The 62,420-nt window shown below is 40.7% G+C and overlaps 1 protein-coding gene across 2 annotated transcripts; it reads right to left on the reverse strand.

The window, feature by feature from the left end:
* Nucleotides 1-30,424: 30,424 nt before the first annotated feature.
* Nucleotides 30,425-59,310, reverse strand: QPCT (glutaminyl-peptide cyclotransferase). Of its 2 annotated transcripts, none has more exons than XM_070046866.1 (7): nucleotides 59,185-59,310; nucleotides 49,464-49,610; nucleotides 42,822-43,100; nucleotides 38,047-38,223; nucleotides 35,645-35,744; nucleotides 32,544-32,660; nucleotides 30,425-31,063 (listed from the first exon to the last, which is right to left on the reverse strand). In XM_070046866.1, the coding sequence occupies exons 2-7, from the start codon at nucleotides 49,536-49,538 to the stop codon at nucleotides 30,918-30,920; spliced, it is 894 nt and encodes a 297-aa protein (XP_069902967.1). In that variant the 5' UTR covers nucleotides 49,539-49,610; nucleotides 59,185-59,310; the 3' UTR covers nucleotides 30,425-30,917. The 2 variants fall into 2 exon arrangements, with proteins under 2 accessions (XP_069902967.1, XP_030713774.1); XM_030857914.2 differs by lacking the exon at nucleotides 59,185-59,310 and adding an exon at nucleotides 58,021-58,242.
* Between the last annotated feature and the right edge of the window lie 3,110 nt (nucleotides 59,311-62,420).

Genomic DNA, 62,420 nt, shown 5'->3' on the forward strand with positions numbered 1-62,420 from the left:
ACTGCAGAAATACCTAGCATCAAAAGAGACTACTACAAGCAACTCTATGCCAATAAAATGGACAACCTGGAAGAAATGGAAAAATTCTTAGAAAAGCACAACCTACCTAGACTGAACCAGGAAGAAATAAAAAACATAAACAGACCAATCACAAGTAATGAAATTGAAACTGTAATTTAAAATCTTCCAAGAAACAAAAGTCCAGGACCAGATGGCTTCACAGGTGAATTCTATCAAACATTTAGACAAGAGCTAATGCCCATCCTTCTCAAACTCTTCCAAAAGTTGCAGCACAAGTAACTTACCCAAACTCACTCTACGAGGCCACGATCACCCTGATACCAAAACCAGACAAAGATACCACAAAAAAAGAAAATTACAGAACAATATCACTGATGAATATAGATGTAAAAATCCTCAACAAAATACCAGCAAACAGAATCCAACAACACATTAAAAGGATCATACACCATGATCAAGTGGGATTTACCCCAGGGATGCAAGGAGTCTTCAATATATGCAAATCAATCAATGTGATACACCATATTAACAAACTGAAGAATAAAAACCATATGATCATCTCAATAGATGCAGAAAAAGTTTTGACAAAATTCAACACCCATTTATGATTAAAAACTCTCCAGAAAGTGGGCATAGAGGGAACCTACCCCAACATAATAAAGGCCATATACAACAAACCCACAGCAAACATCATTCTCAATGGTGAAAAACTGAAAGCTTTTCCTCTAAGATCAGGAACAAGACAAGGATGCCCACTCTTGCCACTATTATTCAACACTGTTTTGGAAGTCCTAGCCACAGCAATCAGAGAAGAAAAAGAGATAAAAAGAATCCAAATCAGAAAAGAAAAAGTAAAACTGTCACTGTTTGTGGATGACATGATACTATACATACATAATCCTTATGATGCCACCAGAAAACTACTGGAGCTAATCAATGAATTTGATAAAGTTGCAGGATACAAAATTAATGCACAGAAATCCCTTGCATTCCTATACACTAACAATGAAAGATCAGAAGGAGAAATTAAGGAAACAATCACATTCACCACTGCAACAAAAAGAATAAAATACCTAGGAATAAACCTACGTAAGGAGGTGAAAGACCTGTACTCAGAAAACTACAAGACACTGATGAAAGAAATCAAAGATGACACAAACAGTTGGAGAGATACACCATGTTCTTGGATTGGAAGAATCAACATTGTGAAAATTACTATACTACCCTAAGCAATCTACAGAGTCAATGCAATCCCTATCAAATTACCAATGGCATTTTTTACAAAACTAGAACAAAAAATCTTAAAATTTGCATGGAGACACAAAAGACCCTGAATAGCCAAAAACAGTCTTGAGGGAAAAAAACGGAGCTGGAGGAATCAGACTCCCTGACTTCAGACTATACCACAAAGCTACAGTAATCAAGACAATATGGTACTGGCACAAAAACAGAAATACAGATCAATGGAACAGGATAGAAAGCTCAGACATAAACCCACACACCTACAGTCAACTAATCTATGACACAGGAGGCAAGGATATACAATGGAGAAAAGACAGTCTCTTCAGTAAGTGGTGCTGGGAAAACTGGACAGCTACATGTAAAAGAATGAAATTAGAACACTCCCTAACACCATACATAAAAATAAACTCAAAATGGATTAAAGACCTAAATGTAAGACCAGACACTCTAAAACTGTTCAAGGAAAACGTAGGAAGAACATTCTTTGACATAAATCACAGCAAGATCTCTTTTGACCCACCTCCTAGAGTAATGGCAATAAAAGCAAAAATAAACAAATGGGACCTAATGAAACTTAAAAGCTTTTGCACAGCAAAGGAAACTATAAACAAGATGAAAAAACAACCCTCAGAATGGGAGAAAATATTTGCAAATGAATCAATGGACAAAGGATTAATCTCCAACATATATAAACAGCTCATGCAGCTCAATATTAAAAAATCAAACCACCCAATCCAAAAATGGGCAGAAGACCTAAATAGACATTTCTCCAAAGAAGACATACAGATGGGCAAGAGGCACATGAAAAGCTGTTCAACATCACTAATTATTAGAGAAATGCAAATCAAAATTACAATGAGGTATCACCTCACACCAGTTAGAATGGGCATCATCAGAAAATCTACAAACAATAAATGCTAGAGAGGGTATGGAGAAAAGGGAACCCTCTTGCACTGTTGGTGGAATGTAAATTGATACAACCACTATGGAGAACAGTATGGAGGTTCCTTAAAAAACTCAAAATAGAATTACCATATGACCCAGCAATCCCACTACTGGGCATATACCCTGAGAAAACCATAATTCAAAAAGAGTCATGTACCACAATGTTCACTGCAGCTCTATTTACAACAGCCAGGACATGGAAGCAACCTAAGTGTCCATCGACAGATGAATGGATAAAGATGTGGCACATATATACAATGGAATATTAATCAGCCATAAAAAGGAATAAAATTGGGTCATTTGTAGAGACATGGATGGACCTAGAGACTGTCATACAGAGTGAAGTAAGTCAGAAAGGGAAAAACGAATAACATATATTAACGCATATGTGTGGAATCTAGAAAAATGGCACAGATGAACTGGTTTGCAAAGCAGAAATAGAGACACAGATGTAGAGAGCAAACGTATGGACACCAAGGAGGAAAGTGGCAGGGGAAGGGGGGAAGGTGATGGTGGTGGGTGCATTGGGAGATTGGGATTGACATATATACACTTATATGTATAAAATAGATAACTAATAAGAACCTGCTGTATAAAAAATAATTAATTAATCAAAAGTACCTTCTGTATAGCACAGGGACCTCTACTCAATACTCTGTAATGACCTATATAGGAATACAATCTAAAAAAGAGTGGATATATATATATGTATAACTGATTCACTTTGCTGTACAGCAGAAACTAGCACAACATTTTAAATCAACTATACTCCAATAAAAATTAATTTAAAAAATATTCAAAGAAACCCTTCAAAACTTCTCGTTCTGGCAATATAGCTGACTAAGTATAATGAAAATTTCTCCTAATAAAAGACATTTTCTAATGCTGAAAAAAATATACAAAGCACTTTTTTTTTTAACATCTTTACTGGAGTATAGTTGCTTTACAATGTTGTGTTAGTTTCTACTGTATAACAAAGTGAATCAGCTATACGTATACTTATATCCCCATAACCCCTCCTTCTTGCATCTCCCTCCCACCCTCCCTATCCCACCCCTCTGGGTGGTCACAAAGTACCGAGCTGATCTCCCTGTGCTATTCGGCTGCTTCCCACTAGCTATCTATTTTACATTTGGTAGTGTATATATGTCCATGCCACTCTCTCACTTCATCCCAGCTTCCCCTTCCCCTTCCCCGTGTCCTTAAGTCCATTCTCTACATCTGTGTCTTTATTCCTGCCCTGCTCCTAAGTTCATCGGAACCATTTTTTTTTTAGATTGCATATATATGTTAGCATACAGTATTTGTTTTTCTCTTTCTGACTTACTTCACTCTGTATGACAGACTCTAGGTCCATCCACCTCACTACAAATAACTCAATTTCATTTCTTTTTATGGCTGAGTAATATTCCATTGTATATATGTGCCAAATCTTCTTTATCCATTCATCTGTCGATGAACACTTAGGTTGCTTCCATGTCCTTGCTATTGTAAATAGTGCTGCAATGAACATTGTGGTACATGACTCTTTTTGAATTATGGTTTTCTCAGCGTATATGCCCATTAGTGGGATTGCTGGGTCATATGGTAGTTCTATTTTTAGCTTTTTTTTTTTTTTAACTTTTAAAGGAACCTCCATACTGTTCTCCATAGTAGCGGTATCAATTTACATTCCTGCCAACAGTGCAAGAGGGTTCCCTTTTCTCCACACCCTCTCCAGCATTTATTGTTTGTAGTTTTTTTGATGATGGCCATTCTGACCAGTGTGAGGTGATACCTCATTGTAGTTTTGATTTGCATTTCTCTAATGATTAGTGATGTTGAGCATCCTCTCATGTGTTTGTTAGCAATCTGTATATCTTCACAAAGCACTTCTTTAAATGCCTAGCAGCTGAGTTGGCAAGAAAGTAATGGAAATCCTTTATGGTCAAAGCTGTTTAAAAAAAAATGCACAAATTCAGCAAGATAACTAAACATTGAAGCAAACAGCTGCCCCCAAGGATCTACTGATTTCTGGTAATCTAGAACGTAAGTTTCCATGAGCTGTAAGCAACAAGGCTTATGTCCTGAGGAAGATAAGATGCCTGATAAAGGCTGGACACCCATAGGATGATACCCTCAGAGAAAAACAGCAATAACTCACAGAGATAGACCATAAAGAACCTTGACTCTTAGTAATGGATCTAGAGGGAAAAGGCATATTCTCTGAGAATTCATATCCATAAACTGATTCCAAGTTAGGTCTAGGACTTGAATTTATAATATGCATGTGACAAAAAAACTCCCAAGTTAAAAATTTAGTTTAAAGTTGTCCCATATTAGTAGTGCCACAAGTGACATAAAAGAACCAAGTACCAATCCTCTCTGAAGGAATGCAACATAATCCAGTCCTCAAAGAATTTTCACAGATAAAAGTTCTCAGGAATACAAGTTCATACATACAAATCACCAAAAAATAAAAATAAAACCAGGAAAACAAGCCAATGAAAATGAGAGTTGATAGAAAAACAAACCACTGATTCACACCTACAATTAACATAAGTATTATAATTATCAAATATAAATTATGTTAAATATGGTTAATGAAATAAACAATTCTGAAATTATGATAAAGTCAAAAAAAAAGATTAGGCAGCCTTGAAGATAAAATGGCTATTATCTAAAAGGCAAGAGAAAACTAATGCTGGCAAGTATGCAGAGAAAAGGGAACCCTTTTCTTGTTGGTAGGAATATAAATTGGTGCAGCCACTATGGAAAACAGTATGGCAGTTCCTCAAAAAATTAAAAATAGGTACCCAGCAGAACTCAAAACTTACGTCCACACAAAGCCTTATTCCCAAATTTTCATAACAGCATTATTAATAATAGACAAAAAGTAGAAACAACTGAAATGTCCATCAGTTGATGAATGGATAAACAAAAAATTGAATATTCATACAATGGAATATTATTTAGTCATAAAAAGGAATAAAGTACTGATACATGCTACAACATGAATGAACATTGAAAACATTATAGTAAGGAGCTAGTCATGAAAAGCCACATATTGTATGATTCCATTTATAGGAAATGTCCAGAATAGGCAAGTCCGTAAAGTCAAAAAATAGATTTGTGTTTGTCAAGGACTAGAGAAGGAGGGAATGGGAAATGATCCTGATGGGTATGGGGTTTCCTTTTGTGCTGATGAAAACGTTCTTAATTTGTATAGTGGTGATGGTTACACAACTCTATAAATACCACTGAACTGTACACTTTAAAAGGATGAATTTGTAGTATGTGCACCATATCTCAATAAAACTGTTATTTAAGAAGATAAAAGAGAACCTAATCAAACTATCAGTTGCTAAAAAATTCAAAATATTTTTAATAATATCTAAAATATTTTAATATTATTGGTTGAAGTAGATAAAAGGACCAAAGTCCTGGAAATGAAAGTGGACCATTTCCACACATTTATGCATAAGAAAGGGGTAGCTTTTGCATAGCATCTAGATAAAGACAGGGGACTTGAATCCTAAGTCTTATGTTGATATGCAATCTGAAAATAGGATATATTGAAGATTTTTATACACTTCAACATTTTCTGTGTAAGGCCTTTACATTCTTAGTTATAGGCAAGAGCCCAAGTTTTCTGAGATTCCATAGCCAAACCATCAGTGAAAGAGGAGGAAAAATAATAGCCTATATATTGGGAAGAGTTCAAGAAATTGAGTGACTTGCATATAACAATACTTGATCCACTCTTCTATTTATTTATATGAATAAAGTTTCTCAGCATTTAAAAGTTATAAACATTTGCTCATTAAAAAAACTTTATTAATAAAGCCACAAATTAGGAGGCGAAATACTTGCAAATTGTATGGAACAACTCCTACAGAACACCTATTGAACGCTGGCAGAAGACCTCAGACCTCCCAAAAGGCAAGAAACCCCCCACGTACCTGGGTAGGGCAAAAGAAAAAGGAACAGAGACGAAAGGATAGGGACGGGACCTGCACCAGTGGGAGGGAGCTGTGAAGGAGGAAGTTTCCACACACTAGGAAGCCACTTCGCGGGCGGAGACTGCGGGTGGCGGAGGGGGAAATCTTAGGAGCCGCCACGGAGGAGAACACAGCAACAGGGGTGCAGAGGGCAAAGCGGAGAGATTCCCGCACAGAGGATCGGTGCCGACCAGCACTCACCAGCTCGAGAGGCTTGTCTGCTCAACCGCCGGGGCAGGCGGGGGTGGGAGCTGAGGCTCAGGCTTCGGTCGGAGCGCAGGGAGAGGCCCGGGGTTGGCGGCGTGAACACAGCCTGCAGGGGGTTAGTGCGCCACGGCTACCCGGGAGGGAGTCCGGGGAAAAGTCTGGACCTGCCGAAAAGGCAGGAGACTTTTTCTTCCCTCTTTGTTTCCCTGGTGCGCGAGGAGAGGGGATTAAGAGCGCTGCTTAAAGGAGCTCCAGAGACGGGCGCGAGCCGCGGCTAAAAGCGCGGACCCCAGAGACGGGCATGAGACGCTAAGGCTGCTGCTGCCGCCACCAAGAAGCCTGTGTGCGCGCACAGTTCACTATCCACACCCCCCTTCCGGGGAGCCTGTGCAGCCCGCCACTGCCAGGGTCCCGGGATCCAGGGACAACTCCCCCAGGAGAACGCACGGCGCGCCTCAGCCTCGTGCAACGTCACGCCGGCCTCTGCCGCAGGCTCGCCGCACACTCCGTGCCCCTCCCTCCCCCCGACTTGAGTGAGCCAGAGCCCCCGAATCAGCGGCTCCTTTAACCCCGTCCTGTCTGAGTGAAGAACAGACGCCTTCCGGCGACCTACACGCAGAGGAGGGGCCAAATCCAAAGCTGAGCCCCTGGGAGCTGTGAGAACAAAGAAGAGAAAGGGAAATCTCTCTCAGCAGCCTCAGAAACAGCGGATTAAAGCTCCACAATCAACTTGATGTACCCTGCATCTGTGGAATACATGAGTAGACAACGAATCATCCCAAATTGAGGAGGTGGACTTTGAGAGCAAGATTTATGATTTTTTTCCCCTTTTCGTTTTTGTGAGTGTGTATGTATATGCTTCTGTGTGAGATTTTGTCTGTATAGCTTTGCTTCCACCCTTTGTCCTAGGGTTCTATCCGTCCGTTTTTTTCTTTGTTTTTTTTAACTTTTTTTCTTAATAATTATTTTTTATTTTAATAACTTTATTATATTTTATCTTACTTTATTTTATTTTACTTTATCTTCTTTTTTTTTTTTTTTTTTCTCTACAGCACATGGGAGCTTCCCAGACCAGGGATCAAACCCGTGTCGCCTGCATTGGCAGGCGGATTCGTAACCTCTGCACCACCAGGGAAGTCCCAACAATGTGAATATACTTAATGCTGCTGAACTGTGCACTTAAAAATGGTTAAGATGGTAAATATTGTTATTTGTATTTCACCATAATTTTCTTTGAAAAAGCGGTTTCATGAAGTTTTAAATGGGCAAAAGCATGGTTGGAGTGCATTTAAGTGAGAAGGGAAGGAGAATTGGAGAATCTAGATAAAGTCAATCATTTGAAACCTTAAAATATATACAAAATCAACAAAAAGCATTTAAAAATTCATTTATATGCTACTTAAAATTAAGCATTGTTATTTTTATATATTTTCTTCATATATGTGTATATTGTTAAAGAAATTCATGTCATTAAAAAATCCATAGGAAACATTTTCCCCCTTAGTATTCTTTTACATTTTTTTTAACATCTTTATTGGAGTATAATTGCTTTACAATGGTGTGTTAGTTTCTGCTTCACAACAAAATGAATCAGTTATATATATACATATGTTCCCATATCTCTTCCCGCTTGCGTCTCCCTCCCTCCCACCCTCCCTATCCCACCCCTCCAGGCGGTCACAAAGCATCGAGCTGATCTCCCTGTGCTATGCAGCTGCTTCCCATTAGCTATCTACCTTACCTTTGTTAGTGTATATATGTCCATGCCTCTCTCTCGCTTTGTCACATCTCACCCTTCCCCCTCCCCATATCCTCAAGTCCGTTCTCCAGTAGGTCTGTGTCTTTATTCCTGTCTTACCCCTAGGTTCTTCATGACATTATTTTTCTTAAATTCCATATATATGTGTTAGCATACGGTATTTGTCTTTCTCTTTCGGACTTACTTCACTCTGTATGACAGACTCTAGGTCTATCCACCTCATTACAAATAGCTCAATTTCATTTCTTTTTATGGCTGAGTAATATTCCATTGTATACATGTGCCAAATCTTCTTTATCCATTCATCCGTTGACGGACACTTAGGTTGCTTCCATGTCCTGGCTATTGTAAATAGAGCTGCAATGAACATTTTGGTACATGACTCTGAATTATGGTTTTCGCAGGGTATATGCCCAGTAGTGGGATTGCTGAGTCATATGGTAGTTATATTTGTAGTTTTTTAAGGAACCTCCATACTGTTCTCCATAGTGGCTGAACCAATTCACATTCTCACCAGCAGTGCAAGAGGGTTCCCTTTTCTCCACACCCTCTCCAGCATTTATTGTTTCTAGATTTTTTGATGATGGCCATTCTGACCGGTGTGAGATGATATCTCATTGTAGTTTTGATTTGCATTTCTCTAATGATTAATGATGTTGAGCATTCTTTCATGTGTTTGTTGGCAGTCTGTATATCTTCTTTGGAGAAATGTCTATTTAGGTCTTCTGCCCATTTTTGGATTGGGTTGTTTGTTTTTTTGTTATTGAGCTGCACGAGCTGCTTGTAAATTTTGGAGATTAATCCTTTGTCAGTTGCTTCATTTGCAAATATTTTCTCCCATTCTGAGGGTTGTCTTTTGGTCATGTTTATGGTACCCTTTGCTGTGCAAAAACTTTGAAGTTTCATTAGGTCCCATTTGTTTATTTTTGTTTTTATTTCCATTTCTCTAGGAGGTGGGTCAAAAAGGATCTTGCTGTGATGTATGTCATAGAGTGTTCTGCCTATGTTTTCCTCTAAGAGTTTGATAGTGTCTGGCCTTACATTTAGGTCTTTAATCCGTTTTGAGTTTATATTTGTGTATGGTGTTAGGAAGTGTTCTAATTTCATTCTTTTACATGTAGCTGTCCAGTTTTCCCAGCACCACTTATTGAAGAGGCTGTCCTTTCTCCACTGTACATTCCTGCCTCCTTTATCAAAGATAAGGTGACCGTATGTGCATGGGTTTATCTCTGGGCTTTCTATCCTGTTCCATTGATCTATCTTTCTGTTTTTGTGCCAGTACCATACTGTCTTGATTACTGTAGCTTTGTAGTATAGTCTGAAGTCAGGGAGCCTGATTCCTCCAGCTCCGTTTTTCGTTCTCAAGATTGCTTTGGCTATTCAGGGTCTTTTGTGTTTCCATACAAATTGTGAAATTTTTTGTTCTAGTTCTGTGAAAAATACCAGTGGTAGTTTGATAGGGATTGCACTGAATCTGTAGATTGCTTTGGGTAGTAGAGTCATTTTCACAATGTTGATTCTTCCAATACAAGAAGATGGTATATCTCTCCATATATTTGTATCGTCTTTAATTTCTTTCATCAGTTTCTTATAATTTTCTGCATACAGGTCTTTTGTCTCCTTAGGTAGGTTTATTCCTAGATATTTTATTCTTTTTGTTGCAATGGTAAATGGGAGTGTTTTCTTGATTTCACTTTCAGATTTTTCATCATTAGTGTATAGGAATGCCAGAGATTTCTGTGCATTAATTTTGTATCCTGCTACTTTACCAAATTCATTGATTAGCTCTAGTAGTTTTCTGGTAGTATCTTTAGGATTCTCTATGTATAGTATCATGTCATTTGCAAACAGTGACAGCTTTACTTCTTTTTTATTATAATAACTTTATTATATTTTATCTTATTTTATTTTACTTTATTTTCTTTCTTTCTTTTGTTCCTCCATTCCCTCCTTCCTTCCTTCCTTCCTCCCTCCCTCCCTCCTTTCTTTCTTTCTTTCTTTCTATTTCTACTAATTCTTTCTTTCTACTTTTTCTCCCTTTTATTCTGAGCCGTGTGGATGAAAGGCTCTTGGTGCTGCAGACAGGAGTCAGTGCTGTACCTCTGAGGTGGGAGAGCCAACTTCAGGACACTGGTCCACAAGACACCTCCTAGCTCCACATGATATCAAACAGCAAAAATATCCCAGAGATCTCCATCTCAACCACAGCACCCAGCTTCACTCAATGACCAGCAGCCTACAGTGCTGGACATCCTATGCCAAACAACTAGCAAGACAGGAACACAACCCCACCCATTAGCAGAGAGGCTGCCTAAAATCATAATAAGTCCACAGACACCCCAAAACACACCAACAGATGTGGACCTGCCCACCAGAAAGACAAGATCCAGCCTCGTCCACCAGAACATAGGCACTAGTCCCTCCACCAGGAAGCCTACACAACCCACTGAACCAACCTTAGCCACTGGGGACAGACACCAAAAACAACGGGAACTACGAACGTGCAGCCTGCAAAAAGGAGACCCCAAACACAGTAAGATAAGCAAAATGAGAAGACAGAAAAACACACAGCAGATGAAGGAGCAAGATAAAAACCCACCAGACCTAACAAATGAAGAGAAAATAGGCAGTCTACCTGAAAAAGAATTCAGAATAATGATAGTAAAGATGATCCAAAATCTTGGAAATAGAATAGACAAAATGCAAGAAACCTTTTAACAAGGACCTAGAAGAACTAAAGGTGAAACAAACAACGATGAACAACACAATAAATGAAATGAAAAATACTCTAGATGGGATCAATAGCAGAATAACTGAGGCAGAAGAACGGATAAGTGACCTGGAAGATAAAATAGTGGAAATATCTACTGAAGAGCAGAATAAAGAAAAAAGAATGAAAAGAACTGAGGACAGTCTCAGAGACCTCTGGGACAACATTAAATGCACCAACATTCGAATTATAGGGGTTCCAGAAGGAGAAGAGAAAAAGAAAGGGACTGAGAAAATATTTGAAGAGATTATAGTTGAAAACTTCCCTAATATGGGAAAGGAAATAGCTAATCAAGTCCAGGAAGCACAGAGAGTCCCATACAGAATAAATCCAAGGAGAAATACACCAAGACACATATTAATCAAACTGTCAAAACTTAAATACAAAGAAAACATTTAAAAGCAGCAAGGGAAAAACAACAAATAACACACAAGGGAATCCCCATAAGGTTCACAGCTGATCTTTCAGCAGAAACTCTGCAAGCCAGAAGGGACTGGCAGGACATATTTAAAGTGATGAAGGAGAGAAACCTGCAACCAAGATTACCCAGCAAGGATCTCATTTAGATTTGATGGAGAAATTAAAACCTTTACAGACAAGAAAAAGCTGAGAGAGTTCAGCACCACCAAACCATGTTTACAACAACTGCTAAAGGAACTTCTCTAGGCAAGAAACACAAGAGAAGGAAAAGACCTACAATAATGAACCCAAAACCATTAAGAAAATGGGAATAGGAACATACATATTGATAATTACCTTAAATGTAAATGGACTAAATGCTCCCACCAAAGGACACAGATTGGCTGAATGGATACAAAATAAGACCCATATGTTTGCTGTCTACAAGAGACCCACTTCAGACCTAGAGACACATACAGACTGAAAGTAAGGGGATGGAAAAAGATATTCCATGCAAATGGAAACCAAAAGAAAGCTGGAGTAGCAATTCTCGTGTCAGACAAAATAGACTTTAAAATAAAGACTATTAGAAGAGACAAAGAAGGACACTACATAATGATCAAGGGATCAATCCAAGAAGAAGATATAACAATTGTAAATATTTATGCACCCAACATAGGAGCACCTCAATACGTAAGGCAAGTACTAACAGCCATAAAAAGGGAAATCGACAGTAACACATTCATAGTAGGGGACTTTAACACCCCACTTTCACCAATGGACAGATCATCCAAAATGAAAATAAATAAGGAAACACAAGCTTTAAATGATACATTCAACAAGATGGACTTAATGGATATTTATAGGACATTCCATCCAAAAACAACAGAATACACATTTTTCTCAAGTGCTTATGAAACATTCTCCAGGATAGATCATATCTTGGGTCACAAATCAAGCATTGGTAAATTTAAGAAAATTGAAATCGTATCAAGTATCTTTTCCGACCACAACACTATGAGACTAGATATCAATTACAGGAAAAGATCTGTAAAAAATACAAACACATGGAGGCTAAACAATACACTACTTAATAACGAAGTGATCACTGAAGAAATCAAAGAGGAAATACCTAGAAACAAATGACAATGGAGACACAACGACCCAAAATCTATGGGATGCAGCAAAATCAGTTCTAAGAGGGAAGTTTATAGCAATACAATCCTACCTTAAGAAACAGCAAACATCTCGAATAAACAACCTAACCTTGCACCTAAAGCAATTAGAGAAAGAAGAACAAAAAAACCCCAAAGTTAGCAGAAGGAAAGAAATCATAAAAATCAGATCAGAAAGAAATGAAAAAGAAATGAAGGAAGCGATAGCAAAGATCAATAAAACTAAAAGCTGGTTCTTTGAGAAGATAAACAAAATTGATAAACCATTAGCCAGACTCATCAAGAAAAAAAGGGACAAGACTCAAATCAATAGAATTAGAAATGAAAAAGGAGAAGTAACAATTGACACTGCAGAAATACAAAAGATCATGAGAGATTACTACATGCAACTCTATGCCAATAAAATGACAACCTGAAAGAAATGGACAAATTCTTAGAAATGCACAACCTGCCAAGACTGAATCAGGAAGAAATAGAAAATATGAACAGACCAATCACAAGCACTGAAATTGAAACTCTGATTAAAAATCTTCCAACAAACAAAAGCCCAGGACCAGATGGCTTCACAGGCGAATTCTATCAAACATTTAGAGAAGAGCTAACACCTATCCTTCTCAAACTCTTCCAAAATATAGCAGAGGGAGGAACACTCCCAAACTCATTCTATGAGGCCACCATCACCTTGATACCAATACCAGACAAGGATGTCACAAAGAAAGAAAACTACAGGCCAATATCACTGATGAACATAGATGCAAAAATCCTCAACAAAATACTAGCAAACAGAATCCAACAGCACAATAAAAGGATCATACACCATGATCAAGTGGGGTTTATTCCAGGAATGCAAGGATTCTTTAATATATGCAAATCAATCAATGTGATAAACCATATTAACAAATTGAAGCAGCAAAACCATATGATCATCTCAACAGATGCAGAGAAAGCTACAACAAATTTCAACACGCATTTATGATAAAAACCCTGCAGAAAGTAGGCATAGAGGGAACTTTCCTCAACATAATAAAGGCCATATATGACAAACCCACAGCCAACATCTTCCTCAATGGTGAAAAACTGAAAGCATTTCCACTAAGATCAGGAACAAAACAAGGTTGCCCACTCTCACCACTCTTATTCAACATAGTTCTGGAAGTTTTAGCCACAGCAATCAGAGAAGAAAAGGAAATAAATGGAATCCAAATCGGAAAAGAAGAAGTAAAGCTGTCACTGTTTGCAGATGACATGATACTATACATAGAGAATCCTAAAGATGCTACCAGAAAACTACTAGAGCTAATCAACAAATTTGGTAAAGTAGCAGGATACAAAATTAATGCACAGAAATCTCTGGCATTCCTCTACACTAAAGATGGAAAATCTGAAAGTGAAATCAAGAAAACACTCGCATTTACCATTGCAACAAAAAGAATAAAATATCTAGGAATAAACCTACCTAAGGAGACAAAAGACCTGTATGCAGAAAATTATAAGAAACTGATGAAAGAAATTAAAGCTGATACAAATAGATGGAGAGATATACCATGTTCTTGGATTGGAAGAATCAACATTGTGAAAATGACTCTACTACCCAAAGCAATCTACAGATTCAATGCAATCCCTATCAAACTACCACTGGTATTTTTCAAGGAACTAGAACAAAAAATTTCACAATTTGTATGGAAACACAAAAGACCCCGAATAGCCAAAGCAATCTTGAGAACAAAAAACGGAGCTGGAGGAATCAGGCTCCCTGACTTCAGACTATACTACAAAGCTACAGTAATCAAGACAGTATGGTACTGGCACAAAAACAGAAAGATAGATCAATGGAACAGGATAGAAAGCCCAGAGATAAACCCATGCACATATGGTCACCTTATCTTTGATAAAGGAGGCAGGAATGTACAGTGGAGAAAGGACAGCCTCTTCAATAAGTGGTGCTGGGAAAACTGGACAGCTACATGTAAAAGTATGAGATTAGATCACTCCCTAACACCGTACACAAAAATAAGCTCAAAATGGATTAAAGACCTAAATTGTAAGGCCAGAAACTATCAAACTCTTAGAGGAAAACATAGGCAGAACACTCTATGACATACATCACAGCAAGATCCTTTTTGACCCACCTCCTAGAGAAATGGAAATAAAAACAAAAATAAACAAATGGAACCTAATGAAACTTCAAAGCTTTTGCACAGCAAAGGATACCATAAACATGACCAAAAGACAACCCTCAGAATGGGAGAAAATATTTGCAAATGAAGCAACTGACAAAGGATTAATCTCCAAAATTTACAAGCAGCTCGTGCAGCTCAATAACAAAAAAACAAATAACCCAATCCAAAAATGGGCAGAAGACCTAAATAGACATTTCTCCAAAGAAGATATACAGACTGCCAACAAACACATGAAAGAATGCTCAACATCATTAATCATTAGAGAAATGCAAATCAAAACTACAATGAGATATCATCTCACACCGGTCAGAATGGCCATCATCAAAAAATCTAGAAACAATAAATGCTGGAGAGGGTGTGGAGAAAAGGGAACCCTCTTGCACTGTTGGTGGGAATGTTAATTGATACATCCACTATGGAGAACAGTATGGAGGTTCCTTAAAAAACTACAAACAGAACTACCATATGACCCAGCAATCCCACTACTGGGCATATACCCTGAGAAAACCGTAATTCAAACAGAGTCATGTACCAAAATGTTCATTGCAGCTCTATTTACAATAGCCCGGAGATGGAAACAACCTAAGTGTCCATCATTGGATGAATGGATAAAGAAGAATTGGCACATATATACAATGGACTATTACTCAGCCATAAAAAGAAACGAAATTGAGCTATTGGTAATGAGGTGGATAGACCTAGAATCTGTCATACAGAGTGAAGTAAGTCAGAAAGAGAAAGACAAATACCGTATGCTAACACATATATATGGAATTTAAGAAAAATAATGTCATGAAGAACCTAGGGGTAAGACAGGAATAAAGACACAGACCTACTGGAGAACGGACTTGAGGATATGGGGAGGGGGAAGGGTAAGCTGTGACAATGGGAGAGAGAGGCATGGACATATATACACTACCAAACGTAAGGTAGATAGCTAGTAGGAAGCAGCCGCATAGCACAGGGAGATCAGCTCGATGCTTTGTGACCGCCTGGAGGGGTGGGATAAGGAGGGTGGGAGTGAGGAAGACGCAAGAGGGAAGAGATATGGGAACATATGTATATGTTTAACTGATTCACTTTGTTATAGAGCAGAAACTAACATACCATTGTAAAACAATTATACTCCAATAAAGATGTTAAAAACAAAAAAACATTATGCTAAGAAGCCAGACAGTAAACACTACATATGGTATGATCCCATTTTTATGAAATGTCCATGAATGGAAAACCTATGGAGACAGAAAGCCGATCAGTAGTTGCCTGAGGCTGGGGGTAACTGATGGAAACAGCAAACAGGTGCGAGGCAATGCTTTGGGGTGATGGAAGCAGTCAAAGTCTGGGTTACGGCAATGGTTGCACAACTCAATAAATTTACTAAAAATTATCAAATTGTACACTTACAATGGGTGAATTCTCTGGTATGGATGTAAATATACCTCAATAAAGCTGTTTTTAAATAGCTAGGAAAAAAAGTCAGCTATCTATGTTTAAAATAACTTTTTTTTCCTCTCCCTGTTACTTAATCAAATGGTTATATTTTTTCCCCTGTTATTTTCTGGTCACCTATTATGAGACAAGTGCTAGTTATCTCACCTCTTGTTAGTAACATGTAATATTCACTTCAAGTCTATGAAGTTGGTGTAAATACACCCATTTTTCAGACTTCAAGCTTAAGTCACTTGGCCAGGATCAGACAGATCAGCAGTAGCAGAGGTAGAATGCAAATCTAAACCTGTCTGACTTACATGCACAGGCCCAGTCCGTAAGCCACGCTGCTGATCTGCTAAGGAATTAAAAGAGTTTCAAAGAATCTTTTTAGGAAAAGAAAGGAGAGTGGTTGCCCAGGCAATAAAGTTCTCAATTTCAAAACATATCATATGCTCTGAGCCAAGCCACCCTAGAGTATTTCAAGACCTTTGCTGCTGACATAAAATGGGGACTGCACAAGTGACTCAAGACTCAGACCACCCAAGGTCAACCCAGCCTCTCTAGTCATGGCTTCTAGTTGGTTCAGTTGGTCACTTAACAGATGAAATGGGCATTTCCCTTTACTGCCCATACAGATCTCCCAAGGAGGTCATTTAAATGCAAAGTCTAAGCCCCTGGGCCCAGATATTCTAGTCCAATAAGCTTGGGACGGGGCTTAGAATCTATATTTTTTAACTAGAATAGGAAAATTGTTAAAATTACAGGCTTCAGAAATAAATGTACCTGGGTTTGAATGCTGCCTTAGGCCATTAACTAGTCATGGCCCCTTGGCCAAGGTAGCATCTCTGAGCCTCAGTTTCCATATCTAAAATAGGGTATTAATAATCATTATCTTTTTAAATTGTTGTGAATTTTTAATTAACCCCATGCTTTTAGAAAGCAGTAGCGCTTTTTCCACACTTTTGTGTGTTTTTTTCCCTAGAGAGTCTGAAAGGGTGGCGCTTTGCCGACAATCCAGATGGCAAGCTTTTTCTTAGAATCAGGTCAGAAGCAAACATGCTGCTGGGTTGGATGAAATGAACCCAACAGAGAAAACAAAATAACCAGGCCTGCAGCCCTCAAGGCACTGTTGTGTCTCTTGTGGGAGACTTTAATATTTGGAGTTGAACTCCATTGACTCACAAATGGATTCTCTTCCTGGCCTTCAAAAACAATTCTGAGAAAAATAGGTAAGAGCAGAAACCATGAGGCAAAGATGACACCTACTGGCAGAGCAAGGCCCCTGCAAAAGCCCTTTCGGTTGCTCAGCTGCTTCCAACAAGGATTAATCCTTGCTATTCATCCTGCTGCCCTCTTACATGGGAAGCGTTGTCGATGAAATAAACAGAGATGTGGACAAAGGTTTACATTCAAAAGTTTTCATCAGGTATTATTTATAAAATGAAATGTTGGAAAGAGTTAGTCCAACATTTGGGAAATGGGTTAAATACATTTTGGTATATGCATATAATGGGCCATTAATCATCCATTTTAAGCTGTTTTCAAACCATTTTAATGACATGAGGAAATGCTCACATAAAGATTTTAAATGCAAAAGTAAGATTATAAAACAAACATATATAGAATATTGATTAAGTAAAATTGATATATGATCATAGGAGAAATCTAGCTTGAAATGTAAAAATGTTAATAGCAGTCATTTCTGAGGTTAGTATTTTCTTCTTTATATATTTATGTATTTTTCAACATTTCTGCAATAAGCATGTATTACCTTAGTGAATAGAAAGCAAAGGAATAAAAATTATTTTTTAATTTTTCCATCTTTATAGAGATATAATTGACCTATAACATTGTGTAGGTTTAAGGTGTATAACTTGATGATTTTATACACATATATTGCAAAATGATTACCACAATAAGGTTAGTTAACACTTCCATCACCTCACATAATTGCAATTTGTGTGTGTGTGGGTATGTTGTGAGAACATTAAAGATCTACTCTCTTTTAAAAGTATTTTTTAAAAAAGAAAAAGACTCTCAATGCCATTTTAAGTGAGAAGAGGGGCCTCAGAAGAGATACAGATGGAAAAGTGGCGAAGATCAGAGGTGAAGAGTTGAGTCTCAGAACTCGGGAACTATGATCAGAGAGGCTGATGAGAAACAGTCTGATCCCCATGATGACATTAGCAACATCCGATACTGCAATGTGTCAGGACAGTGGAACAACAGAAGGAGAGAACGGGGCTGTTTCATTGTCTGAAAAGTAGAAAATGTTTTGTTCTCCCTGACCTCATCTTCAGGCTTTTTACAACTGGCTCTCCTTTGATATAATCTCTGGGGAATTTTCTTACATAAATGACTGTGATTGAAGATCTGTCCTGCTGGGTAGGTGAGTACAGCTCCGCCTCCTCGATGAATGCCTGACCGACGCACTTCTTGCTTCCCCACCATACCTGGCAAGGCCCTAGTACTGTCACAGACCAGCTCTGTGAAATCACCTGACTTCTCTGCACTTCACTCCTCTCATTGATAAAATACAGATGACAATAGCCACCCTGCTAATGTTCCACAGCTGTGAACTTTGCATGAGATCATGTGTTTTGAAAGCAATCCCATGCAAATTACAACCAAGATCATAGTAGCCAACATCCCCCATTGAGTGATCATGTGTCAGGCACCCCACAAGGTGTTTTATCACCTATTTCATTGAGTCATCATAAAAAGCTTGAGTGAGTGTGAAACCCATTTTACCCACAAGAAAACTGAGTTTATAACCTGCTCAAAATCGAATGCCATTTACATTGCAGAGCCAGGATTTGGATTCAATTCCATCTCCAAAGGCTGGGCTCTTAAACACTATGCTGTACTACTGCATAGAATCTTAGCACTCGAAGGGACCCAACAGATCATTAGGTTAAATCCCTATAGTTTACGGATGAGGACACCAAGGCCCAGAGAGGGGGCATGACTTGCCCATATGACCAACAAAAACGCCACAAACTTCACAGAACACCAAGATCCTCTGCACAATCTGCGAGCCAATGTGGTTCCTGGTCACCCAAGCCCAAAGAGTGGGCTGAGGCTTCTGTTCTCAGTTAGCCCTGCTTCTCTGTTGCTGGTAACTGGAAACTTTTGGATCCACCCTGTTATTCAATGGCCAAATTACGTACTCTGAACTGAGTGAAATTTTGAATTTCTGGAGAAAGTAAACTTCCACACCATCAAGTTTTCACCACAGCCAAAGCCAATGGGAGGGGGCATAGGGGCAAGGGGCAGAGAGGCCACCAGTGGAGGCTCCAAGGTTACCAGGCAATCTGAGCTCTAGACGTAGGATGTTCCCCCAAACTATCATCTTAAGTAAGTCCCTTGAGAGTGGAAGGGGATGCTACTGATAATTACAGTGACCGTATCCACAGGGTAAAGCAGAACTGAGTTGAAGGAGAAGCTAGCAAGGGGAAGAATACCAGAAATCAAAGGGTCTGAGACTAGAGGCAGAAAGATGAAGCTGGGTTTGGGCATCCCTCTAAGTTGTCCTGAAACAATCAGATGATTTGTTCTTCATCGATACATCACTGTCACTTCTCTGATGCTATGCCCTAGCCCATAGGCTGTGACAGAAGTGGCTGTAGTATATGCAGAGATCACAAACAACTTAAAAGTCAACTTATACACCAAGTACATATGGGAATCAAACTCACCACAAAAAAATTTCCATTTGGTTTACTCCAGCTCCAATTCTATGACTGCAGCATTTCCCTCTGAAACCTTCACTTTCCCTTCCATCTTGTATGTCTGTGTGAAAGTGAGAATATATAACAAGTATCCATTTCCATATCCTAATCAAGAATCGTATTAGATTATTTTGCATCATGAAGTATGATGCAGCTTTCCAATAACCAAGGTGAGGAGAAAGACTAATTTACAAGTCATGTCTCTACATGGGGACTAACTAGTAGGATGACTGATTTTGCTTTTAGTCAATTGGCTTATTATCAATGACCATGAAGCAGACCCCAGAGGGTTCCTGAATTGACCATTCTAGCCCATAGCATTGTCTCCAGTTACAACCTTGAATCTTTCTGGTCCTCAACCATACCTGGCCACAACTTAAACTCCTGTGTTCTGTGGCCTCTACTGCTCACTTTTCATTTGGCTGCCTTGTAAGACTGTTCTTGTTTCCACTGCATTTCATTCATTCATTCATTCATTTAACAAACCCACCATATGCCAGGTACTGTTCAGATGAACAAAGATCCCTGCCTTTGTGGAACTTACATTTTAAAAGAGGAAAGCAGACAATAAAAAAACAAACATATTATGTAAATTGTACAGTATGTTAGAGGGTAATCAAAGAAAATATAGAACAGAACAAGATTAAAATTTTAAATAGAGGGGTCAAAGAAGACTTCACTGAAAAGTTACATTTTAGCAAAGCTTGGAAGAACATAAAGAAATTAGCCATGAAGGTATCTGGGGGAAAAGTACTCCAGGCAGAGGGAACAGCCCGTGTACAAGTCCTGAGATAGAATCCAGTCTGACATGTTCCAGAAACATCAAGGAGACCAGTGTTATTGAAGCAAAGTGAGCAAAGGGGAAGACTGGTCAGAGATGAGGTCAGAGTGGTGTTAGGGCACAGATCACAGGGGGTCAAGCAGGCCACTGTAAGGATGCTGGCATTAACTTTTGAGTGAAATAAGAAACTGTTGTAGAGTTTTGAGCAGAAGAGTGACACGATCTGACCTACTTCCTTAAAGGATCACTCTTGCTGCTACATTGAGAATAGATGGCTAGGGTAGAAGCAGGAAGACTTGATGAGGGCATCTTACAGTCATCGAGACAAGGGGTAATGATGGCTTGGACCAGTGTGGCGACAATGCAGGTGATAAAAGGTGATTGGATTCTGGATGACTTTGAAAGTAGATTTGATCTGGCTATTTCCTGACTAATTGGATGTGGTATGTGAAAGAAGGTGAGAAATCAAGTGTGACACCAATGGTTTTGGCTCAGCCACAGGAAGAATGAGGCTACTGGAAGAAGGCCATAGGCGGAGCAGGTATGTGGGGAGAAGACCAGGAGCTCATTGAAGGCATGTTGAGTACGCCCTCCAAAAGGAGCTGTTCAATAGGCAGTTGGGGGTCTTCCCTGGTGGCGCAGTGGTTGAGAGTCCACCTGCCGATGCAGGGGACACGGGTTCGTGCCCCGGTCCGGGAAGATCCCACGTGCCGTGGAGCGGCTGGGCCCGTGAGCCATGGCCGCTGAGCCTGCGCGTCCGGAGCCTGTGCTCCGCAACGGGAGAGGCCACAACGGTGAGAGGCCCGCGTACCGCAAAAAAAAATAGGCAGTTGGATACACGAGACTGGAAGGCAAGTTAGAGGCCTGGAAGTCATCAATAAGTAGGTAAAGACTTGGAGCTGGATGAGGTCAAGATTGGACGAAGAGAGATAGAGAAGAAAAGAGGACCAACAACTGAACCCTGGGCCCTTCAATATTAACCAGACTGGAGATGAAGAGGAACCAGCAAAAGAACCTGGGAAAGATCCATCTGGGTTGGAGGAGAACCAAGAAAGCACAGTAAGACAAATTCCAGTTTCAGTGGACACACAGGCCAGGAATATTCTGTTCTCCAATAACTTTTTTCTTTAGTTCCCTGAACCAATGCAAATAAATCCCACACCTCTGAGTGCTTTTTCTTTTGCACTTGATGCCCAACCATTTCAAGCCCTCTCCACATGATTACTGTAGGTCTGAAAGCAGCCAGAGCAGTAGCCCTGATGTCAGAAAAATGGCTCAGACAGGCAGCCTGTCTGCTGCTTTGATACAACCCGTGTCCAGAGGGAGAACCGCCAATCCAAACAGATCCCATGGATTGTGCCCTAACCAACACTGTCAAAACACAGCATGAGAGAAACTCAAGCCAGCCTGCCTGGGGCAAACTGTCAGGGTGTCACACAGCTTGTGGGAGCTCAACCGCATATAAAAGGTGAGGCACTGAATTCGGGGAAGGAGACACATAGACTCAGGGGCCCAGAGCAACCTACAACTTGAGCCTTGTAGCCTATTGCCTCTGCAAGGGTCCTGCCTTTTATCTTCGTGAGTAACATGCTGAAGTTGCCCTAAGGAGGAAACAATGTCTAGGAGTTCACGTCTGCAATTCTGAGAACGTGGAAATATCTTTAAAGCATCAACTCTACAATCTGATTTATACACTGACTCATGTATGAAATTCAACTGTTATCAGAGTTTAATCTCTTGATTTAAAAATGTTTTCAATAAACACTGCTATCCATCACTCTCAGCTCAAAATGGAAACAGAATTTGGTAGAGAGGAATGGGAAGAAGGGAGAGGGCATGGGACCATGAGGATGCAGAATGCCCCCTCCACTTCCACCCCACCTCTCAGGGAGGAACGTTGTCCAGAACAGGGAGGTAGGAAACAACCTCATCCCTGGAGTTTTCTCTGTTGGCAGATGTAGGAGGGAGTCAGAGGGATAAGTCAGAAACTTTTGAGTTGATGCTTTAGTGTTGCCTATGCAAATTTTCTTGGACCTTATTTACTACCACAAAGGAACAACCTAGGCCCAGAGGCCTTGCTAGTACACAGAAGCCTAAAGGAGATGGAGTATGATTATTCTGAGGATCTGAGGACAGGTTTCTCACTTAAAGCCTAAAGGAACCTCAACTGTCCCTTCCTCTCTTTTTCCCTCTATCATCTTCTGGCCTTTTGCTCCCCAACCAAGTATCATCCAAAAAACATGACCCAATGCTGAAAAATACACAATAATGTGGTTCTTCATTCCACTTTATTTATATCCCATATTTCTCATATCTCTTCCCTGGGCTTTCTTAAAATATCCATCTTTTGAAGGAGAGAAGGGAAGGGAGGCAAGAGACAGACCTAGGGAGTTTTCTGGACCCATTGAGAATTCTCTGGACACATTGAAACTTGTTGCTGTTCTGTTTCTAAGTCAGCCTCATCTCTAAGGGCAGCACTCTCAGAACCTGCTGGAAACTAATGGCCACAGCCCAGCATTGAGCCCAGAACCTCTTCAGTTGGCCTTGGGAAATAAGACCAAGTGCAGACCGCTCACAACCCAGCTTCAGGCTCCTGGCTGGTGAGACTTCATTTATTGCTACATCTGCTCCCCAGGTGATTCGGGAATATGCCCAGCTTGTTTAGGAAAAGCCAGGAAGTCAGTGTGACTGGGGTGAAATGAGTGAGGAAGAAAGTGGTAGGAGGTGAGATCAAAAAGGTAAAAGAGGTCAGGTCCTGTGGGGCCTGGACAGCCCCACAAGAAGGCACTGGATTCTCTTTCAAGTGAAAGGAGAAGCCATTGGAGGGTTTTAGGTAGAGCAGTAACGTGACATGACTGTAATTTGAAAGGAGGGCTCTGGCTCCTGTGTGGAGAAGTGAAAAAGGAAACAAGGATGGAGCAGGGAGGCCAGGTGAGAGAGGGATGATGGTGGCCTGACCCAGAGTGGGAGCAGTACTCAAAAATGGACAGATTTGGGACATGGTAGAAAGAGAGTCAACAGGATTTGCTAACGTGCTGAACTGAGAGAAAGAGGAGTCAGTAAATGGGTCAAAATTTTCCATTTACTGAGTTGAATCGATCGCCAGTGGCCAATGATTTAATCAGTCGTGCCTATGTGATGAAACCCCTAAAGGACAGTGTTCTAGAGCTTCCTGGTTAGTGATGAACACATGGGGATCTGGAGAGAGCAGCATGCTCAGAGAGGGTATGGAAGCTCCGCCCTCCTTCCTACATGCCTTGCTCTATGCATCTCTCCCATCTGGCTGTCCTGAGCTGTATCTTTTTATAATATACTTGTAATCTAGTAAGTGAAATGTTTCTCTGAGTTCTGTGAGCTGCTCTAGCAAATCAGTAGAACCCAAGGAGGGGGTAGTGGGATCCTTTGATATATAGCCAGCTGGTCAGAAGTCCAGGTAACAACCTGGACTGGTGATTGGCATTCTGAGTTGGAGGGTGTCATTGGAACTTCCAATCTACTGCCAGGGGGTCAAAAACACAGGTGATGATATGGGCTTTAGACTGGCATCTGAAGTGGGGAGAAAAGGGGCCAGTTTGTGAGACTGAACCCTTGATTTGATGCTACCTCCAGGAAGATCGTGTCAGAATTGAGTTGAATTGTAAGATACTCAGCTGGTGTGCAGAGCATTGCTTGGTTGTGTGGGAAGCTCCCCTTTCACCCCTGCACAATGGAATTGGGTCCAGAATCCCAAATAGTAAGTGATCAGCCAAGTCATTGTTTCTAAGTACTGAGTCAAAGAAGACTGAGAATGAAGTCATAATTCCAAGCTATGCTCTGCACAACCCTAGGTTTCATGGAGTCCCTGTGGGGTTAAGTAGAGATGTTGGGGGAGGCAGGTGGTTACTGAACAAGGCTTAGCTGACAAGGTTCCAGGACTCTCTCCCCACTTCAGTCAGACCTGCTCTTTTAGCTTTAGGGATCCATGTCAGATCTCCTCTAAAGAAAGTGTTCTACTATTTCATACACAAACTTTAAAATCTGTTGGAGCCCATTCTACCTCTGAGACGGGGCAAGAATGTGGAGAGGAGCTCTTTCTGCAGTACCACCTGCAGGGAAAAATCTAAAGCTGAGGGCAAAAAAACAGAGAGTAGATGATTTCTATGGCCTTTTCAGCTCTAAAAGATTGGAATTCTACTCTCTTATTCCCAACCCCTGAACAACAATCTCAGTTCAGACTCCACTCATGCCCTGGTCTGATAATGACTTTGATGGAGACATATGACCTGGCTAGCCCTAATACATGGGTCTGATAACATTTACGGGCCTTTGAGGAGGGGTATAAGAAACATCTATTTGATCAAAGTGCCTTGAACCTTTTGATTTTGAGAACTGCTGGACTGAAACATTCACTATGAGTTAACAAACCCTTCCTTCTGCCGCCCCTGATCTTCATCAGTTTCACAGTCTTTAGGGCCTCAGGCAGTATCTGGACAAGGTCTCATCCATGACTGCCAGCCTCCTGCAGCACCGAAGCTTACCTTTCCTGGTCAATTTCTCAGTACTCTCAATTTTTCTTGGTTTCTCAGATAATGTCATTTCTCTGTCTTTTGCCCAGAGGAAGTGTTAACAAATTTAGGTATCCAGAGATGCTCTTCCCTTGAATGTAACTTTCTAAGCTCTACCAATTTGCAGTATAGGTCTGGGGAAGAAACACAATGATCTTGAAGAAAATCTGATTTTAGGGAAAGCAACGTTGTTTTCCTATGACAAACTCTCATTTCCAACACTAGGGTCCAATTGCAAAGAAATGAAGCATGAGCAGCTGGATTTAGGAATCTTCTAAATCCAGATGTTCAAAGCCTGAGGTGAAAGCATACTGCATAGAGTTAACAGAAGCTGATAACTATAGAAATTCTTGAGCTTGTCTTACAGAACAACAGATAAAGGAAGTTTGTTAAAACCCCTTGGCTTATAAACTGCCTTCATTGATTAAGCTCACTTTAGTTATTTTCCTTTCTTTCTTTCTTTCTTTCTTTCTTTCTTTTCTCTTTAATTACATACCTTCCCAGCTTCACACAGCTCAGTTGTTTTATAGGAACTTGGAGTCAACTCTTGTCCAGTGAAAGGCAGTTGGAACTGGTTGGGACCACCGACCCTAAAACAGGGCCTGCCCAGGTGTCCTGTCAGACATCAGTGGGCTGGAAAACTCCACCCTCTCATCAAGCTAAGTACCTCTATTTTGAACATGCAAAAGCATGTAACCCAGATGCACCTGCACAAAACATCGATTACCTCATCTTTTCCTGACCTCCAATCACCTTTCCCCATGCCTAAGACACTCTGCTTATCCAATAAATATCCCAACACCCTTGCCTTCCAGGAGGCAGATCTGAGACTTATTCGTCAGTCTGCCGATCGGCTGCTTTGTGAATAAACACTTTCTCAGCTGTAAACCTCAGCATCTCAGCATTTGGCTTGCTGTGCATCAGGCAAATGGAACTGGTTTGATAACAGAGCCATAAGATACTCTTATAACATCTGTGCTCCTCTTCCAAGATTTTCACCCTATATTTTAAGAACTTTGATGGAGGATCAAGTACATCTTCATTCTAGGGGAACATTATAATGCCACATCCTTTGTAAGACAAGAGAATGGCAGCATTGTGCATAAGTCACCTAACTCATTCGCTCACCATGGTGAACATTTGTTGCTCTTATCTGTACAGCACCATTATTTTTCTAGACCTCTTTAATTACATCTCCAGTAAGAGCAATTGGCTTAGGAGATGGGGGGGAGGCATGCATTCATTTTTTTACAAACAAATGAGTTTTACTACTTTCCAAGTGTTAGTGCAAGGATAACTAGAGAATAACAATGAAATTGATGGCTGGAAGCCAGCTAGGCTCATCCACTTCTCCACGCTAATCTCTTAGCTCAGATAATTCACTGCATGTCATTCTTTGTTCACCAAAACCACAAATGTTAAATCCTTGACTGCCAAGGACCTCTTGTACCCTGTAGTAATCTGTAAATATAATAGTACAAAGTTTTCAGTGCTATTTATAATTTAACAGCTTTAAAATCTATTTTTAATGTTACCTTTGTGATCTTTGTAGGGTTTTAATTTGGTTGGTTGGTTGGTTGGGATTTTTGTTTGTTTACTTGCTTGTCTGTTTTTTGCTTTAAGTCATGTTTTTTTTCTCTTCTTGACAATTCTGTGCTCTTAATATTAATTCTCAAACAAATGGTCTAAATTCTCCCTGGCAAATTTGGATGTGTTGGGAGATTGGGCTACGTTCCATGTGTTGCCTTTGAAATATGGGCAGAGTAAGATGATTTCACATCATGTGAGCACACCAACCAAATTCAGGCTGAGGGCTACAGCCATGGCACAGTCCTTTCATATCAGTCGTCTTCAAAACTGCCATAAATTATTGCTGCTGGTTGTAGTGCCAGGATCCTAGGGCCCATTTTCATGTTTAAGAGGATTTGAAGGGTGTCCCATACCACCCTACTGGCTCAACTAGCTAATGACGTCTCCTCTCCACCTCAGTCCTTCCGTGAAATATGGCGGTGACTTTCCACAGTGGGACCTGCTCCTCGCAACAGAGCAGTAGGTTAGCTATTTGAAGGCTGAGAAAGATGTAGCATAGACGACAGAGAAGGGAGACAGAAGGGAGAAGGGGAGGCCATTAAACCACTTCAAATGACTTTTAGAGTTTGAGACTGCGTAGAAAGTGGCTCTGAAACTCAGAGTGAAACCTCAATCTTTCGTACATTCATCTTTGAAGCCAAAAGTTGGTGAAAAGACGGGCTATGAAAGCAAGCCCCATACTTTCATAAACAGCAAATTTAAGTAGTTTCCCCAAATTTCCTATGTTAGCTTTGCTTTAAATTACTAGGGCTGCCATAAATAGTCTCCCGCATCTTCTCTTTATATCCTTTGTCCCCACACCTTCTTTCCTCAGGTTTAGGGCTTACAAAGAAACTGAGATTTCATTTTCAGCAGAATATATCGTGATCAAGCCTCATGTGGCACGTCTGTACATCAGAGAAATAGAAATGTCTTGCGGCTTGTCCTCCCCTCCTTTATAAGAAGTAATCACCTCCAGCTGAGCCAAGTTGAGCAAATGCTCAGTTTTCACATGATCTTGCTACAGCATCATAATGAATGCACCTCTTTGATGGAAGAAAGAAGCTCCGTGGAAAAAACAACTTAAGGATTTGGAGTTGGAGCTGAAAACATGGGCTGCTTTGTTCTTATGACAACTGCTTCACCATCTAAAAAATTTCTCCAGTTTGAAGGATCTGTCTTTCCCAGCCACAACCCTCGAGCTACAATAACAGACTCATGATTTTTTTAGATGCCAAGGTTATGAACACTCTTTTATGAATATTTTCCTTTGAACTCATTTCTTTGAAGAAGAAAAATAGCCCTGTGTGTTGCAGGGTTGACAGTAATAGACAAAACATACAAATTGTTCTCTTAGGGGCAGTAAAATGCTCCAAAATGCATATAGAAAAATTCCAAATACAGCATAATGTTTATGGAACCCTGCCTTTGTAGCTATAATTTTTAAAGTAATATTTCTGACTGGCATTTTTATACAGAACATATTTCAGGGACTAATATCAAGATTAATGCCTTAAAATGTCTCCCTTTCCAGTATCATGATTGCTTTTCCCATATTAGTACAAACTCTTAGTGAGTAGAATTTTAGAATATGCCACTTAGAAGGAAGGAAACTTTCATTGAGTTAATCTGCTTATGTTTTTATTTTTCCTTTTATCTCATTTCAACATATCCTCCAACTTCCTCCTCTAAAAATGATTCAACTGTCAACCCAACAGATTATAGTAGATCTATTTATTTCATTCTGCCTCAAAAAGAATTTATTATTTAGGCTTATAATTATATATGTAGTACTGTCAACTAATTTTTAGGTTCCTTATTAAAACTTCTTTTCATTCTGTTTTTTGGTTTTTTTTGCAGTACGCGGGCCTCTCACTGTTGTGGCCTCTCCCGCTGTGGAGCACAGGCTCCGGACGCGCAGGCTCAGCGGCCATGGTTCACAGGCCCAGCCGCTCCGCGGCATGTGGGATCTTCCCGGACCGGGGCACGAACCCGTGTTCCCTGCATCGGCAGGCGGACTCTCAACCACTGCGCCACCAGGGAAGCCCTCATTCTGTTTTAATATCATCAATTAAATCATTTCTTTTCTGGTGTTTAAAAAAAATGTTTTCCCTGAACCCCTTTCACTCATCCAAAAATTAATCCAGAAAACTCAGCCTCTTTCAATCCTGCTTTGTGGCTTAGATTCTTTAGCCCTGGATCCATTCATGTTGATTTCTGTTATATGCATGCTTATGTAAAAATAGCCTTTGATATGGCAGAGAAATAATTCTATCACAAATGACGTGCCTCTGAAGCCTAACATTGTCAGGTGAACCCTGGCAGCAGTGATTTAAGAATGCTCTCCCAGACTGAGTGAATGACCTATAAAAATTTCAAGACACCATTGTTGCTTTGCACTTGGCATTAAGAACTTTCTTCAAAGGTCTTTTCATGTAAAGAGGCAGTACTCTAAAGTGCTTCAGAGGATGAGCTTTAGAACCAGCCTGGTTGGGTTCTAAACCCAGCACTGCCACTTACTAGCTTCATGATCTTGAAGAAGAGACTTAACCGTTCTGAGCATCATAAAATGGGGTTAATAATACCCCTTACCCCTTAGGATTGTTGTGAGGATTAAGTTGGTAAAAACATATAAAGCACCTATGACACTGACACTGAGTTAGTACTCAATAAGTGTTAGCTGTTCACATTACTTAACTCACAAAGGCACGACTTCCCTTTATATAATTTTAGAAGATTTGTAAAATAAAAAGAAACCTATAAAAATCTAGTTCTATAAAATTTACCAACATGAGATTATAGACAGATATTGTTGGATAGAATTGTCTATAACTGGCTATTCTTTTATAAAATTGTATCAATTCATATAGATAAAATTATATTGATCCCTTTTTTTAACCTGGAAAGTTTGTTTTCATAAGTAAATTCCTTTTCCAATGACTTTCTTTGTTATTGAACTTAAGGTTGCCATCGCTTTCCCACTCAGCTTGTCTATCTCACTCCCTACCCAGCCTCAGCACATTAATTCAGTGAGGTTTATTAAATGTCTGCTCAGAACAGATAGCACATGAAAAACAACAGCCCCCAGCTAACTTCATCTATATGGCAGGATCAATTTCCTAATTGTTTAACTGATCAAGTTTGTATTTTTAGATAACTGTTTCCCATAGCCAAAGAAAAATCCATGAATTCCTATGTGTTTCCAGCCCAAACAATTTTGCTTCCATGAATCTCCTGAAAGAAATAGGCTATAAGTAATTAAACAAACTTGAATACCATATAATTTACCTACACAAAAATGATCCTAATTTCTGTCCTCCCAGTGTGTTACCTTCATATTGACTCTGGAGGACACACTCAACAGTCTCTGTCTTCATCTCAACCCAAGATCAAAACAGCAAATAAATGTCTGGTAATTATGTAATTTAACAGAAAAAAGGCCAAAAACTTGTAGGTAGAGTTTGATTATAATGACATAAAAACTGCATTGAAAATATGTGAGGGAAAACTAGAGTAAATGGTTACTCTGCTAATATAATGAAATTATAGGGTTTTTTCTTTTCTCCATTTTCTAGATTTTTGGTACTGACTATATTATTTTACAATAAAAATGTTAAATTTGTAAAACTCTATAAAAATTGAGCTATACTTTAAGTTATACAATTTTTCATTCATATATTAAAAAAGACATTCACAACATGGCATTTAATTCTGATTTAACTTCCATGAAATAAACCGTACAAAGATTTCTCAAAGAAATTGAGTCTTCAAACTGCATCTCTGTTTTGTATTATATGCAATAGATTCCCAAGTATAAGAAAATCATAAAACTAAGGCTGCACTTTGCACATGACCATCATATTTAAGTACTATTTAGAAAAACGTGATACTGACTATACACATCTGATTTAGCTTCATAGTTTCTTATCTAAAGAAGTTCTTAAAAGATATTTACCTTCAGTTTTTCTTACATTTCCCTTTCTTTATCACTAGATGAAAATGAATAAGCAATTTGGACATGACATAAATCTAGGATATTCAAAGATACCTATAGAATGAATCTATAGGATAGAAGTTTCCACACAGAAGTTTCCACACAGCATCTGGAGTCAGATTATTTTAAAGGGTGCCTTGACTTTTGAATATAATACTAGATGCAATTATCATAAACTAAACCAGAATATTACAAATGAAGATATTCTAACACAAAGACTTTTAGGATTTTGTTTAGATTATCAATGGTTGTTTTATCCAAATTTTCTTCATTGTCATCCATGGTGTGCCAGACTTCAGGGAAAGGAGATGGTATCAGATGCAAAACTGGAACACCTAACAAGATGAAACAACTTGTAATTAAGTGCATATTTCCCATGAGTAAACTAGAAAGTGTCATTCTTCAAGGAAATCTGAGTAGGACTGTACTATATACTGTACTATACTATATTATATAAACACAGCTGATCGTTCATCATCTTCTGTGTACTTCCCTGTATCTTACCCTTATACTCCAAAGTCATTCATTCGTTAAACAAATGTTAAGTAATTCAGTAAATAATTAAAAAGCACTTACTATGTACCAGCCCCTATTCTAGGAATTGAGGGTTCATCAGTGAAAAGGCAAAGCCCTGCTCATATGAAGCTTACATTCTACTAGAGAAAGAAACAAATAAACAAATACAAAAAATAATTTTAGAAAGTGAGAAGGCTTATAACGAATAGTAAAACAAGGTAAGGGAATAGAGAATGAGAGGCAGAGAGTAGGGCCAATAAAGAGGTATTTAAAATCAGGGAAGGCCTCTTTGAGAAGCTAACATTTAAATAGATGTAACAAAGGAGAAAACAAGCTGTGTGAAGATCTGGGGATGAGCATTCCAGGCAGCAGTTTTAGCAAGTGCAAAGGTCCTGAGGTAGAAGTGTGCTCGGCCTGCTTGAGGAATGGCAATGTGTTCCTCAAGCAATGTGGCTGGATCAGAGCAATAATTAGAGAGAGAGGTAGGAGGTGATGGTGAGGGAGAAAAGAGGTATAAAATGGAGGCCCTTGTAGGTCATGATAAAGACTTTGGGTCTTTTTCTACTTGATGGCAAGCTACCAGAGCTTTAGAGTAGGGAAGTAACATAATTTGATTGACATTTTTTAAAGATAACTCTTGCTCCTATGTAAAGAATAGGGAGGCGGAACTTCTCTAGTGGTGCAGTGGTAAAGAATCCGCCTGCCAATGCAGGGAGCATGGGTTCGAGCCGTGGTTCAGGAAAATCCCACGTGCCGCAAAGAAACTAAGCCCGTGCACTTCAACTACTGAGCCTGCATGCCTAGAGCCCGTGCTCCATAATGAGAAGCCACCGCTATGAGAAGCCGGCGCACCGCAACCAAGATTGGGCCCTGCTCGCCACAACTACAGAAAGCCCGCGCACATCAACGAAGACCCGATGCAGCCAAACATAAATAAATTTTAAAGAAGAAAAAGAATATTTCTTCTTTATTAGCAGGAAAACACCACAGTTACACAAACTATAAGAATACAATCTAGCTCTATGAAAGGGAAGGCAGGATGTCAGAGGTATATGAGATTTGATAAATATTCAATGTGTAGGAAAAAATATAAAAGTGTCCTCAGGGATTTGGAATGACTTTCATAAAAAAAAAATAGAAGGCATGAGATGATTGGTGAATGATTTACTTAATCAGTTATTAAATTTAATGGTTCTTCACACTTCTAGACTGTCGCAAATGCATATAAAATACAATAAATATAATAGGTGAAAAACACACATGTGCAGGCATGCATACATATATACACTCATACATTACCTTTTCTTAAAAATGGAATATGGTCATCCTGAATCACACCTCCATAACCATAATTCTGGAAATACTGCCTCTCCCAAGAGTGATCCTTGAGCAAACCTAATTCATGGAGTTCATGTTCTGCAGATGATAATTAGACAGCAGATGAACATATCCTTTTATCTGATCAACAGTCAGATGCATAAGGAGTTTGAAATCTTGACACTTGGTTTTAAGACATTATGCAGTAGTACACCCATGACAAAAACCTCTGAGCTGCAGGAGTCAGGCCTCCCCAGAGGGCCCGGGGCCTCTGCCCTCACTGCCCTGGAGGTGGGCGGTGAGACCCCAGGACAGGAACCCAGCCTCTGGCTCCAAAGAAGAATCAGGCCCTAAAAGAGAGCCCTAACAAAATTAGACAATCGTTCTCCTCTGGTTCACGATTTTAAAGCTGATTTTGCTGCCACGTTTGGCAAAGCAAGGGCCACTCTGTTCTCCCAGCAGTTCCAAGTCTGGGCCACACGCCTGCTTTTGAGAAGGAGAGACCCTACGGGAGCAAAGACGCCCCCAGGCCACTCAGCAGGTCATCAGGGCCGTCACCACCTTGTCCCCTGAGGGCAGGCTGCCGGCTTTGTTTACAATCAAAGATGGTCAAAAGCATCATTTGTATCTTCAATCAAATCAAGCACTCAAAGACACAGTCATATTTTGGTAACATTTAAATATTCAAAGTACATGATGAATACGAGTTCACTGTCAGAAATCCTCACAGCATCGCACATGCCTTTCATTCTACAGATGACGCAGCAGGGAGAACACTTCAACCGAGATTTTTAAAAGCCTTTGTCGTTGGCGTCTGTTTTTTTAAGTTTTCAAACTGTAAATGTTGGGCTTTGTATTTTGATGTAAACTCAGAATAGTGGCATTTGGGGCCAGTGACCAAAAACCAAACCAAACTTGTAACTGACCATGGATCTTAATAAACCTGTTCTTGGTAAAAAAGAAAAAAAAAAACCCTCTGAGCTGAACTTGGGTGTGGACATTTTGGAGTCCTTCTAAGAATCACACATGATTCTAGCTTTACAGGTGAGAACCTCCTTAGAATCAGAAACTCAACAGAACAATAGAGAGATGGAGAATGAGAAAGCTAGAGGAAAATGGAGAGAAAAAACACAGGTGTAGATACTTACAGATCCTCAATCCTGCATGAAGGATGCCTTACGAGGAGATGCAGAGCTTGAAAGGGGAATCCTTAGAGAGAACAGGTATGAAGTACTAGACTGAGTGACCACTCTTTGGGAAAGGGATACCTATTATGACTTGCATCAGTGGTTCTCAAAGTGGTCTCTCATCAGCTGCATCAGTACCACCTGGGAACTTGTTAGAAATGCAAATTATCTGGTCCCACCTCAGACCAACTGAATTAGAAATTCTGGGGGTGAGGTCCAGCGATCTGTGGTGTAACAAGCCCTCCGGGTGATTCTAATGCACACTAAAATTTGAGAACCATCGGCCTACATTCCATCAGTCCTGTCATCTTGCAATATAGAACCCATGTATTACATACAGGATTACATATAACATGAGCCTATGTTACAAGATGATAAGAGATCACAAGAAGAGTTTAAGACAACTGAATGAAACTTCCCAGGATTGGTTATTTTAATTACTAAATTTAAAGGGTAAAATTAGACCGAGTGGTAAGCATTCACATGTAATGTGATTTTAGGAACATCAAGAAAGCCCCTACTATGACCAAAACAATATTCCCATCTGTTTATTGATAATTATAATTCCTTTACCTTAGGCTACAACTTTTCCTTATACAATTACAGATATGGTTTGAAGTGTAAGTATCACTCAGTGGGTTATACAATGGGTTAAAATTGTATTAAGATGTGAGTTACTGATATAAATTCATTCCAGTGGAGGAAATAAGAGAAGGGAATCAAATCCTTGACAGAAGGCCAAACCCAATTTCTTGAGGCTACTCAAAGTAAGGAAAACATGCTGTAAGGAAGTGTCCCCAAGAAGCTTACATTAATAATACCATAATAGCAATTCTTTCAAACTAGAAATTTAAATTTGCCAAAGATAAGCGTCTGAGGTTCAGGTAAAAGTTTCTTTCATAATATTCTAGATCTGGATATAAGCACGTTCTGAACTCGTGGCAAAAGCATGAGTTGAGATGGCAGCATTTTCCCCACTGCTGAGAAGAAAGTACAACCATATCCTACTCCAAGAAGTCTGTGTGGCTAGAAAGGAATTCTTAGCCTGATGTTCTTGCCTCAAAGCAGGGCTCCTGGCCTGGATTCTATAATAAAATTCTATCGCATGCTCACCTCTCCCTGAGGCCAATTTTTTGTGCTTTGTTGTGTTTTGTTTCGGGGTGTTCGTGTGTATGTGTGTGGAGAGGGAAGGGTGTATGGAGTGGAGGTACAAGAGAAAGAAGTTATTCTCCTTTTCCTTCTGCAAGCCCCAACCCTCTCTCCTGAGCCATAGATATCTTTGTTTCCTTGGCTGGTCTGGCCTAACCTTATCTGGTCCCTTCCACTCATTTATTTGACACTGAACCTTCTCTTAAATGACTCTTGAAGGATTTTGGCTTGCTGTTGCATCGCCATCTCTTACACCTTTGGAAAGTAAGCAGAGATTGTACTAGATTTAAAAGAAAATCACATCTGCATAAAGCAGAAAAGAGAAGATGACAAAGACTGAGATGGAAAAGAAAGAAACATTAAAGAATATCTTTTGGTATCATTATGAGGACATAACATTCATCATTATCCAACATGCTTTGCTGAGTTTTCCCTAAAAATGCATTCCATATGCTTCAAACAGGACTCTGAGAAAATATTTCCAAGCCATTTCTAAGGATATGCAAATATGAAATGTAGTATTTTATGTTTCCGTTTCAAAATTCAGTTTCATGCAGGAAAATAAAGTGGGTCTTCTAAAAGAGATGAATAGGAATAATAAACTAATCAATAAAGCAAGAAAAAAAGCCAGTAAAGTATATTGTGTACTCAAATCACACACTTAAATCATAAATTCTGAATTTTAAAACTCAGTGTTTGTCAGTGGGAAGAAACCAGGTTTGACTCTTTAATAACCACGGTGCTTACCAATTGCTTGAAGTCTATGAAACCATCTGGCAGTGTTTGGGAAAAAGTTGGGAAATGTTGGGTTTGGAGCTCCAATTAAATCCAGTAAGATCAATAAGTCCTAAGGGAGAAAAAATATTGTATAATTACTGTCGCCAAAACACATTTCATACTCATCAATGGAAAAACAAAAAATCAGTCAAAACTAACTGCACGGGGCTTCCCTGGTGGCGCAGTGGCTGAGAATCTGCCTGCTAATGCAGGGGACACGGGTTCGAGCCCTGGTCTGGGAGGATCCCACACGCCACGGAGCAACTAGGCCCGTGAGCCACAACTACTGAGCCTGCGCGTCTGGAGCCTGTGCTCCGCAACAAGAGAGGCCACGATAGTGAGAGGCCCGCGCACCGCGATGAAGAGTGGCCCCCGCTTGCCACAACTAGAGAAAGCCCTCGCACAGAAACGAAGACCCAACACAGCAAAAATAAATACATAAAATTAATAAAAGGCAGAATAGGTGAAAAAAAAAAACTAACTGCACTTTAATAACTGAGAATAAAACGCGGAGCTGTATAAATGAACAAAAGGTTTAATAACATTGTAAGTGAATCCTTTGGGGAAAATTTTTAAATCTTGCTTATGCAATGTGGACAAATGGCAAATTGTAGATTCTTTTTGTCTGTAACCCCAGAAGGATATCACTAAGGATAAATTAGAAGGAGGACATTTGGATAAATATTTCATAAGAAAAAAAAAGAATACATTTGCTTTATTTTCAGGTAGGCATGCAAGCCTGTCTGATCTTCTATTCCATTCTAATTAGCCATTTTATCCCCAGTCTATCATAACACAGCTGCCAAAGGAGAGCATTTGGATAGTAACTATTTATTCCTTAAAGCAGCATATAAGAAAATTTCCTTGACTAGAAGCTCTATGAGCTTAGTCCCTGGATATCCATTTCCTTTTCTATCAAACAAGAAGCTCAAGCTCGCTGACCACTAAAGGTCCTTTCTGGCTATAAGCCTCTATAATAAACCAGTGTTTCTTAACTTATTTGAGCCATAAAGCATCAGCAGGCTTGAGGACTCCCTGAAGACTAACCCCAGATTAAGAACTCCTGATTTATATACGTGAGGTAAGGTATGGGTAAATATCTAGCATTGATCCTGACATGCAATAGATAAATATTTTCAGAGTTTATATGACTCTAAAGACATAGTATCTACTAACTCATGAATGATGATTAAATATATTCACTGGGAAAAAATAGGCTTGTTTGAAATAGGAGTATATTCATAAGGTTGGATAAGCGCCTAAGAGTTTGTTTCTGGGGGGAAAAAATGGTCTAACTATCACTATGGATTCATATATTTGGACTGGTAAACAAATAACTTTGTTCCTCCTGCCGATCAATCAGGTCTCTTCTCCTCTGAACCCTTTTTAGCCACTTGAGCAAAAGTGATTAAATGAGGTACCAGTTATGCTCTCCTAACCCCTTATGAGCTGCCAGTGGGCAACGGGACAGAGAGAAAGCCAACATGAGATGTGCTGGATTCACAGAGGACATTGAATGTGGCCATTTGGACTCATAGGGTGAAGGTCAGTGATAGGGCAAAGGACAGGGATGAACGGAGAGGGTTAGAAACAGGCTATCAGTTCACAGGTAGGGTGAGGGCCAGGGATGGATGGAGTCACAGGGAAGAATGAAGTCTCAGGGGTTCCATGCTGCGGTTAGTGAGGACTCAAATACTGAGTGAGTCAAATATGGGAAGAGAGCCAGAATAGGAAGGAAATTCAAAGGTGGAGTAAGGGACTAGGTATGGGCTGTGGGGTCAGAATGGGGGATGAGTAAGGGGCCATAAGTTGCACCCATTACTTGGTAATAGGAGCAGGGTTTTAAGGCAGCACTGAAATGTGTCCACCACCATGCCAAAACACCACATCAAAACTGACACATCAAAATGTCCTGTACACACTTGGAGTCACTATAATGCTTTGAAGCCACCGAGGAAATTCTTCACTCTCATCCCCATACTACGTTCCACTCTTACTCCATTTCCCAAGACCCCAGCCTCCTCTGGCTTGACAGAGGCCTCAAAGATGGGATTTGCTCTCTCCACCTCTAATATTTACTGGGGGAATGTGCTCCCGTGGGACTGAAATGAATCTGATGTTTCTTTATTCTGAATTTTTACATCATTTTAATTGAGCTCAGTCAAACATAACTTCTAACCTAGAATCATTCTTTTTTAGCTCTGGGATTCCTCAAAAACCCAACGCCTGCCAAAAAAATGTTCTATTATAAACACTCTGCTCCAAGAATGCCTTGGCATTTTTAGGTCTTTAATTGGCTTCCCCTCCCTGCCACAGGCTTCCTTTGAAGCAGAGTCTGTAGCTGCAGCACCGTGAAAATTACCTGGACTCACCATGCCGTGCAATTGGTTGGTGTCCCTCGCTCCAGGTGGATGTGCAGTTGATGCCATCTTGGAAGCTAAGTGCCGAGACCCATACAGAGAATCTTGAGGAGACCAGTGAAGAAAAGCCTCTTCTCCATCAAAGAAAATTAGCTGGAGTGAGAGATCTGGCTTCGAGTCTGAAATATTCTGATTTAAAAAAATAAACAGTAGAAAAAGAGCAAAAATATGAGAACTAAAAAATAGCACGCTTTCCTGTTAACTGGACAAAAAGACAGATGTGCCGTGAAGAAAAGGAAGAAGCCAAAGCAAGTGAAAATATGCCAAAATTTATTTTGCACCATTTCCTCTCTGAAAATCATCACGGGTCCCACAGTCTTCAGCCACAGAAATCTCACCTTCTTCACTCCCTCTGAAAAGAGAAGTCTTACACTTTTTTCTGACTCCTTAGAGAACTATGGAACTGCAGTGGCAGACACTGTGACACAACACCCAGGTCCCTTTCAGAAGGGTGCGTTGTCCCTGTTGCCAGTAGAGGTGTCCGCAGAAGGCCTTCAGTTGTTTGTCCCTTTAAGGACTGGCTCAGCCATGGGGGTTCCTACGTCCAATGACTGGCCTAAGCAGGTGCTGGGGGCTCTCTAAAGGGCCATGCTACCTCCAGAGCTCCCCAGGGGTTGACTGAGGCTGTTGTTGAACCTGCATGGCAGCCCGGCTTCTCCCTCTGCCTACTCCCATTTCTTTCCCCTTCCTGCCACAGGTGGTGAGCCAAGGCCACTCCCTACTATGTGATTGAAAGGCTAACCTCCACGTCAGAGTGCACCTCCCAGGGAATCCAACCTGAAACAACGCAAATCTTTCTTGCTTCTCACCTTATGTAAGTCTGCAATGTTGTACTGAGTCTAGGTTCAAGAATCTGCCCTTGGAATGCAACAGAGATACAAAGAATGGTAATTACAGCCTCTTCCTCAGAGGAACCTACACTTGAGTTGGGTTAGGGAAAGATGAAACAAATACAGGGGTATGGCAAAATGTACCAAGGGTCACAAATGTAACACAAAACTCCTCTGGAAATTGGATAGATTGAGAAGTGGAATCCTTGGAGTGTCAAGGAAGACTTCATGAAAGAGACAGTATTTGAGTGGAACTTAGAAGGGTGAGTAGGATTCTGATTGATTTTATACTTTCCACTGTCTGACAACAACTCTCACCTTTCAGATTAGTTCTTCTGGTACCCTATCCTCACAATCCTTCAACCCCATTGGAATCCATAATCTTTTGAAATGTTCACCTTTTCCCAGTCTTTCCTTTACCCTTATGATGTCCTCACTTCACTATATATTCAGCTTAAATTCCAGAGTCAATCATTCTAATTGCTCCCTGCGTACACACTCAACTCCTGTGCCTCTCTCTGCCTTGGTCAAACTCACATGGCAAAAACATAATATTAAGTCCAACTCTCTGCCTGCTTTGTGCCTGCACTCAGGCAGCTGAACATGGATGAAGAAAAATACACCACCATTTGCTCTCTCCGCCCCTGTGCAGTACTGGGGAATGTGCTCCCGCTGGAGGAACTGAATCTGATGTTTCCTTAATCTGTTATGGATAACACTTCTCCTCTTATCTCTCTAAGGATATTAAAATAGTGTTCTTTAAGTTATTTTCTGCTCCTGTACACTATTTCTTCTGAGTTCATTTTTCAACTTGTATTATTTGTTTTGTTTTCTTTCTTTCATGCTGGAGATGGCCCTCAAATATCTGATCATCCTTTGTGTTCATTTGCATTAAACAATAAGATACTAAAACACTGATTAGAGACACAGATTGGTTGGCTCCACTGCAGGGCAATCTGATGCCCAGTGAGTGTTTTCACTGAGGATCCCCAAATGTCACTGTCTGTGGGTCTTTTCTATGAGGTGGTTCACATTCTCCAGAGAAGGATCCTCCAGGTTCCTGTCTGATGGGTGTGAGCTAGCCGCTGTCCTTCTCGTGCTGGAAGTGAGGGAAGGCTAGGGAATCTCACTGCTCAGTGTGTAGTCTTTCCCCTAATCTCATTGATTTCCATGAGGCACATCATTACTGCCCTCCTTTATATCTGATGTCCCAACATCCAGAACCTCCCTGGTTCAATTTCTCCAGAAAAATATCGTTGTCTAAAGGGCCTTGACTGGTTCCAAAGTTCTAATTCCAAATCAAACAGAACACCAGGGCAGAATAAGACTGCTTGGGACCGGAGACATTCTGTTCATGCCCAGGGCAGAAGCAAAAGGAGGCAGTCTTCATATTCTGCAAGCTTGAAGGTTCGGGTGCCTCAGAAATGTCAACAGCTTGGCGACTCCAGTGTTCAGTGCAATGACTTCCTTTCATTCTCTTCTCTTAGCACCATTTCATTTAGATAGGCATAGACCGTTCTGGACAATTACTCTGAGTCCTGTGAGGCAACTTGCTCTTTTTACTTCTTTTTAGGATTGGCAGAAAAATAACTGTGGCCTTCAACTTCTAATAACTCAGCCTAGTATCTCGGAGCTAGAAAATCTGCACGGCTAGATTTTCTTCTAGTCATTCTTCCTGGCAATATGACAAACGCCTAGTAACCAGTGTTAACAGGGTCAGTATGTTACCTGCAGTCTTTCCCCAACCAAGGCTGTATCAGCTAATGCCACAACACTAAGGTGTAACTCAGTGGCCTAAAACAACAATCATGAGTTCTGTGGGGTCTGCAGGTCAACTGGGGACAACTGGTCTAGGCTGGAGAAGCTCTGCTTCACCCTGCAGTCATCTAGCTTGGCTCTGCTCCACAAGCCTCTTAGCCTCCTCCTGGGACTGGCAGGCCAGCCAAGGCACGGTCTCCCCATGACGATGGCAAAGACATGACAGAGCAAGTCCAATTGCACAAGCACATTTCCAACCTCTGTTTGTGTCATCTACTAGCATCCCATTGGCCAAGGCAAGTCAAATAACCAACTCCAGAGACAAGAAATGAGGAAGTACCACCTGCTAAAGTGGGAGGGCACAGCAAAGTTACAAGACAAAAGAGGTGAATGTATAATTACAATCTTATTGCTAGAGGAGGAAGACTGCAAAGAATTGGAACCATCATCCAGTCTCCTATCCAGTCTTCTCCCAGGTCACATTCTTCCACCCCTTACCCAACCCATGACAGCTGAAGGACATAAAATATGTCCTTAATACAAATCTAGTTAAAGTACAACTGGAAGAATAAAACTGATACTCTCAAAGTTTGCATTCAAAACCAGTCTTTATTTTTAATTGTCCACATCACTGCTTACCTCTATTAGAAAAGATAATTAAAAGAATGTATGTGTATTTTGTTAATGGAGATCCCCACTCCACAACTCATTCAGTCCTTTCTATTTCTGTTCACCAAAAGCAGGTGTGAATTACATGGAAAAAGGTAAAGGAGCTCACCAAGAGATTGTGAGCCCACCACACAGATTGTGTCTTTAAGTCATACTTCGCCTCACTTCATGTCCTTACACTAGAAATGCAAATACGAAAAATTAACCTTTTATATCAGCTTCTGAACTCTCTCACCCAATTGCTGGGAAAGGATGCTAGTTAAAAGCAGGACAGAGCATGGGACAAAGACATTATAGAAGGTTCAGAAAACAAAACAAAATGAAAAAACAGTGAAAAGGATACTGAGAGGTTATAAACAATTCTTGCTTTCTTCAAGTTCAGCATCTAAAGCAAAAATAGAACCAAATATCTCTATTACTTCCATTACAAGATAAATCTTTTACTTCTTTACCCCCCTTGTATCAAAAGCTGGCCCCTTCATAAAGCTTTGAGGGGAAAAAAAGGTATTTGTTGCCTGCGAACAAAGTTTTTTGTTTCTGCTTTGTTGTGTTTACTTGGTTATGAGTGATATCTGAACAAAGTGTCTTCATCTAGCTTAGCACTTTTTTTCAATATACATGTAAGAACACAGAGACTGAAATAACATCTGAGAGTCCCAGAAGTATTCTGAGCTGAGAATGTAACAAAAGCTCTGCTATGCTGCATAAAATTGAGCCAAGATTCACAGATAATAACAATAATACATTTCTGCTTCATGCTTTTCATCTTGATGTGTCTGAATTACCCACTGTCTACTTCAGAACCACTAGCAGAAACTCCCTCCTTGACTCAAGGCCGCCACATCTCAGTATAGAAGGCTGTGATGTTCCATGACTATATAAACAAGAAGAAATAAACATAATTCTCCTACACATGCCTGTACCAACCTTCCACCTTCTTCATTTTTTGCAAAAAAAAAAAGAAAAATTTTTTTTAATTTGATATGTATTCATAACTAAGGAATCAAGTGCCAATCAATGAATATACTGTCATGTACTTATTGCCCATGGTGGACATTTTACTTTTTTTTTTTTTTTTTTTTTTTTGCATTACGCGGGCTTCTCACTGTTGCGGCCTCTCCCGTTGCGGAGCACAGGCTCCGGACGCGCAGGCTCAGTGGCCATGGCTCACGGGCCCAGCCGCTCCGCGGCACGTGGGATCCTCCCGGACCGGGGCACGAACCCGTGTTCCCTGCATCGGCAGGCGAACTCTCAACCACTGCGCCACCAGGGAAGCCCAACATTTTAAATAATATAATCTTCCAATTAATATTATTTCAACTTCATTTCATTTTGCAACAAATTAGTACAAATTGTACAGAAAGTCTACACTTCTAAATGGCTTTCTCACTCACCCAAGGATTCTAGAATTCACTCTGAATTACTGCTAACACGTTTTATCTCAGGAATCTACAAGAGGGAAACAGATACCTTCAACGAATGGAGTTGCTTGTCTACGGCCCGGGCAAGTTCCAGTATCATCGCACACGGCACAGCTGAATCAGTGGCTCCCACAAACACTCTGTTGTCCCAATGAGGAAAATACTTGGAGTCATAGTGACAGGAGAGGACCAAGTGTCGTTTAGCAGTGGGATTGAGGGTGCTGATAATATTTGAGAAAGACCGGTACCCATAGGGTGTCTGACTCAAGAAGGTATCCACTTCCAAGACCCAGTCAGCTTGAAGTCTCTGAATTCTCTGCATGATGTGCTGATCAAAACAAAAAACAAAATTTCAGCTCTAGACAGTTAAATTTTATGTAATGCCTTTCAAGCTAAAAATGCAATCCATGCTTATTATGTGAAGCAAGGATGTTTAAAGGAAAAGCTAATCATCTCCCTCTCCCTTAACCTCCCCCTGCCAATCCAACTCAACCAACTGTTAATATTACCAATGTTAAGAGTCTGCTGTATATCTTTCCACACCTTTCTCCTATTTATACAAACATGTACTAGCACTCAAACACGTATATTTGGCCGAGGGATGTATATTCTTATAAGAATAGAATCCTACTCTATATTTGCTCTGCTCCTTGCCCCTCTCACTTAACAGTGTATCATGGACATCTCTGCACATCAGGAGAGGGAGCTCCAGTTCAGTATATATTAAAGCCCACTTTTAATATTTCTAGGAGGATAACAAGACAGGTTTGAGAAATTAGATATACTAGGTGGGTCGTACAGGTCATAACTTCTACTCTAAGCTCTTTGAGGGTGAGAACTGCACATGGCAGCTCTTTTTGTCCGAAGCACTTAGTATGTGCCCCCAGTCAGCAAATATTTCATAATGTAACAAACACTAACAAAAAATACTAATGCTCACCTGTTAAGGATAATTCACAGAGAGTCCCGTTACAAGGGGATGGTTGGGGGATATTTGAGGTTCTGCCCGCTCTAATGATCAATAAGCAACTCTGAACCATAATGACATATCAAGCAGTTTTCCCTTTGCATTCCAGGCAGGTCCAGACCCACTGCAAACGCTGGTGAAAATAAGGAAGAATCTATTTTCCCATCTCTCCTGGTCATCTTGGGCTTTGTGAGCAACATGGTGACTGACAGGGAAAAACAGCAGATGGAAAAGAAACACCACTTCAGGGACTGGAGGTGTCTTCTTAAAGAATCTAGGGCTACCCTGGTGGCACAGTGGCTAAGAATCCGCCTGCCAATGCAGGGGACACAGGTTCAAGCCCTGGTCCGGGAAGATCCCACATGCTGCGGATCAGCTGAGCCCGTGAGCCACAACTACTGAGCCTGCGTGCCACAACTACTGAAGCCCATGCACCTAGAGCTGGTGCTCCACAACAAGAGAAGCCACCGTAACGAGAAGCCCGCGCACCGCAGTGAAGAGTAGCCCCTGCTCGCCACAACTAGAGAAAGCCCGCACACAGCAAAAAAAACCCAATGCAGTCAAAAATAAATAAAATAAGTAAATTTATTAAAAAAATAAAAAGAATCTAGAGTTTGTGGTGTGAAAAGCTACAGGTGAGTTCATTGCTGTTCCATTTGCCCTTTCCTATCTTTATTTTCCCTTTGCTTTATTTTCCTCACTATGTTCCATTTATTTCATTTTGAAATATTATACAGATTTTTGTGAGTTGCCTTAAAAAATTATTTTTAAGTCACACAACAAACTAACCGTCAACACATCCGGCAGTTTGTTCCACAATGAACATCCAGTGGGGATGGACCTTGAGGTGATAAACAAATAACTTATAATGACTGGAAAAGAATGGGAGATTCCCCTCCACGCACGACTTTCTAGCCTAGCCAAGTCTTGTGTGACCTGCCCTAACTAATGTGACATGACACGTAGGCAAGGGCCTTGGAACAACTGGGGCAGGAAGCTTCCAGGAAGAGGAAAACTAAGCCAGAGGGAGGACAGTGCTTCTACAGTCAGCCCTGCAAAAGCCAAATAAACAAACAGTTTCCCAGATATTCACTCCTTGCTCTCTGTCAGGAGGTGGACTTTGGCCTAAAGAGCATGTATACACAGTACCTTACCTTTTCTATTACACATTTACAGGTTGCCTTTTCATATAAAAATAATTTTTAAAACTTTATAACCTTTTTGAAATTATCACTCATATCTCATTTATTTTGTTATTCTCCACAATTCTTAGCACTGAGCTTTGTACACAGTAGGCTATCGGTAAATATGGGTTGATTATAACAAATAGGTTATTCTCAATGAGATTATATAAAATTATATGATATGGAACATTAATAGTTTGACTAGAGAGAAATCACTGCATCTAAGACAAGTTTTCCAGAGAATTTGAAAATAAGTTATCCTCAGACTTTGGTGAAAAGATATTTTTCCATAAAAGGGGTCAATCTTAAAAAAAAATAAAAAGCACATCCGCCAGAACATCTGGTATCCAGATGATGAGCTGCTCCATAAAATGTGTTCAATACCAATAGCTGCCTGCATGCTTACAAAATGAACTGGGATTTTAAAAGACATATCTGTTAGCTTTGCTCAGCTGAAGTCTCACACACAAACTCATTCCTCATCCAGTGAACAGGTTTTGGCCATAATTTCTGATATCTGTGTTGACACTAAAATCCACAAAAGCATCAGCAAATGCCCCCAAAAAGAGTTCTGCCTGAACTAACATTTTTTATTCAGTATAAATATTTTTATTTATCTTAGCAACTAATTTCTTTATAAACAATCAAATTGGCTGCATAATCTAATTAGGTCACCAATATCCCTTACAGTTGAGCTTTTGGCTTGCTGACTTAGTCTGCAAGTTCCCACTATAATTCTCTAGAGTAGGCTCCAGAAGCTACTGCTCTTCTCACTAGAGTGCCCCTAAACAGGGAGTGCTTGGCTATGAGAGGGCATAAAGCAGCTGTGCTTCTCTAACTACAGGTAGCAAAAGCCTCTGCCTACCAGGCATGCTAAAATGCAGTTTAGAAATACAGACTGTATTTTGGATTTCTATACATCTATCTTTTTAAATAGAGAAGGCAGAAAAGAGACAAAGAGAGATGGATAGATTGAGACAGAGAGAGGTGGAGATTGAAAAGAGAGACAAAGAAAAGGATATGAAAATAGAGGGGGAGACAAGGAGAGAGAGACAGAGACAGGCCAAGAGTGGGAGTGGAGAGACAGAGAGGAAGAGAGAGAAAGATAAAAGTAAACATGGCATTCTACTTCCTGGGGAGGAAGGCCCCAGGGGATTTTAGGTTAACACTGGTGAATGATCCTGGGTCAAATTAATTAAACTTACATTCTCATTTCCAAGTTCTGAGAAACACTGTCATTAGTAGAGCAGATTTGTTTGGAGGAAGCAGATCCTGTGATATTTGCAATAAGTCTGCAAACAGACCACTGTCTGGATGCTGAACCCTGCCACTGGGGACTTCAGGGTCCTCCTCCCTCTTGCGAGGACCATATATTAGTCTCTCAGGCTCCAAGCTGAAGGCCCTCCACCCAGAGCCCTCCATTCAGGGATACACATACCTTTCAACGAAGAAGCCCAGCTTTAGCTACTCAGATGCACTGGACATAGGGGATTTTAACCACCAAGTTTCTAGCTTGCCTCTTTTAGACAAAGTTTCTGGCTTGCTCCTTAGTGAGACTTTACCACCCTGATTTTTTAAATTTATTTTTTATTCCTCTCTCAGCTAGAAATCACTGAAATCCTCTAAAAATTAATACTGTCAAAGTATTAAATTTACAAATAAAGTATCTTCTCTAATAAAAATATTCTAAAAATCCAACAGGCAGCTTTAGGCCCATTGATCGGAGACAATAAAAATGCAGACTATGGGATATTGTTCCCATATTATCTTCTGAAAGGGAATTCATAGCAATGCACATCTTTATTGATAACTGATAAAAGTTAAATCACTAACCAATTTTATATCAAGTCCACACTTTTTTTAGATTTTAGAGTCTTCTTTAATTATAACCCTGAAACTCTATGAATTATAAAACATCTGATCTAGTGCTCAAAAATGCCTTAGGAGAAAAAAATAATTTTCCACCATTCTTGTCAAAATGTAGTTCAGAGTAAAAGGTACTGATCCTAGTCAAATTAAAGCCATTACGTGTAGTTCCCTCATAATAACTCAGTGTCATCTACCTCATCTTCAAAAGAGGGAACCATTTATCTTCCACAGCTTAGGGGACAGCTCTCCTAAAACTCATGGTAATTTTCTTTCCCCAAAATTATAAAATCAAATCTCTTAAGTGGGATTTCTAACCCAACCATCCTGTTAGGACTACTACTTTGTCAGCCAGCCCATGTGCAGGTAGCCCAGCAGCTACTCCCAGCACATTCCAAAGCACCGTCAATAAATTTCTCACTTGCCTCCACCCCACATGACATGGAAGATGTTATTATGGATTCCGTAACACTTTTAAATGAATATGAATTTTTTAAACCACGACAGAACCTATGTGTATTATTTGTGAAATCTATTCTGTTGACGTTAAAGATCAAATAGCAATATTTGTTGTCTTTATGGCTTTCTAGAGGTCACAGGCAAGGAACCTCAGGTCTGAAGTATGCACATACATTTCTCAGTATATACTTGGCCTTCTGAGCAAATGGTACCGGGAAATGAAAAAAGTGGAGATAAGTGAGCGCTACAGACCTAGATTTTTTCTAATGAGGAACTGAGGATTTGGGGAAGACCCAGTAAGTGCCCTGAACTTCTTTTAGAAAATGCTTGGGAGACGAGGCCCAGGGGAGGTCACTGAAATGAGTGGTATGCACCTCACTCTCCGACCCGGGCCTGAGAAGATACAGAGCTGGACACATTTGTAAGCACACACCACAGAGCTGGTCTCTCCCTGCTACCACTCTCCAGGGATTGGATGGAGAGGTCAAGCAGATACCAGTCCAGGTTCTGGCCTCATCACTGCTACGTGTACAACCTTGAGCGAGTTAATTTGCATACTTAAGCCTCAGGTCTTTTTTTTTTTTTAATTTTATTTATTTTTGGCTGCATTGGGTGTTCGTTGCTGCATGTAGGTTTTTCTCTATTCGCGGCGAGCAGGGGCTACTCTTCGTTGTGGTGCGCAGGCTTATTGTTGTGGCTTCTCTTGTGGAGCACGGGCTCTAGGTGCACGGGCTTCAGTAGTTGTGGCTCGCGGGTTCTAGAGCGCAGGCTCAGTAGTTGTGGCACACGGGCTTATTTGCTCTGTGGCATGTGAGATCTTCCCAGACCAGGGCTTGAACCCATGTCTCCTGCACTGGCGGGCGGATTCCTAACCACTGCGCCACCACAGTAGCCCCCTCAGGTCTTTTTAAATCTGTAGCACTGGGAGAACAACTGTACCCACAATTATTGTGTGGACGGAATGAGACGATCCATGCAAAGACCTCTGTAAAGTGGCTGACCTGAAAAAAGTGCCAGATGAACATCAGCCATCATCAGTATTATTCCTCACTCTGCCTAGAGCTTAGAAAGAACTGAGGTGCTCTTTGGGTCTCTGCCACCTAAGCCCTTAGGGGAAGCAAGAGCTGTTTGGATAGAAGACAAGAGGCTAACGGGGCAACAGACAATGGCATCTGGGCTCAACTTGAAAAGCAGAAGCCAAATACTGGATAGAGAGGAAGAGCCCACCAGCTGTGCTGCCAGGCCTTGCAGGTGTCACTCTGTCACAGCAGCGGAGTGCCAAGGTATTTGCCTGAAGTGTTAGGGCAGGTGGACTACTCTCAGAGGAGGATATGAGAGGCCAGCCTCACCCCATTCCTTCCCAAGCTGCCCCTTAAAATGGGGCTACTTTGAAAAAATAGTCATTCAGAGCTGGGGTTTCAGATTGCTTAAGAGGACTGACACTAAGGAGACAGAGAGACATTCAGGTCTAGCCCACCTTATGGCTTAATCTACCCTCTATAGCAGTGCCTTTCAAACTGCAGTGTGCAAATCAGTGTGCCTTGAAAACAGATTAGTGGGTCATGACCGGCTTTTAAAAAATCATAATAATAAATAGTAAAATAGAATTAATATCAGGGTAGATTGCAGGTAATAGGAGTATTTTTCATGAAACTTTTGTATCAGTTAACTCTATGTTTGTGTGTATAAAACGTAAAATATATATATTTGTTTACCATGGGCCAGAGTCAGAAGCCTGAGAAGCATTGTACTGGACAGAGTAGCTTATCACTGATCTTGACTCTCCCTCCTGGGAGAATACAATTTCCCAAAGGGGAATAAAGGTTTGTTAGGACAATAACTCACTCTTGACCCAGAGCCGTTAAGAAAGAAATGTCCAAGCCTGTTGATATTGGGTGTTTAGGGTCCAAGAAAACTCGGTTGGGTACCTGGGGTTGTGTCATAGAAATGATCAAGAGTTGAGTACTTAGTACCCTGTCTGATGTTGCACCCCAGACAGAGATTTCACACATAAATTGATTTAGGTTAACATGCATCTTTTAATTCAGAACAGATATTTGCTCTCAGTTGTTTGGTTTTCTGGGTGCTTATTTTAGTGAAAAAGATGAGATGACAGATCTGAATATCAGACAACTCGGCACTTCAGGCATAATGTTATCTCTCATGTGAAAACAAAGTGTTCGACAGCCTTCAGGTTTGTGTGCTGTTTTCTCACCTGGCGAGCAGCATAGCTTCCAGGGGATCCGGGATATCGCTCAATCAGCAACGGTCGTAAGTCATTTTGCCACATTTCAGAAATACTGGTGCCTTCTGCAACTTGTCGAAGAGATGATACATTCAAAAGGGCTGGTTGGTGATAATTCTGAGGATCAAATAAAATTATTTAACTGGCTATCATTTCATAATATGTTTAAGACTTATCCTGAGACACTTGCAATTGTAAAATATTCGCTTTGAACCTCAAAATAAAGGGATAGCTCTTACGTTATACAAAGTAAATTAAACTACTCAACTTTAAAATTGGCCTCTTAGATCTAGAACTGTTTTGGTGGCTTGTTTTTAAAACAGAATTAATATAATGCTTTGAACCTGAGAATTAATATTTAACACTTGTAGCCTGTGTAATTTTAATAACTTTTGTACAATTGCTTTGTAAAACTAAGGTTTACAAATAACAATTGATATCCTAGTCTTAAGAAAACTTAATATTTCAAAAACTACAGCCAAAAAACAATATAATTTGTTAGCATAATTGTTTTATAAAAGCCAGTGAGGTGTTACAGAATAAGTATATTCTTGGGGTGAAATGAGTGGTATGCACCTCACTCTCGGACCCGGGCCTGAGAAGATACAGAGCTGGACACATTTGTAAGCGCACACCACAGAGCTGGTCTCTCCCTGCTACCACTCTCCAGGGATTGGATGGAGAGGTCAAGCAGATACCAGTCCAGGTTCTGGCCTCATCACTGCTACGTGTACAACCTTGAGCGAGTTAATTTGCGTACTTAAGCCTCAGGTCTTTTTTTTTTTTGAAAAAAGATTCAAAGTTTGAATCTAGAAACTTTGAAACTAGATTCAAAGTTTCTGGCTGCCATTTATAGGTTGGATGACCTTGGGCAGGTCCCTTAAATTCTCATTCCCCTCAAAATACCAATAAAGGAATTTGAGCTAAATCTACACTGTCCAATGTGGTAGCCACAAGCCACGTGTGCCCATTAAGCTCTTGAAATGTAGACAGTCAATGTGTGTAAATACACATATTGAATTTCAAAGACCTAGCATGAAAAAAATGGAAAATATCTCGCTAATAATTTTTATAGTGATTACACGTTGAAATGAAAATTTTTGATATATTGAGTTAAATAAAATATAGTATTAAAATTGGTTTCACCTATCGCCTTTTACTTTTTTAATAGAGCTACTAGAAGATTTTAAATTATATATGTGCTTCACATTATATATTGCTATTGAATAGCACTAACCTAGATGATTGCTGCAATTGTTTTCAGCCAGAGCTTGATGATTCTATAACCCACTAAATAGTACACCTTTTGCCTTCAGTGAAAATTATTTTAATATTCTATTAATGCTCACACTCTTTGGTACACTTATATATTAATTAAGTGAACCTTAATTTAAGCAGCTGAACAAACGTAACATTCAAATTTGTATTTTGGATATGACTTTACATGTGATACGAGTAATGATGAATCATTCATTCATTACATGTTTGTTTTTTTGGGGTTTTTTTGTGGTACACGGGCCTCTCACTGCTGTGGCCTCTTCCGTTAAGGAGCACAGGCTCCGGACGCTCAGGCCCAGCGGGCATGGCTCACGGGCCCAGCTGCTCCGCGGCACGTGGGATCTTCCCAGTCCAGGGCACTAACCCGTGTCCCCTGCATCGGCAGGCGGATTCTCAACCACTGCACCACCAGGGAAGCGCCCATTCATTACATGTTTATCAGGTACTCAATGATGGAATGTGTTACTCCTCCCCATAGGGATCAGTGTGATTCGTTGATCAGAGGATTTCTTCCCTAAGGCGAATGTTGAAGGTAACATAAATTCTTTGGAATGCAAAACAGAGCTCAGGGGAGCCCTGTCTACTTTACAGCTTTTTCCAAGACCTGTGTAAATTGACTATGTCTAAGTTACCACATGGCTATCTTCACTCCATGGGACACTGTGGAATTAGAGAATGCTTGTTGCCTAATTACTTATACCCATCTACACTTTGCTATGCTTCAGCGTCACTCTCAGGTATTATGCAAAGAGCGTGAGCTGTGGGTCCAGGCAGCCCCCCTTCAACTCAGCCTCTCAACTCAACTCCCCACCACTTACTAGCTGGCCAGGTTACTTAACCTTATTAAGGCTTAACATTCTCATCTGTAAAAGGGAGGTAATAACACCTACTTCCTCGGGTAATTATAATTGAGCTAATACATATAAATTGCCTCAGTAACTATTTGGAAAGTTTTATTAGTTCTATTACCGTCTATCAAACATTAAGAGGGATAGAATTCCAAGCTGGAAAGGCCACTGAGAGATGATTATCATCCAATCTCTTTGCTTTCTGTCAGTGGAAACTGAGTCAGAGAAACCAACTGATTTTCCCAAGGTTGTAGGAGAGTTACAGGTAAGTTCGAGAGAAAGGATCCTGGCCCTGTAGATTCCCCATCCCATGCTAGTTCTCCTCTGCCTTCCTACACTGTCTGTGAACTTCCACTGTTAAACACAATGTACCAATGCTGTATCTGGAACATCTCAAGGTTTGTGTTTATTTACTGGTAATACATTTTAAAATATATTTCCTTAGTAAATTTGTTGCTGCAGCCTTTAAACTCCTTGGTACCTCAGATCTAAGTCCTCCTGTTAACTCTCAAACAGCACTTTGAGAAGGAAGAAGGAGCTAAAAGACAACAATAGAAATGTGAGAAGTGAAAAGAGAATGGAGGCAAGAAGTGGGAAACTTACATGGTTAATTATTACTTAATACGGGCCAACAAGAGCCTCCGGTCTCTCCTGCTGCCTCACAAGCCCCATGCAGGGCCATTCACCCCCCACCCCACCCCACCCCGCCCCCACCCGGGTTCACCATGCTTCAGTCACCTGGCATCCTTCCAGGACCCAAAGCAGTGTGAGGCTCAGGCCTCCTGGGGCCTTTGCCTTGTGGTGCCTTCTACCTTGAAGGCTTTCCCCTTCCTCTTCACCTGGCTAACTCCTGCTCATTTCGGGTCGTAGCCCAGAGGCCTTGTGTGTTTACTTGTTTAATGTCTGATTTCATGCAAGAGGCAACTCCAGGAGGACAGGAACTATCTCTCTTACTTTCCACTCTCTCCCCAGAACCACACAGTACCCAGCTCACGTGGCACACTCAATAAATACTGGATGAATTCATCAAATGTGGAATCGACAGATGAACTATTGTCTAAAATAGTTCAACTTCACTAAGATTATGTTTACATAATAATAAAGTAAAATGGGCATGTTTGCCATCATATATACCAAATCAGTTGAATGAACAGAAATTATAAAGTCAGGAAAGACAAGTGGCTGCCTGCTGCAAAGGGCCAGGAAGTGCTGTGGGTCAATGTTGGTGGGCTTTGTTCTTTTTGAATTTCTGAGAGTCGATGCTTGTGATGATTTAGAGTTGAGTTGGCCCAGTAGTCATTGTGACAATCAAGCACTGTTGTGTCAAAGGCTGTTTGGCCAGGGGCTCCTTTTCTATGCACTATCTATTACTCCATCCCAGAACCTACCTGGTCACTGTGGTCCTTCACTCCATGTCCACAGTGAAAGGAAATCAAGCTGATGTGTAAATGGGCAATTTATATTAAAGATTGCTGCCATGACCTCCCCCCGCCGCACTGCCCACCTGCCCAGTGGGGTGGAGTGTCACTCCAGGACCCTTTGTTTTGGACATGTAAGATCCCCCTGTCCAATAAATCATTGATGTCTCTATCACTGTCACCGGGCTCTTTCTCTGGCCTTGAAACTAGGCAACTACAAGGCTTGCAGGCCTGCAGGGTACAGTCCAACAACTGGTGGGCCAAACAGGAGGCCAAGGAAATTCCCGTGAGCCCCGAGATGTTGGGAAATAAGGACGGGGAGGAAGAAGATAGATATATAAATAGGTGATTTATGGAGGCTTGAAAGAGTTCTTAAGAGATTTAAGAAAAAATGGGAACAAAATAAATAACCCTCCAGCATCTCTACCTGTAACAGATATCGTGGATGAAACACAGTTGACAAATAGCACCAAAAAATGCTTAATGGATGCATAAAGGGTAAGCTCAGCAGACAGGCCCATCAGTGCGCCTGAGTACAGACACTGACCTGTGTTGATCCTCAATCTCCTGGGCTCACCCACTTAATGAACATACTTCAGTAAAGTGCCCTCCTTCACCCTGCCTCCCTGGGAATAAAGATGCCCCTGTGAAATCACAGAGATCAAAAGCTTCCCAGTCAGTGATGGATAGAGAAGGGGAAACAGTCACATTCAGTTAATTACTTAAGCCTTTCTATTGATATTTATTAAAGCCCTGAATGGAAAAGCATTCGCTTTTTCCAAACTAAATGGCATCCATTCTATTTTTGTGGAGGCTGACTCTCAGAACCCAATAAATCTAAACATCTATGTGGGGCTGAGAGGAAGGAGGAAGAGGGGAAACCTGGAAAGAAAGTGTGGGCTGGGCGTGAGGAGAGTAAACAAATGAGGCAAAACTATGTTGAGCCCAATGTTAAATGCCAACCCCCAATTATTCTAGGTTTATTTCAGTTAAAAGGCATGTAGACAATTTTCTATTGGGACAGGCATTCTCAGAGGAATGAGTCTCTATTACAGCCCCTGCCTTGTCTTTCATCCAGGCAGAAAGGACAATAAGTCTGCTCTGGGTGACAAGAATCTTTCAGCTAAAAAAGTGTGACCCAGATATCCTACAGCATCTCCTCTGGACTAATCACATGGTGCCAGGCCAAAGAGGAGTTTAATTACATAATTTGTAGAGCTGGCCCAGCTTGCAGAGGGATTTGAGGTCCCAAACCATTGAATTAAAGGGAGAACATTACAGAAGCATAGCCAATTCAATTCTAGTTTCCATCCCATATGAGCGTCTCCCAGACAGCACTCAGATTAACACCTGTGTCTACGGCAAATTCAACCCAGCCAGCATTTACTGAACTCTTTCTGTGTCAGATGCCACTGATACTACAAATGCAGTCGTGGAACAGTTGGGAAGTGAATAAGATAAAGTTCTGTCTTCTTTAAAGGCTAGCAGCCCTCTATCTAAAAGCAAAGTAGTGCAGGCTTTGAAAACAACAATTTAGGGCCAAATCGCAGCTCCCTCACTTACTAGCTGTGACTAGGAAAAGTTTCCTTACCTGTATAATGGATGTCATAGTACTTACCTGCCAGATGGTAGAAGCTCAAAAATGGCACATTTTCTTTCTCCCTCTGCCACCAATACCCAGGCTACCACTGGCCCCCTGTCCCTTCCTTGAAGTCTCCATTGCTGCTTCATGATTCATAAGAATCATGATGGGTAGAGGGGTAGATGGCTAAGAACTTTTCGAACCATGGAGGAGGGGAACCCTAAGATTTTTTAGAATATATGTGGCTCCAGAAGCAGAAGAATGTGAAATGCTGTGAGAGCAGTAATTGTCCTCCAGAACTACCCTGGAGGAGGACTTTTAGGTGAGGCCAACTTTCCTGTTCAAGGTTCCTCTGTTCAAAAAATCTGTCCCTCCACCCTCAATATGACTCAAATAATAAAGGAAAATTCTACCAATTAAAATATGTTGGGTCCCAGCTTTACAATAAAGTTTGGAAACAACCTAACTATCCAATAATAAAGGGATAGTTAAACTAAAGAAAGATGAGGGCTCTTCAGTTCGCTGCTGTAATGGTGGTCAAGTTTCCTCATCTGTAAATTGGGGATGAACGTACCCTCCTCACAGAGGCACAGTGAGATTCAAGTCAGATGCTTATATATAGAATCCTGGTACCCAGATGCCAATGCCCCTAAATATATACCTGTGGGCCCACCTGTGAATCTAACAACTTATAATATTACTTCTTTGGAAAACAATGTTTACAAGTTTCAAATAAGCAAATCACGGTCTTCTAAACACAACCAAAAATTAGGGTTGAACTGTTCTTACATATTAGATCCCACTGTTAGAGACACACCTTTATTTCAAAGCAAAGAAAATGGATTTCAAAATCAATGCTTCCTTTACCACACCTCACCTTTCGGCAGACCAGTGTGCCAAGGGCACACCCCACGTGACTAAAATAGCTAAATGCCATTCAGAGCAGGAAGGCATGTATTTGAGTGTGGATTAATTCATTTCCCAGGCTTCAAACTGTACGTGACATCTGGAAGACTTTATGAAAGCCTGGAGAGTAAGGGAGGGCAGGGGGAACCAGAAATCAGGAATTGTCATGGTTGATTTTGTCATTTGCTTCTTTAGCTTGCATCACTTTAAAGGAAACAATTTCCCAATAGAAAAGCGATCAGAAGTTTCTTAAATATAAAAGGGATGCATGCTTTAAAAGACATTTCTCAAAAGTTAGTCTCATTCATTTAAAACATTGTAAGAATCCAGCACCTTCTCCCACCCACAAATACATCCTGCCTGTAGATGATCCCTTCAGAGCAGGTCCCTCAAACAGTCCCCACCTCATTTAGTTCCATTCATGTCCACGTATCATAGACATCTTTGGCGGCTCCACATTTCGGTAGTTAATGCCCCTTCCCAATTTCTGGTCAGGAAGGAGAAGATTTAAGTCTGTGCTGAATCCCCATGGGAAGCTTTTCTTTCTTTTTCTTTTTGCTAAGATTTTGCTGATTTATTTTTTTAATAGATCTTTATTGTAGTACAATTGCTTCACAATACTGTGTTAGTTTCTGTTGTACAACAAAGTGAATCAGCCATATGCATACATATGTCCCCATATCCCCTCCCTCTTGAGCCTCCCTCCCACCCTCCCTATCCCACCCCTCTAGGTCATCGCAAAGCACGGAGCTGATCTCCCTGTGCTATGCGGCTGCTTCCCACTAGCTAACTGTTTTACATTAGGTAGTGTATATATGTCGATGCTACTCTCACTTCGCCCCAGCTTCCCCCCTCCGCCCCCCCACACCATGTCCTCAAGTACATTCTCTACGTCTGTCTTTATTCCTGCCCTGCCACTAGGTTCAACAGTACCTTTTTTTTTTTTAGATCCATATATATATGCATTAGCATACAGTATTTGTTTTTCTCTTTGACTTACTTCACTCTGTATGAGACTCTAGGTCCATCCACCTCACTACAAATAACTCAGTTTCGTTCCTTTTTATGGCTGAGTAATATTCCATTGTATATATGTGCCACATCTTCTTTATCTATTCATCTATTGATGAACACTTAGGTTGCTTTCACGTCCTGGCTATTGTAAACAGTGCTGCAATGAACATTGTGGTTCATGTCCCTTTTTGAATTACGGTTTTTCTCAGGGTATGTGCCCAATAGTGGGATTGCTGGGTCTTATGGTAGTTCTATTTGTAGCTTTTTAAGGAACCTCCATACTGTTCTCCATAGTGATGGAAATAAAAACAAAAATAAACAAATGGGACCCAATTAAACTTAAAAGCTTTTGCACAGCAAAGGAAGCTTTTCTTATAATGAAGTTATTCTTGGGTTGACTACCCTCATCCTCCCCAGGTTCCCTATGGCTAGTGGTGTCCATGTGTAAGTGGGGCATGTTGTGGCCCTTGAATGGTGAAGCTGTAAGTGTCACCCAGGGAGCTGAAGTGGGCTATTCATACACATCGCCTGTGGCTGGGCAGGAGACGCATGTGGACCATGAGAGGACCTATGCATTCACCTTACGTCCTGGATTTCCAAGCTGCGAATCAATACTGGCAGACTGTAAGCATTTAAAAGATCTGTTCAACAACACTGTCAAAGTTTATATCCCTTTACATTGCTGCTTTTCTTAGTATCTTTAAAAGTATACCATTTACTCCAATACCATTAACCTTTGCTTAAGTCCCTAGCAATTTCAGGATTTCAAAACTGTTACACAAGAAAGGGAAATAATTGTGAACCTATATACTTCACACAAAGGGAACTTGCCAATCACTTTTATCCTAAGTTCCTCATGTGAAATCTCCAACTCTATACATTTCTCTGACAATTGCATTTTACTGTCTTTTGAGAAATATATATATATATATATATATTTATTTAAAGTAAAGCATGTCTCCAGTTAAGCTCCTTCGTTCGGAGCTGATCCGCTTAAAAATCTAAAACAGACTGACAGTGACAGGACCGTGCTGAGACTGCATGGAGACCTCAACGTCGGGAGGGCTTCCTTGGATGCCGCGGCGAGGGAGCGGTGGGCACACCGCCAGACGCGGCCAGCACCCCGGCGGCCAGGAGCGCAGAGACCGCTGGCCTCGCGTGTCCCGAGCGGGCGGCGGCGCGGCGATGCACCCTCACCTCCCGGCTCCGCCACCGCAGGCAAGTCACACTTCCTGTGCCTATCAGTACCCGCATCCGACCGCAGCCGAGCGGAGGCCGGTGACATCACCCAGCTCCCGTGGCATCTCCAAAGCATCCCCGCGGCCAGCGAGGACGCAGAGCCCCGACTCCTCGGGGCGCAGGGGCCGGGGACTTCGGCTCTGCCCCGCCTCCCATCCTACCTAGGTGGGGGTCACGGGACTTTTGAGTCCCCGCACCCGCAAGAGCCTCCCAGGTACAATCGCCCAGCAGCAGCCCCTCACCTTCTCCTGGGTCCAGTCTGCCGCTCCCCGACTGACACCCCGGGACACCAGGGGCAGGGCGGCCACCAGCAGCAGCAGGCGGAGGGTGTCCATGACGCGCAGGTCCCCGCCGCCTGCCATCTCTCCTGGGCTCTCTGAGCGCCGGTTCCCCGAGCCGCCGGCGGTCACGAGCCCGGGAACGCGCGTCCTTCGCCTTCCCCCTTCTCCACCCTTGGGTCGACTGCGCCCGCCTCCCCATCGCCTCCCGGTCGCCGCCCCACTGCGCTGCGCAGGCCGAAGCCGCAGCTCTCCACCACCACCCACCACCTTAGCAACCCGGGGTCTGGGCTGTCCTGAGAGGCACAAGCTTCCGAATCCATGGGAACAGAGACGGCCACTTCCTTGTCTAGGAGAGGAAGAAAGGAAGGAGGGAAGAGACATGGAGGAAGCATTTTTATGATCTCCACTGCCATGACTGGGAATAGAAAGGGGAGGGAGGGTTCATCAAACCCTGTGAGGTTAAGAATTATTTTCCTACGGCTCATTAAGAAGGGGTGGCCAGGGATCGATATTTACCGGATACTTCTGTACCAGCCACTGCCCTAGGTGCTTTTCCTATGTTCCCATATTTACCCTTCCTAACCATGTGAGGTAGGTATTAATCCCATTTAACAGATGAGCAAACAAAGCCTGAACTGGGACCCTCAAAATATTTCCTTTATAACAGTCCACCATATCTTTTCTCTTTTTTTCTCACAGATAGTTACCTTGCCTTATAGGGGACAGACTATCATACTCCCAAGCTGAGAAGTATGGTTGAAGTAACTGTCTGATATACATGAGACCTAAAATGTTCACAGTGGAATCCATGCCCCCCAAAGGAAAAGCTAAATAAAACTGTATTTACTCTGTAACATCCAAGATCACTGTTACCGCATGCCACAGGGAGATCAGCTAGGTGGTTTGTGACCACCTAGAGGGGTGGGATAGGGAGGGTGGGAGGGAGGGAGATGCAAGAGGGAAGAGATATGGGAACATATGTATATGTATAACTGATTCACTTTGTTGTAAAGCAGAAACTAACACACCATTGTAAAGCAATTATACTCCAATAAAGATGTTAAAAAAAATCACTGTTATCAAGATAATTCTAGAAACAAAATGGTATCTCAGTTTGGTCTGTACCTTTCTAGTCTAAGTTGTCTGGACAATTACTTCACCATCTTCTTTTTCTTCCAAACTAAGGATCAGGGTGTGGCTTGCCATGAGTCATCTAGTAACATATAGATCCCTGAAAAAAAACAAGGACACTGAAACAGACCTGTTTGCCAGACAGCAAAAGTCTGAAGGTAATGCAGTCAGCCTGAAGGCTCACCCACTCTATATTCTTAGGCTTGGCTATAAGAGTAAATTTAAAGAGGGAGAGGGCTGACGTGAGAATAATGTCTGCCCTCCTCTGGAGCTATGGTGGAAGACAGGATGGAAATACACACTTCCCTGATGTTCAAAATTGCTAATCCTATTCACGTCTAAGAATTTTGAGTAACAATTCAAATCTTCCGGCTCAAACAAAATTAAATAGCTTCTTTAGTACATCCATGGTCAGTTCTGATAATCGGACCACCCCAGAATTGTCCATTGGTTTGTATTCAGAACAAAACCACTATCACATCTTCCAATATATTTTTCCTCTTTTGCTGCTTAGGCCAACCTTGAAATTGTGGGTTTCCTGAGTGGCTGGGTAAGAAACAGAGTAATTGTTTTTCTTATCCTATTAGCTTTTTATCTTTCCACAGTGTGATTTCTATAAGAAAGGGAAGGTGGAAATAGCAAACCTACATGAAACAAAATGTTAAAGATAGCATGCTAAGTATAAGCAATTCAAAATGAGAAATACAGAAATGCTTGAGTTAAAAGGTTAACACATAATTTTGACAGTTTCCATTGCCTAAGTTCCCCAATCTTCTCCAATTTTGATTATACTTAAGTCAGTAAGATGCTGTTGCAGTTTGAGATCTATAGGAAGTAGACTCTGGAACAGAGCTTAGCATTCAGGATGTGTATTAGGGAGTGCCCTTGGGACAAACCCCTGTGGGAGGGAGAGAGAGCAACCAGACTGGGCAGAGGGAAGAGTCAGCAGAGAAGCGGCCTCCTCCTCCACAGCTTCACCCAGCCCCATGGAGAGCCCTGGAGCTGAAAGCGCCTGTCAGAGTTGTCCCACAGTGACCCCAAATGGTTGAAGCTTTGTACCCTCATCTCAGTGGGGTGACTTCCTATAAGCAGTTCTCTGCAGCCAAAGGAGCTGACAGCTAGAGGCTGTCTGCCAGCGACACTCCAACAGCTGGAACAGAGTCCTTCACTGAAGGGAATATGAACAGTACATCTCTGTATCCACCACTCATGTATCCGTGTGATGTATCCCATACATCTAAAACATTTTGCATAGTATGTGAAACTGATTTTAGTAAATCGTTTTTTACACATGCGGGCTTTTCTGACAACTTTCCATAAATCTACGAATCCAATACAACTCTCTATTTATGTGTCCCTTCCCTCTTTATTTTTATCTTTTCTTATGCCTTATACCCTAAATATACCCTTCCCCTTTTCTTCATTCATTCTTTCCTCTCCTCCTTCATTCTGGAGACTTTCAGAAATGCCTTCTATCTGCTATTTTTTTCCCTACTACAACTTTTTCTGTCTTCAAACTCTTTATATGGAAGATAACCCATGACTATTACATTTAACTAAACAACCGCAGGCCCCATTTTTCATCATGGAAAAAAATTATTTGTGTATGCAGTGATAGCATTAGTCACAAGTGGAATGGTTATCATCTTTATTATGGTATAGATTCTATACTGTGATTTGAATCACATTAAGGACTCAACTGCTAATAAAGGTCTTACCCATGCAGTTTTGGTGGCAGGATTTTCATATACCTAGTCTTACCTTTAAAGACACACTATTGGACTAAAGCAGTAATAACCAGAAAGTTGTATTAAGACAGTAGTTCTCAAAATGTGATCCATTGACCCCTGGGGATTGCCAAAGACCCTTTTGGATGTCTGCAAGGTCAAATCAATTTTTACAATAATACAAAAGCAAGTTTTACTTTTTTACTGTTATTAACTTTGCACTGATGTTCCTAAAGCAATAATGGGTAAAACTTCTGGCACCTTAGCACTTATCAAGACAGAACACAAAATTGCACTATTTTAAAAAAAAAACAAAACCTACTTCACTGCCCTGCACAGTAAAAAAAAGAAAAAGAAAAAAGTGATAGAAAGACAAAAGAAAAGAAAAAGAGCCAGTCTCACTTAACAATATCATTGATGAAGAAATAAAAATTGTGGTTATTATTAAATCTCAACCTTTGAGCACATGTCTTTTTTTAACAACTTTTTTGAGATAGAATTAGAATATGTTAAACTGTGCATATTTAAGGTATACAATCTGATGAGTTTTAACATATGTTTACACCCATGAAACCATCATCACAATCAAGAGAATGAGCATATCTATCTTTACTCATATCCATCTTTACCCATGGGTTATTTAGATTATATTATTTAGTTTCCAAATAGTTGAGGATTTCCCTTATATCTTCTTGCTATTGATTTCAAATTTAATTCCATCATGGTCAGAGAGTGGACCTGGTATGGATGAATCCTTTAAAAATTTTTGAGAGTTGCTTTATGGCCCAGAGTATGATCCGTCTTGGTAAAGGTTCCTTCTGACATGAAAAGAATGTGTATTCTGCTGCTATTGGGTAGAGTGTTGTATAAATATCAGTTAGGTCAAGGTAGCTGATCATGTTCCCCAAATCTTCCATACAATATCTGATTTTCTGTCTACTTGTTCTATATATTACTAAGAAAATGGTGTTGAAATCTCTAACCATAATTATGGATTTGCCTACTTCTGTCAGTTCCACTAATTTTTATATCATGTATTTCTAAACTTTCTTATTAAGTGCATAAATATTTAGGATTGCAACGTCCTTTTGAGAAATTGACCCCTTCGTCATTGTGAAATGACCCATTTTTATTTGGTAACAATTCTTTGCTCTGAAATCTACCTTTTTCCTAATATTAATATAGCCACTCCAACTTTCTTTTGATCAGCATTAGCATGGTGTATCTTTTTCAATCCTTTTTACTTTTAAACTATTTTCTTTTTTACAAATAAAGTAGGCTTCTTATAAGTAGCATACAGTTAGGTCTTGTATTTTTTAGCCAATTGGAAAATCTCTGGCTTTTATATGGGGTATTTAGACTATTTATACTTACTGTGGTTATTGATATGGCCAAGTTTAAATGTACCACTCTGCTGTTTGTTTTCTATTTGTCCCATCTGTTCTTTGTTTTTACCACTTTTTCTCATTTATCTTGGATTAATTGATTGTTGTTTATTATTCT

The sequence above is a fragment of the Globicephala melas genome, chromosome 12 (assembly GCF_963455315.2).
Source record: "Globicephala melas chromosome 12, mGloMel1.2, whole genome shotgun sequence".
NCBI lineage: Eukaryota > Metazoa > Chordata > Mammalia > Artiodactyla > Delphinidae > Globicephala > Globicephala melas.

Bases quoted from the DNA above. Each gene is read 5' to 3' on its own strand.
- QPCT (XM_030857914.2), bottom strand. From the start codon at position 58,140: ATGGCAGGCGGCGGGGACCTGCGCGTCATGGACACCCTCCGCCTGCTG. The intron at 43,101-49,463 runs GTGAGAAAACAG...TGTTTTGATCAG, and splicing joins GAAGCTATGCTGCTCGCCAG to CACATCATGCAGAGAATTCA. The intron at 38,224-42,821 runs GTATCTGTTTCC...TTTTTAAATCAG, and splicing joins AGCAACTCCATTCGTTGAAG to AATATTTCAGACTCGAAGCC.